This window comes from Solanum dulcamara, chromosome 2 (assembly GCF_947179165.1).
Source record: "Solanum dulcamara chromosome 2, daSolDulc1.2, whole genome shotgun sequence".
Classification (NCBI taxonomy): domain Eukaryota; kingdom Viridiplantae; phylum Streptophyta; class Magnoliopsida; order Solanales; family Solanaceae; genus Solanum; species Solanum dulcamara.
This window is the reverse complement of record NC_077238.1, coordinates 61,911,031-61,983,119: the sequence shown is the minus strand read 5'-3', so window position 1 is coordinate 61,983,119 and position 72,089 is coordinate 61,911,031. Positions and strand designations below refer to the sequence as shown.

General features: G+C 32.0%; 1 protein-coding gene, 1 non-coding gene and 2 pseudogenes across 3 annotated transcripts; 2 read left to right on the top strand and 2 right to left on the bottom strand.

The window, feature by feature from the left end:
- Window positions 1-17,036: 17,036 nt before the first annotated feature.
- Window positions 17,037-19,040, top strand: LOC129880614 (protein CYSTEINE-RICH TRANSMEMBRANE MODULE 6-like). 2 transcript variants are annotated; one of them, XM_055954709.1, is made up of 3 exons: window positions 17,037-17,256; window positions 17,348-17,483; window positions 18,799-19,040. In XM_055954709.1, exons 1-3 carry the CDS (start codon window positions 17,226-17,228, stop codon window positions 18,842-18,844), a joined length of 213 nt encoding a protein of 70 aa, XP_055810684.1. In that variant the 5' UTR covers window positions 17,037-17,225; the 3' UTR covers window positions 18,845-19,040. The 2 variants fall into 2 exon arrangements, with proteins under 2 accessions (XP_055810684.1, XP_055810683.1); XM_055954708.1 differs by having other exon boundaries at window positions 17,102-17,256; window positions 17,342-17,483.
- Window positions 19,041-23,982: 4,942 nt separating this feature from the next.
- On the bottom strand, window positions 23,983-24,128 carry LOC129881310 (U1 spliceosomal RNA; annotated as a pseudogene).
- A 3,098-nt stretch (window positions 24,129-27,226) lies between these two features.
- LOC129881203 (small nucleolar RNA snoR137) lies at window positions 27,227-27,360 on the top strand. Its single transcript, XR_008765535.1, has one exon. It is a non-coding gene; the product is annotated as a small nucleolar RNA snoR137 (small nucleolar RNA).
- Window positions 27,361-39,269: 11,909 nt separating this feature from the next.
- Window positions 39,270-40,157, bottom strand: LOC129872100 (uncharacterized; annotated as a pseudogene).
- Window positions 40,158-72,089: the final 31,932 nt, after the last annotated feature.

Genomic DNA, 72,089 nt, shown 5'->3' with positions numbered 1-72,089 from the left:
AAAGATGTTTTTAAGCTACGTTTTCGGGATATCCGACTTGGGGAGACCATAACGCCATCATAATTTGGGAACTTGGGAAAACTCCTAAAATTAAAGCTGTGGATAATTAGATTATCTTTCCAACCATAGGTCATTTGAATTAATTCGATATAGAGATCAAGAGATATGACTATTTTACTGAATAAAGGTGTTGGCCACAAGTAGAGAGCCTAACACATGGTGGACACGTGGCAGGACCACTCTACCGCCCTTTATTACTATAAGTAGGCTCAAAATAGGTCATAAATAGCATGATAATTGTTATATTTGATATTGTACGTATTGGACTATTCGTTAGCTAATGGACATAAATTTAAGGACTTTTAATTTCGAATTTTAAAATAGTTCGACTTGTTTGCAAATTTATATCAATATAAAATATTAGTCGAGATTAGAGATTAATTAACCATGATTGGATTATTAAGTGGGAATTTGGGATTAATTAAGATAAATTAAGCTAATAGTGGGATAAAAAGTGGCCCCCACTGCCACATGGCCAATTCCAATTGGCCCATGTGTTATGTAGGGGACAAGAATATCTTGGGAAGCACACATGTTCTTCTTGTTGACAAAAAGAGTAGCCAAAAATGTGTCCCAACTCCAGAATATTTAAGAAAGAGAGAGAAGCTCTCATCTTCTCCAAATTTCCTAAGCTTTGAGAAAGAAAGAATAGAGAGAAGTAACGAGAGAGAGAGAGCCATGGAAGCTCCACAAGCACGGCTAGATCCTCCATTTTCTTACACCATTAAGTCCGTTTTACATATTCACCATTAAGTTGCAATTGAAGAGAAAACCACAAATATGAAGTTCAATTATCTTCAAGTATTCCAACAAATTGGAAGGTCTACAGTGACGTGAAGCATCCATTGGAGCAACTAAAAATAGTCATCCTCTCAATCCTCAAATTTTAGCAAACTAAGGAGCTAAGTATCAAGGTAAGAGTTGATCATTTTCTATATGTTTTAGGATAAGTTTGGACGTTTTGTGAGTGTATAAATGTGTGATGAATGTATGAAATTATGTGTGTTGATGCTGAAATATTGGTGAAATGTTGAGGGCTATTTTGGTATGAAAATAATGAATGAATTTTAGGTAGTATTTTGGTTATTGTTATCATGAATTATGTGATGAGAATGAAGGAATTAAATGGTTAAGTTGAGGATGAATTCGTTTTGTGGGATATTGTAGAACATGTGGTGATATTAACATGACTTTCTTGCATATGAATGAATGATGTTTTCGTCGTGTGTGGCTGCTGTTATAGGTCACAAAAATTTGATGAAAAGTAGTATGAAATAAGGTGTAAAAATTATAGGTGATTTGCTTGGCATGTTGTAGGTGTTCACAAGGTTTTTGAGCCTCTTTATGTTGTGAGTTAAGGGCTGTTTTGATAGGTTGTTGTTGTTCTTGTTGGAAAATTAATGATAATTAAGGTTATATGTTGCATTATATGTTGGTTGGATTGTTTTAGGATTGTTTCGATAAAATATTAAAAATATGGATCATTAAAAATAACATGAAGATGTAGTAGTTGCATGTGGATTTGGAATTGTTGTTGAATGTTATGAATGTAGGCTGCCTTAACTTACCAATAATGTTATAATGAAGAGATTAACTTGTATAAAATGGAATTGGAATCAAGAAAACCACATGATTAGTGTTGGTATTAAAATGGACAGATTTGGAGTTGCTTGAATTAGATTGGGTTGATTGTCGTCGTTGTTATTGTTGTCATGAATTATGTGTTGAAAGTGAAGAAATTGTACATGTTAATGTTAAATCTCCGTTTGGGCCATATTGGGGTTGTTCTAAGCTAAAAATGGTGGATGAATATCGATTAATGTGATGGTTATTATTGTGGCTTATTATAAAATGAAAATGAAAGCATTCGACATATCAAGTTGGAGTTGTAATTGATTTAGGATCTACTTATAGTGTGGGCTGCTTGTGTTAAATTGAAGTGATGATTTGCATTGTAGGGTTGATTGTTGGGCTGTTATAAATCATTTCAATAAGGTGTGATGGCTGCAACCTATTAAGAGTTATTCGATAGCATCGTAGTCATCATGTTGATAATCAACGGAAGTTAAATGTTATGTGGGTTTTTTGGAGTATTTTTGAATATCGTCTTGGCTTGCCTTGACATGGCATTTGAATATGTGATTGTTGACGTTGCTTGGTGATTGTATGGCTGATTTGGAAGTGCAGAAAGTGACCGATATAGGAGAGTTGCTATCCATTTTTTTTAGAAATAACCTACTAACGATAAAGCATGTTTTATGCCTTTCCATAGCTTAACCGTAGTACCTAACATTTTAATATAGGTTGAGACAATATTGGGCAGCATGTGCCTATTGAGTTCAAGTAAACTCTAAAGGTATGTAAAGCTAATCTTTCTTTCTTTTTGGCATGATCTTTATGAAACAAATAGATGAAGTGTATATGATTCCAAGGAAGTTCCTATTTTTAAAGCCACTAGGATGGCTAATTCCTTGATTTCCAGAAGCTATTTTATTATGCCTTGATACGTGTATATGATTTCAGAAGTTCTATTTTGATATAATCCATAGTGACATTCAAAAGGTACTTGATATGGCTATTGTCCCAATTTTTGAATGACAGCTCAATTTGATTATTCTATCGAGTCTCAAATATGATTTAACTTGCATATGGTTGCTCACTACTCTGCTCGTGCATGCCTTAATGTATCTTTCACCGAGTCCCGAGTCAGGTATGTATTCGTGCACAGATTTACTATATTGTTCATCGAGTCCCTCACTAGAAGGCCGGGTATGGTATATATATATATATATGATGATATAATATAATGACATGATGATGTGATGATGGTGTCGGGTCCTATGATGGGCCGAATATGATACATGTATATGACAGATTCGCCGAGTCCATAATGGGCCATATATGATATATGATATAATCATGCATGATTTTATTTCATAAGGAATATGTACAGTGATTTCTTAATTATTCCACTTGTCTCCTGAATCTCTACTTCAGATGTGATCTCCTTTATGACAGTTTATGCTTTATATACTCACTACATATGTCGTACTGACCCCCTTTCTTTGGAGGGCTGCTTTTCATGCCCGTAGGTATAGATATTTATTTCGGAGATTCGCCAGCTTAGGATTTCCACTCAGCTGTTTTGGAAGTGTTCCATTGTCCCGGAGCCTAGACTTTTGGTATAGATATTTTGATGTATATATTTATTTATCTAGCGGTATGATGGGGCACTGTCCCGTCATATTTTACGGTTGATATTCTTAGAGGTCTGTAGACATATATGTGGGTTGTATATAGATGTTATCCAGCTGTACTAGTATGACTTATGTTTTGGAAGGTTTCCATTCAGAGTGGCAGCCTTGTCGGCTTGCGTATATACATGTATATTTTGGAATGTGATGTGTAGTGGCAGCCTTGGCGGCTTGCGTATATGTATATGATATATAACGGGACGTTCCTACATGTAATGACAGCCTTGTTGGCTTACATATTATGTTATCTTTTGACGATTATGACTCCCCAGGAGGCAGGTGGTTTTGATATATATATATATATATATAGTAATTGTCTAAGATTCCCTGCATCAAAAAAATCTTTAAAATGGGTTCTGGCGTGCCGCGCCAATACCAAAACTACTACAGTTGATTTTGGGCTCACTGCTGGAGCGTCACGCCAGGCCCCAAACTGCTACAGCAATAGTCTCTAGTAAAACGGTCATAACTTTTTATTCTGAACTCGGAATGAGGCAAACTTGGTGGAATTGAAAGAAGACTCAAAGATCTTTAATTTGATAGGTCATGGGCCACCTAATTTATTATATTCTAGGAGATATAGTCGTTTGAAGTTGATACTATTACGAACTAATATGAAAACTTAACTGATAGAAATTTTTTGGACTTGGCTTGGTGTTTGAAATCCCTTATGACCCTAAATCACATTTAATACACTTTAAATACTTAATAATTGATCCTAACGCATATATACAATTAGAATTCATTGAGTTCAATCTTATACCCATATGAAGAATGGTTCGACTCTTGGCGTAAAAAATTTGGGGTGTTACAAAGGTGCAAATTTATCGTTTGTGAATCCTTATACAACCATGAAGTTTGAGATTAATCCTGAACGCCTTTTGAACCTTTCAGTGTATATACCCAAGTTGGTGTCCATTCTTGCTAAGAGAGTCTAGTTAGTATATATGATATTTTTCATGGTAGTCATTCCAACCTGATTGATGCCAAACCATGCCAATAATCAACAAAAGCTTAGAATTAAGAACGTAATTGTAGACATCAAAATTTTGTAGGATTTTATAAGATGAGTCTTATTTCAGTTAGGGTTTCTTGGAGGCTACTCTACCATAAACTTTAATTCATATCTTTATAAAGGATATTATATTCCCTTGAAAAGGCATCTAGAAAATGCCACAAATCATGGAATATTCATAAAGAGATCAAAATATGTCAAACTCTTCTTGATAATCAAATACTTCAAGAAGATCCATAAATTATTTCATGGAGATTTAAGTTCAAATCATCCAAGCTAGTTCGAGAAATATGTCACTAACGACCCTCAAATCACGATGGAGATCTAATCCAAACCATCCTAGTTCGAGAAATACGACACTAACAGATCTCGAATCAAGGGGAAAATCTAGAGAGAAGAATCAAGGGATAAATAGATTTGTATCCGGATCTTTTTATCAAAAAAATTATATTTTTTCATATTTTATTTGTGAGTGTAATTTAGTTTTCATCACTTTAAAATTTATTGCAAATAAATTGGCATGCCCAGTGAGATCAAATCTGTCTTTCATCTCTTCTCTCACAAATCATGCAAATCTGAAGCCACAAAACTGCAAAGGTGGAAGAATGAGTACTTCAAGCCTCGTCTTTGAGCCTCATCAAGTATACACTACGACAAACCATGAAGTAGGGGCATTTGTAGACATTGAAAGATTGTAGGACTCTGCAAGACGAGTCATATTTCAGTTAGAGATTCATAGAGGCTACTCTACCCTAAACCCTAATTCATGTCTATATTTCTAGAAAAGGCATCTATAAAATGCCACAAATTCATGGGATATTCATAAAGAGATCAAAATATGTCAAACTATTCTTGATAATCAAATAATTTAAGAAGATCCACAAATTATTTCATGGACATTAAGTTCAAATCATCCTAGCTAGTTCGAGAAATACGCCACTAACGGCCCTCGAATCATGATGGAGATCAAATTCAAATCATCTTAGTTCTAGAAATACACTACTAACGGCTCACAAATCAAGGAAAAAATTCAAAGAGAAGAATCAAGGGATAAACAGATTTGTACCCATTTTATTAATAAATTTATATTTGTTCGTATTTTATTTGTAATTGTAATTTAGTTTTCATCACTTTACAATTTGGTGCAAACCATAATATCCATTTCTATGAAGTGCCTTTATAATCAAGGCCAAAAGAAAAATAAAAATCAAGAATGAATATATGAGTGTAGAGACGGGTAATTTCCTATACAAGTTTGCATTTGACACAATAAGATTCTCCATTCAAAAACGGGAATTGTTTCTTAAAAAATGTCTAACAGCTAAATAGGGCAGTGTGAAGTAGCAGGGTGGGGTAGGGAAAGTTTTCAAAAAGAGTAAAAGGATCAAAAATATCCTTTAATTTTTATTTATTAGTTAATTTTAGTCTTATCGTTAAAATTAAGTTATTTTTACCCCTATCATTTACAAAGTTAAAACATTTATTCCTGATTTGGATGAAATCTCTCAAATTGACTTTAATTATTCAATTTCAGTCAAAATTATCCGTTTAAAATGAATGTTCAACTAACCCAACCCGTAACTCATTTAATTAAAATTCAAATCAAATTAAATTCAAAAATCTACCACCAAAACCCAAATATAATTTTCAATTGGTGGTGAATTGAAAATTATATTTGAGTTTTGGTGGTAGATTTTTGGATTTTAATTAAATGAGTTGCAGGTTGGGTTAGTTGAAAAATTATTTTAAACGGATAATTTTGATTGAAATTGGGCAATTGACATTAACTTAGGACTTAGGAGATTACATCCAAATCAGGAATACATATGTTAACTTTGTAGACGGTATGAGTAAGAATAACTTGATTTTAACGATAAGGATAAAGTCAACTAATAAATAAAAATTAAGAAATATTTTTGACTTTTTTCCCTTTAAAAAAAACACTAAAATATAAAACTAACATATGACGGATCAAAATCTTAATAAATCAAGACTTGCCCCGTCCTTAACCGCCCTATTTACATCCCTCGACGTGTTCTTAATATTCTCCAGCTCGTACAACGTGGAAATTCCAAGTTATTCACTTTTACTATTGGGTGAGTCAATATTCTTACACACAAAAACCAAAATCTGATTCTATACGTTCATAGTCATCCATATGTGCCAACAGTCCACATGAAATACACTTTTCTATGTTCTTTTGTGAGGTTTAACTTTTACTTATTCTTTTTTTTTTGTCAAAAAGCCTGCATAGTCGGAAAGTTTTAATAGTTTTTTTTGCAAGGAAATAAAAGTAAGATCTGGAACTACAAATAAAAGGCTTGGTATGTAAATATTCCTTCTTGTTAAGAATCTGTCAGCTTTAAGATTGGAATAAAGCAATTCATATATATACTTTGATATAATCGTTTCATACAACTGCCCTAGCTACCCGAACATTTTAGGATATAATATAATTGATTGGGTGTAAACACATAAGAATTATCAACTACATTGTTCTTTTAAATATACTTTTAAATATTTGTTATTAAGTCAAATTTAAAATATAAAAATAAGCTATAAGTCAAAAGGCTATACGGTTTGCTAAACAGGCTCTAAGTCTATCTCAAGCAAATATATCAATAATAACAAACACTATAAAAAAGCATGAATTAGCAATGGATAATATTTTTGGTCAAACAGTAAAAGTTCGTGGCGAATTTTATTTAACGATATATTAATAGTGGATTATCAAACAATTTTGTTAGCTATGAATGTAACTTATACTTTAGTAGTTTTTACATAATTTTCAAATAAATAAATTTTATTTCAAAAAACTTAAGAATTTTATATTCAAATTTATGATCAAATTAAAATCTAAATTAAGTTGACTCTAAAAATCCAAATAGTGATACATCGATCAATTGGAACGTACCGAATGAATATATCAAATTATGAATAATAGACTATACATGGATGTTCATCAGACCTTTTATTTTTTGCTTACTGTTAATGCAATCTTAAAAGACCTTCATGCACTGGTTATATTCTCTTACTTCAATCTTCTAAGGATAATTAAGAAAAACTTCAAAAGATAAACCGTTAAACTTAAAAGGAATAGATTAGAAAGTCATATATGAAGAGACATGAACTAGTCAATCACAAGTGTCACCTTGAGGCAAATCATAATATAAAGCTATGAGAATTTTGATCCAAAATAAATATAAATAAAGCTGAGATAGAAAGAGACGCAAACGTAAGACGAAAAAGTGAAGGGGGATTTGAATAATCAGCCGAACGCGTTTCTTTCATTGTTCACGACTGTTTGTTTGTTAACGCGGATAAGTCTCACAGTTACGTTACTCATACGACATTCCAACGACTAAAACGTCAAACCTATAATACTCCCTCCGTCTCATTACGGGGCATTTTTCGAGTTTCAAAATTTAAATAAATTATTTTTATTGTAATTTTTTTTTTATGTTGTTACATATTGTGAATTATAATATTTTTTTACGTAATCTTTAAATATGTAAATTTTACTATAAAAAAATACAAATTTCATGTCAAAATTCACAATCAAAATAAAATGATTTGACTCTTAAAATTGAAATGGTACCACATAAATTGAGACATGGAGAGTACTTTCTCCACTTTAATTTATTTGTTTGATTTAATTTGATACAGAGTTTAATAAAAAGTAAAAATATCTTTTTTTACATCTTGTAATTTTATATTAAAGTTATGTAGAAAGTAGGGTGTACATGGACAGATTGGTTTAGATTTTTCAAATATCAAACTAAATCATTTGTATAGTATTTTAAAATCTATAAATCAAACCAAACTAATAAAATTTGAATTTTTCAACCTCAGTTTTTTGGGGGGTTTTGGATTTTTTTCAGATTTTTCCGATAAATTATTCATACAAACATATAATTAACTATTGCTTCAAATATTTCTTTAGTCCTACCAAAATACAACAATCTAAGGTGTTTTTTAAGAAAATAACATGAAATATGAGATAGGTGATGACACTAAAATATTCAACAAAAAATAACATTAAAAATCGCATAAAATAAATATTGCAAATTAATAAGTCATAGTGAAAATGATCATAATTTAAAAGTACTAAATCATGCTAAAATAAGTCTAATAAGTATTAATTACGTGATTAAATATTAAAAAAAATTAAAATTAGATTGTTTTAATTAAAATAAGTCTAAACCAATGTAAAACTAAAGAACAAATACTCAACATTATTGTCATTTTTAGTGTTGAATTGATTTTTTTTTTGTTAGCATTAGTATTAATTTGACTTTGATTGAGCTTTATTGAAATTATTAATATCTATGGACTATAACCTTTATTGGGCCATTCAAAATTCTAAGTTTCAAACTTGAAATAATATGTTAAATGATATAAAGTTTGAAAAAGTATAAGAAATATTTAGATAATTATATCAAAGTAAATATTTTTATGTATAAGATAAAATTTTAAAATTATATATATAATGTTGGGTTGCTTTGATCTGAGGTTGCCGTTTTTAATTAAAATCAAATCAATCCAAGTATAATTGAATTTTTTTTTTCCAATATCAAACAAAATAAAACCAAACCACTAGTCATATTTTTTTTGTCAATTTGAGTCCATTTGAGATTTCTTCGATTTTCTATTCGATTTTGTACCCTCTAGTATAAAGTATCAAAATATTCTTTAAGTTTTTGATTTTAAACATATCATATTTATAAAAAAAATTGCCAAATGAATAAAAAGATATTTTTCTAAACAGACTAAAAAATAAATAATACTCCCTCTATTCTATATTAATTAAATTTTTGGGGCTTTTTTCATAATTCGAAATAAGGGATTTGTTTAAAGTTCAAGATAAAATTTGAATTTTTTTTCATTTTTGCCCTTCATTTACATTTTCTAGCCATATTTATGATTTTACTTTGAATTATTTCTATTTTCAAGAATAGTTTGATAATTATTAAAAAGGTAAAAATAAAAAGTGTTGTTCAATTTATATTCTAATTTTTTTTAATAATTATATATTGCCTTACAAATTCAGTTAATATAGAATTTTAATTCAAGAGCTAGCCTTGCGGTACTCCCACTTTTTTTGGATCTCAATTTATACACTTAGTGAAGCGAAAGCTTTATAACTATTTTCTATGAAATGGGTATTTTATGAGAATATAAATAAATTAAAATGGAGAAAATATTACATTCGGCGTTATGGCCTGTTTCCGTTTCAGCGTTATCTAAAAAGGACCCATTTTGACTTTGCCTCCTTGTCCTCCCTCAGCAAACATTAGTTATTTTCTTAGTAGAAAATTTGAATTTTTCATTTTTTTGGTTAGAGTACAAAATTTCCTTTTTATTTTCTTTAATTGGTTAGAGCCAAAAACTTCGTTTGTAAACAGGAAACCATCTACTTCATTTCCTTTTTGGTTTGACATCTAACCGTCTATATCATAAATCATTACGTATTTTTTATGTTTCGTCTAATACTGACATTTTCTTGTTTTTAATTTTGCTTTTTTGGAAAATATTTTTATGTGTTTCCAAAATATCTAATTTTCAATATCTCATGTCATAACTTATTGAGGGTCCCACTTTCAAAAGTTGAATTCAAAGATGAAAGCACACGTAGAATTCTATCACCTTTCAATCAATTTCTTCTCTGTGTTCTATTTCAATGCATCACGTGGGAGATTATTGTCTAAAGATCCTTGTTTGATCATAAACTCTATTAGAATATTTTTTGTACTCTAAGATGAAAAAAAAGGTAAGATTTGATATCCCCCTTCAATTTATGTACTTTTTTTATTTGAAGTGAAATGGATATGGTAGGGGTCTTGCCAAACTCCATCACAAAAAAAAATGTGCAATTTTATTATAGAATGCTAAGTACTTTTATTCTTAATTAAAGATATTTTAAATTTAATTTTTGAATAAAATTATTTTTAATAGAACTGTATCTTTCAATATGAGATTTAGTGTAAATTTAATTGGACCTCAATACATATATCGAATATTAAGTGGAAAAAAATAATTAAAAATGCAATTTTGCTACAAATTTACTTTGCATATATTCTTTAAGAGGCACGGTCGTTCTTTATTTTTAAATTTCCTATAAAAATCATCACATAAAACGATACCTACATAGTTTTATAATTCCATAAAAGAGCACAACATTGATAAATGATTGTTGAGATTAGTTAGGTAATGGTGCAGCTAAGCTGAAGTTTGTTAATTAAATCAGTTAGTTAGTTAGAAGGGCATTTTTGTTATTACTGAAAACTAGTTAGTTAGTTGGTTAGATGTGTATAAATTAGCCCAGATCCTGTACAATTCATTTTGCTTAACTTTCAATAAACTGAAGATATTTTCTCTTCTCTCTCAATTCTCCTCTTCGTTTCTTTCTTCTTCTCCAAGCTTCAATGGAAGCTCAGTTCAGTTCTTCAATAGAGTTTTATCTTCAATTTTGACATTGTATCAGAGCAAGGCTATTTAATTTTTCCTTCTCCTCTTTTCTCTTTTGATCGAATTCGTCTATCAATCTTCCAAGTTCATCTCATCTCAAGTTTCTCTTTTCTGTTTGAATTCCTTAACTAATTGTACTCATAGAAGGTGTCAAATTCTCATTCTACATATTCAAATACAATGGCAAAAGAATAGATTCAACTGATCCTATGTATATGCACCACTCTGAGAGTGCTGAAAATGGAATGATACTCGCCGCTTTCGATGGAATTGGATATAGATCTTGGCGGAGAGGAATGTTGGGGCCTCTGTCTGTGCAGAACAAAATGGGATTTGTTAATGGCAAGTGCAAAAAGCCAGCTCAAACTGACCCTCTTTTCAATCAATGGGAAAGATGTGATGATATGGTCACATCGTGAATCTTAAACTCACTCTCAAAAGACAATGCTGATAGTCTATAGTATGTCAACAATGCTGCAAAACTCTGGCAAAAGCTAGAAGACAGGTATGATCAAATCAATGGTGCGAAACTCTACCAACTTCAGAAGGAAATCAATGATTTAATTGAAGGATCCATGGATATCACTGTTTATTACACCAAAATGAAACGACTTTAAGAGGAACTTGGAACACTAGATAGTAGTAATCAGTATACTTATGTGTGCATTGTGGTGCCAAAACAGCCATGCCCAAGGATGAACAGGATAGGAGGCTTATACAATTTCTGATGGGCTTGAATGAAGTCTACACAGTGGTGAGAGGTAGTATATTAATGATGAACCCTCTCCCCACTATTGCCCAGGCATTTTCCATTCTAATTCTAGAGGAAAAGCGGCGAGAAGTGAGGCCACGCAGTCACCTAACCATGGAAAGAACATCATTGTATGCTCATAGAGAAAATTAGTTCAGAGTAAACTACAATAATCAATACAACAGTAACACAGGGAACAGGTCCAACCAATCCAATAATTCTCAACATAGGGGCAGCTCTTCAGGTAGTCGACTATTTTTTTATTATTGCAAAAGGCTTGTACACACTAAGGACAAGTGCTATAAACTCCATAGATTCCCACCAAATTTCAAATTCACAAAGGGAAAGAATACAACCTTTGTTGCAGCTGTACATGGAGGATCTGATGAACTGTTTGTTGGACATCACGAGGACTCCAGTTCCCAAGGAGAAACCAATGGCCCCACCAACACTCTTCCACACTTGGACAAGGAACAACACAACAAGCTGATGCATCTATTGGAGAGTTTTCACAGTGGTCCAACATGTGAGGCCTCAAACAACATCACTAGTGGGGCTGCAAACTTTGCAGGTATTCTTGCTTGCTCTACTTATAGTGAAATCATGGTAAATCACTTATATAAATATTGTCATTCACCTACTGACTTCTGAATCTTAGACTCAAGAGCATCTAACCATATGTCTTATAATAAGAACCTTCTCACGAACACTAGAACTTTACCCTATCCTTTTCTAGTTACCTTGCCAAATAGATATATAGTGAAAGTAACAGAAGTAGGTGATGCTATTCTCAGTTCAAAATTGACATTACACAAAGTGTTGTTTGTTTCCAGCTTTAAGTTCAATCTCATTTCCATTCATTCTCTAACTCTACAATTTCTCTAGTCAAATGTTAATTTCTCTGCTTTCTTATGTATCTTGCAGTATCCTTCAATGAAGAGCCCTCTGGAGATTGGTAAAACCAGGCATGGACTATACTTCCTTTGCATAAACTGCCAATTTATTGAAATTTCATCTCCTATTTCTCTCACTGTACCTGTTTTTTCTTTTTTATCTGTAAGCAGTTGTAAAACTACTCTGTGTGATACTTGTGATCCTACTACTTTGTGTGATTTTCATGCTACACAGACTACTGCCCCATCCCCTTCTTCGTCACCTGTAAATATTTACCACTCAGATAATAAAGATGTATGTTCTTCTTCTAATTCTCGATCTGTTCACTGCTCTCCTCATAAATATTGTGTAGATTCTTTGTGGCATAATAGGTTGGTACATGTTTCTTTTGTGAAAATGAGGGGGATATCTTCTATACCAGCTCATTTTGCCTCCAAACAACCATTTTGCTATAAAATATGCCCCATGGCAAGACAAACTAGATCTCCATTTCCACAAAAGTCCACTTCCTCCACCACCAAGCCTTTTTATCTCTTACACATAGATATTTGGGGACCTTACTATCCATATACAATAATTATAAATACTTTGTGACAATAGTAGATGATCATACCAGGTCCACTTGGACATACTTAATAAGTTGCAAAAGTAACACACTCCAAATCTTAAAAGCTTTTGTCCAGATGGTGGAGAATCAATATCAAACCTCTATTAAAGCCAATAGATCAGACAATGGCTTGGAGTTCACTAGTCATGAATCCTTAACCTTTTACCAATCCAAAGTAATTCTACATCAAAAGTCCTGCCCTTATACACCACAACAAAATGGTATAGTAGAGAGAAAATATAAATATTTATTAAAAACTGCAAGAGCACTTTTATATCAATCTAACCTTCCCATAAAATACTGAAAGGAGTGCCTCTTGACTGCTACATACCCGATTAACAGGTTACCTTCTATTACCCTAAATAATAAGTGTCCATATGAGCTCCTCCACCACAAATAACTTAATTACTCTCATCTCAAAAGCTTTGAATGCCTTTGCTATCCCACTATCCTCAAACCACACAAAGACAAGTTTGAACCTAGAACTCAACCTCATAATTTCATTGGATATCCCTTTGGCACAAAAGGATACAAGGTACTTAATCTAGCCACCAAAAAGCAACATGTCTCCAACGATGCTTAGTTCTATGAGAATGTTTTTCCTTTTTCTTGCTCCCCTGATTACTCTTCTTTTCTTTATGTGATAAAACTTGTGAATGCTAAATTGCTATTTATATTTTCTATAGATAACACTTTAAATGAATGTCAATTTCCAACTGGAAATTCATCACATGTAGTTGCTACAGAACCAAATAACACTTCACCTAGTCTTACTGATGATACTGTTGTTCCCACTAACCAGAGCACCTCATACAGCCATGTACATGTTGCTCCTACTCATAGCACTTCACCTAGTCCTACTGATGATATTGTTGTCTCTACTGACCAAAACACCTCACACAGCCATGTACATGTTATTCCTACTTACCACTCACCTGTTTCTAGTAATCCATCACCTATACATGCTCCTAGAAGATCTTCTAGAACTCATAACACACCGTCTCATTTGAGAGAATTTGTTTACTCCATTCCCTCACTGAAAGATTAGGGGCCAGAACCTTCTTTATCTCTCAGTGCTCTTTTCACTTACACCGGACAAGTTCCCCTTACTTCTTTAGATCTTGATAGACAGTAAATTATGCAAAACATTTCTCATGATAGAGAGCCTGATTCCTATGAGGAAGCAGCTATGAATCATGCATGGCAAGTTGCCATGACATAAGAATTTGAAGCTTTGCATGCTAATCATACTTAGGATCTAGTTAGTTTGTTTGCCGGGAAGAAAGTTATAGGTTGCAGATAGGTCTATAAAATCAAGCATAAGGATGATGGAACTGTGGAAAGATTCAAGGCAAGATTTGTAGTGAAAGGGTACACTCAACAATCAAGTATTAACTACACTGAGACATTCTCCCAATGGTCAAAATGATCACTGTGAAAACTTTAATTGGTGTGGCCATTAAGCAGGGCTGGAAGCTTTATCAATTAGATGTCAACAATGCATTTTTGCATGGGAATTTACATGAGGAGGTTTACATGGATGCACCTCAGGGACTGGAAGAAGATTCTCCAGGTTTGGTTTGTAAGCTCAAAAAATCTATGTATGGCCTGAAACAGGCAATTAGGCAATAGTATGACAAACTTACAGAGGTGTTATATTCAAGGGGTTTTGTTCATTCAGTTGAGGACTACTCACTCTTCTACAAGAAGTCAGGTGCTTCATTAGTCTTTGTAGCAGTATATGTAGATGACATAGTACTCACAGGAACAAATCTAACAGAAATCAACAACCTAAAGTCATTTTTGCACAATACTTTCAAGATCAAGGATCTAGGCCAGTTACATTTTTTCCTTGGTTTTGAGTTACTGTATAGAGATGATGGTGTGATAATATCTCAAAGGAAATTTACTACAGAACTGCTCAAAGATTTTGATTGCATGTCATACACTACAGTGACAGCTCCATTAGATTGCAATCTCAAGTTACAAGCAGCTGAGGGTCCTCTTCTCAGTTATCCTACTTACTATAGAAAGTTAGTGGGAAAGCTCAATTACCTTACTAATACTAGAATGGATATAGCATACAGTGTTCAGCATTTGAGTCAATTCATTCAGGCTCCCAAGGAACCTCATTTTAAAGAAGCAATACATGTTCTTAGGTACTTGAAGACTAATCCTACTTTGGGAATATTCATATCAAAAGATCCTGACTTCACTCTTAGAGCTTGTTGTGATTCAGATTGGGCATCTTGCCCAAACACCAAAAAATCAGTTAATGGTTATATTGTGATGCTTGAAAATAGTCCAATCAGCTGGAAGTCAAAAAAGCAACCTACAGTCTCTTTTTCCTCTGCTGAGGCAGAATACAGATCTATAAGAATGGTTGTTGGGGAATTTGTCTGGCTCAGGAGAATCTTAACTGAGTTTGATGTCCCTTGTACCACTCCTACTCCTTTTTACTGTGACAGTCAGGCAACAGTTCACATAGCAAGAAACCCTGTCTTTCATGAACGCACAAAACACATAGAAGTGGATTGTCACTTTGTAAGGAATAACCTGCAAGATGAGATTATTACTCTGCATCATGTGTCAACTAATGAACAACTAGTTGATGTGTTTACAAAGTCTTTAACAAGAATTAAGCATGTTACCATACTGAGCAAGTTGGCTGTGAATTCTTCCCCTCCAACTTGAGGGGGGAGGGATGTTGAGATTAATTAGTTATGGTGCAGCTGAGCTAAAGTTTGTTAATTAAATCAATTAGTTAGTTAGAAGGGCATTTATGGTATTACTGAAAACTAGTTAGTTAGCCAGTTAGATGTATATAAATTAGCCCAAGTCCTGTACAATTCATTTTGCCTAACTTTCAATACATTGAAAATATTTTCTCCTCTTTCAATTCTCCTCTTCGTTTCTTTCTTCTTCTCCAAGCTTCAATTGAAGCTCAGTTCAGTTCTTCAATGGAGTTTTATCTCCAATTTTAATAGATTTTCTCGAAATGAAGACGACTTATCTAGAAGGAAAATTATTCAACATATGAGAAGCTATTAAAATTGCATTTCGCTCACTTAATTCTCTTACACGGGTAATTTATGTTGAATAAACACAATTTATGTATTATAAAAAGGGGATTAAGTTTTCTTACTGAAAATAGTTCTTTTATATCCTATAATTTATATAGTAGGTACAAATTAAGTAAACAACTTATGAATAATTGACCATAAAATAATTAAGTAAACCACTTACTACGTAATATACAACCCAATATAGAATATTACGGCTCTTAATTTAATATATAATATTATGTATAGGAGAAAGTATTACGCATAACGCGATAACTTTTATAAAAATATATAAATGAAAGATATTAATCACAAATATGAGCTAAATTTGATAACAAACTCAAAATATAAGCTAAATATTTTCTCTTAATAAGCATTGAATGTGCTTTTTCAAATAGAAAAATTGATACTCCTTTCGTTTTAATTTATATGAATATTTTCTTTAGTCAGTTTCATAAATATTCATACATTTAATAATTCCTTTATCCTAATTTATATGATTTATTTTTCTTTTTAGTCAGTTCCAAAATAATGACACATTTTTATATTTAATAACAATTTAATTTTAAAATATCTTTTTTACCCTTAATGAAATGATTTCTAGCCACATAAATATCTATTTCTCATTTTAGTTCACAAATTTCAAAAAAATTTCTGAAATTTTATGTCAAGTCAAACTAACTCATATAAATTAAAATGAAAAAAGTAATAGTTTATAAATTTATACACACATACATATCTATTATTTATTTTAATCCATAAATTTTTAAAATTTTTGTTTTCTATTCTAAAAAAATTGTGGTGTATGACGGTACTTTTTACATAAATTGGTATTGATAGAAATAGAATAAACATAACATAGTTATTAATAGATAAATGTAGCAGGTGTTAATTAGCGTGTTACGTTACGTGTCTTGTCCTTATTGTCTGCAACAACTCTACTTTGTGAATTTTCCTCCTCTTCTTCCTTCCAAGTTCCAACTCCAACAACTATATATATATATATATATACACACACCGAAACGCATACACAAAAAATATCACAAAATCTCCACCTACTTAATTTACATCTTTAATTTCAAAAGAAGAATACAAGTGTCTTTATTTATTTAACATGAGTAGCTACAACCAAAACCAGGCTCAAGGTGCGTTACGAGGTTCTTACTTGTTAATTTGTTTTGAACAAAGATTGCAGGAGTAATTAATTTGTTAAATAAATTATATTTGCAGGAACAGGCTATCCACCACAGCAGCAGGCAGGTGCTTTTGTGGCTCCTCCACCGCCGGCTGGTTATCCAACCAGAGATGTACAAGCCGATTCCTCTGCTACACTCACTACTCAATCCAGAGGTGATGGCTTCTGGAAAGGATGGTTAGTATTCTTTTCTTTTGAAAATTTTATCCCACTTTCATCTAAACTTTAATTTTATTGGCGGTGGTTCAATTCTCATTTTGTAATCGTCTTTCCCTATTCCCAATATAACTTTGCAAAATATTTTTGCGTTTTATTAGTCAATTTCTTGAATTATTTTTTATCGATCTTATAAGAAAGGTCATATCTTAGAATATTGGGCGATAAAGATGAACTTTAAGACAAAATCATCTTTTTCCATGTTTTTAGTTTTTTTTCGTATGAGAATTACTAAAGTTAAAAAGAATTGCCCGTCGAATCTCCTTTCTTTCGCAAACAAAGGTCTTTTTCTCGAGGAGAACAATATGGGAAAAGTTTATTCTAGGGTCCTTTGGTAATTACTAAATTTATAATTTATTCATGTATTAATCTAATGTATAAGTGATATAATATTTGATAACTATTTAAAGAGTAATTATTTATGTTAAAATTAATATGAAAATAAAATAATACACGTTTGATTTATTATTTTGAAATCATATATTTAACACATATAAATTATGAGAAGAAATGTATATATTATTTTATATCGAATAAAAAATAAAATAAACAATACCTTATTTGCTAATATCAAATCTTTACTCTATTGGATCCCCAAACTTTAAGTTAATATTTTGACAAAAAAAAAATCCCACATAACTATTGTCTCACCCAATTAGTTTTTCCTTTAATTTTTTTTATATTTTCTATCTCACAGTTGAGATCTTTCATGTCAACAAACTATCTTGTATCACAACTCACAAGATTTCATATTATGCACCAGTTTTTAATGGATAGAGCTTATTTCTTAGTCAAAACAAAATTAAAGTTAAACAATTTACAAGAAATTTGCAATTATACCCTTGGAAGAATTTCTTAGCCACAATCTTTCATATTAGACAACTTTTATTTCCATCAGAAGAATAAAAAAAGTCAGTGGGCACACTATAATTTTGACTACTACTTTTTTCATTTATTTTGATTAATCATTTTCAAGAATTTGAGCAAAGGTTGAATGAAGGTTAATAAGGGTATTAGTGAAATGATTCTCCCTTAGAGAGAGTTCGACAATTATAACTAAAATCTCATACAAATTATAAAGAAATCTGCATGTTCTCTTTCACCATTGGAATTACAAGGGTGTCATTTTGGGATTGTTCTTTTAATTTTATTTCTTTCTCATTTTTTTTAAAGTAACCAAAAAAAAGTTCTTACTTGTTTCATGCTCGAATATTTCAATTGATTAGCTTCTTTTTTCCGCGCCTTAATAACATTTTCTTGTTGTGCTTTGTTGCAGTTGTGCTGCCTTGTGTTGCTGCTGTGTCTTGGATGCTTGTTTCTAACAAGTGACGCCATTTTCCCTCAGAGTGGATTTGCTTTTTATTTCTTGTTATAATGTTATGTTTTTTTAATTTCTTGTTGTATAATTTATTTGGGGTTTCATTTTAACATTCCTTTTGATGACATTCGTTAAACATATAGTATATGTTTTGAAATATTGTTTAATTAATTAGCGTTCTTGGTTGTTTAGTGTTTCAACTGCTTGTCAATTGTTTTAATCGTTACGTCATTGTTCTTATCCAGTAATTCAATTATTTGACAGACAGATATTGCCACGCAAGTTGGATAGGGACTGGTTTGGTCAAGTAGGCCAACACGAAAATGCGTAACGCATATTTTATGCTTAAATCAACCATTTTATATTGATGGTGACTATTTTTAGGTTTGGTCGGAAGGATTGAAAAAAAAAAGGAAAAATTATGTGAATAATAAAATATATACTAGTTAAATAATAAATATAATTATAGTTTATCTAATTTAGGATTCTCACTAATGTTACAATTCGAAATTTGATTAATATAATTTGTATAATTTTTATATAATATATTTTTGTATAATATAATTTGTATAATTGTTTAAAGTTCAGATGTTTGTGTTTGTATAAATTTATTATTTTGAGTTTATATAAAAATACCCACGAATTATGCAAATTCACCCGCAAATTATACAAAGGAGACAATTTAAATTATGGCTACATCTCGTAAATATAAAAATTATAGCTAAGACGTCTAATTAAATTCATTATAATGATTATTTGTAAAATTTTCCCTATTATTTATCACTATAAATGTCAATTTCTCATTGAAGATGGACTGAACCGATCTTTCCAAACAGATTATTATGTAGTTCTTTTATGAAATAGTAGAATCTACGCTACTATTGTCTATATTTGATCATGCATCACAGAATAGCCTCTTTGTCACCTACTCCTTTATATTTCTTTTGGAAAACACTACAAGATAAAATTATTTATACATGTCAATACATCTCTTTTCTAATTCTACAAGATAGAATCATAAAACACGAGGACATTTTTGTTTTTGTCAATCTCAAAAAAAAAATGATATTTTTATTTAATAAATATTTAATGACACTATGAAATATTTTACTCATGTTGATCCCATGACAAAAGGTTCACAACATTTAAGGATAATTTTGAATCTTTGCAAATCTTCCATATTTTTGTGGCAGTCAGAAGTAATAAAATTGCTCGTTACAAAGTACAATTTCCTGTTATCTTCTAGTAAACTAGAGATACTGTTAAAATGAAAAGAAAGAAAAAATATTTGATTTCATAAAATTTATTGTGTGTTCTTACAAAATTTAATCATCCATTGTACTTGAGGTTGTGGATTATTTTCTTTTATGATAGAATGAATATACCTATTAAAAAAGTAGCGGTACCTCACACTTTAATTACTTCAGCGAACTCAAAATTCAGCAACGATATCACATAAAGACTCTTCTTTGTTTGTAAGAAAATATATACAGCTGAAGGAGAAAATTCGATACAGAAAACTATTTCGGAAAAAGAAATGTTTGTTCGAAAGGAACAAGTCCTTTTTAAAACAGTTTCGCAAATTTAAATTTAATTTCGTTCCGTAAATTAATTAACTCCGTCAATTCATTAATTCATAACTAAAAAAATCGGTGAATTAATATTAAGAAAAAGAAAATTATTTAATAAAATGGATAAATAAATTTTGTTTAAAAAATTATCAATCAATCACATCATTTGTCAATGCCAAAGTTGAGCCGAGCGAGTGATGACGTCAACGGCTCGAGGGGGCACTATCTACTTAACCGTAAGAGCTAAAGGAAGTGTTTTCTCATATAAAGACAAAACTTTTCCTCTCTTGTTCGAATGAGGGAGAAATGACTTTTCATTTTTCATTCGCTTGGTTTTCCACATTTTTCAATTCTCATTTCCCAATTCATACCTTACTTAAACCCAACAATTCCCCACATGAATGAGGAATGACTATTATTTAAAACATATGCATGAAAACTGTGTGATTCGTAAGTAAGGATTAACTGCATTTAAATAAATAAGTTTTCCTTTGAACTTTTCATAGATTATAACATGTAACTCCTGAACTTGGGTAACAATAATTTTACTGTCTACCATCTTGTAGTGCAGGAACTTTGCCACAATTAATCTCTTCATTCGACATCCTCTGCTTTGTACTTTTCTTTCAAAGCATCGTAGAGTTTCTTTGAGGTATTCATGTTACTGTACACATTATACATATCCTCTTGTAGGCCGTTCAGAATGTAGTTTTTGCATAAAAAATCTGAATGCTTCGAATCTTCTGTCACTAAGAAGCGCTCTTCATCGGAGTTTCTTCCGACAAGATAGGAACGTTCTCACTGATGAACTTTTGCAGACTTATGGTAGTCAAGTACAAAAACATCTTTTGCTGTCCTCTCTTAAAATAAATGTTGAAATTCTTTTTGAACTTTTCAATCGGTGCAATAGTAGGGGCGGCACTTACACGATTTGGAGGTGTAGTAATGTTGATGCAGCTTTCACCGTTTCAACATTGAATTTATTTAAATTAGTCATTTTTGTCACAAATAGACATACAATGAATACTAACAATAAAGATTGAATCTTTATACAAATTGTTTCTAGTTAACAATGAAATTTTTATATTCTTCAAATCGTCAATCGAATGAAATTTGAATGCTGACGAAGTTTTTATGACTTCAAATGAGTTTCAAATTCAAACGGAGTAGAAATGAAAAGACTTGAATCTCCAGAAATTAAAAAAAATACAGAATAAAAAAATATTAAATTCCTTAAGCTTATTATCTTTTGTATTCAAAATAGTAAACTAGAGATACATTTAAGATGAAAAGGAAAAAATGTCCGAGTTGATGAATTCACTATGTGTCCTCAAGGAATTTACCCCCCTCATTGTATCCGAGATTGTGGATTATTTCATCCCAAGATAAAACAGATGTGCCTATTAAAAAAGTAGTGGTACCTCACACGTCAATAACTCTGTGAACTCAAAAGTCAGTAACAAAATCATACAAAGACTCTACTTTATTTGTAAGAAAATATATGCAGAAAAAAGAGAAAATTTGATGCATAAAACTAAGAGGAAGTCTCTCTATTTATAGCCAACAATAAGTGCGAACTCACCTTTTCAGAACAGATTCATCTGTTCAAAACATGTATGAGGTCTTTTGGAAAAGAAATGTATGTTCGAAAGGAACAACTTCTTTTCAAAATAATTCTGCAAATTTAAATTTAATTTCTTTCCGCAAATTAATTAGTCAATTCTATTTCACAAATTAATTAATTTAAATTAATTCCTCAAATTTATTAATTCATAATTAAATAATTTGGTCATATTAAGAAAAAAAAAATTAATTAATGAAATTGATAAATAAATTTTGTCTAAAAAATTATCAATTACTAACATCATTTGTCAATGCCAATGCCAAAGCCGAGCCGAGCGAGCAACGACGACAACGACGTGAGGGAACACCCTATATTTAACCCTTTAAGGAGTCGTTTGATAGGGTGTATTAGGAGAAATAATTCATATATTATGTATGATATCATTTAGTATTTGTAGGGGTTTTAGGCTTATGTATAACTAATACCTGTATTAGTTATACACTATACATGATATTATAGGGTGTATAACTTATACCTTTCATTTGGTGGTATTAGTAATACATAAGATTTAATATCATGTGATTAATATGTGTAAAGACAAAAACACCCTTCAAATTCGTTTAATCATTTTTTTCACTTTCTTGGTGTATATTTTATATTTGTAGTTTTATACTAGTAAATTTATTTAAATAAATTAGCTTACAAATTTTATTATTTAGAAAGATTTATTTGTTGCTAAATAATTAATATACAGTAAATTAGATAAATAATATAAACCATTCAAATATAGTGTTATTTTACTAGAGTAACACATTCAAATTGATCAACATAAAGAAGGATATTATATCATTAAAAAAAAATTCTTCTTTGATTTGTAATAATATTTATTCAAACTTGCAACAACATTATGCGTTCTTGTGTAACGCCTACTTAATTAAAAAAAATTGGTAGAAAAGCACCGAACATTTGTTTTCCCCAGTAAAAGCACCAATGATGATACACTGTAAATTTTAAACATATAGCATTATCATAATATTTATTTTACTAGTTAAGTTTATCCGTTAAAATTTTTAATGGATTTTTTAAATTTTATTTATTTGTGGGTTCATACTTACATAATATAAAAAAATATTTTTCCATGTCAAATTTATTTAGTTGAGTGATCTTGTTGATACAAAAGCCTAATTGAGTGATTTTATTGATACAAATAAAGTTCAATGATTTTGCTAAATAAAATTCTCAAAGTTGAGTGATCTTTTAATATATTAACTCCATATTAAATTTTTATGTGTAAATATAGATAGTTTATTCGATTTTACTATTGTTTACGTTTTTTCGGTTTTAAAAGTAGATGGTCTATATTTATTAAATTGAAAATTGATATTTTGTGAGTGATCAATTTATTAAGATGACATATTATTTATCCTCAAATAATTCAAGTGAGAAAATAGCAAACATGGCGACAAAATTATTCTTCTCCTAGTTAGTTAGAAGGCCCCCAAAAAAATATATTGTCCGACAGTTATCTACCTTTGACCCAATTACATGAAACAAAAAATCTCATAATAATGCAAGGGTATAATTGGAAAGAAGTTTTTTGTGGAGTCTTAAACCAAACACAAGATTAGGCTTAAAGCAATGGATCGAACACTCGATAAAAAATAATCCTCGCAGTACTAATCTCTGAATTATTATTTTTTGCACCAAACGATCCTTAAGAGCTAAATGAAGTGTTTCCTAATATAAAAATACAATTTTTCATCTCTTTTACCAATTAGGAAAAAATAACTTTTCATTTTTTCTTCACTTGATTCTCTCACGTTTCTCAATTCTCATTCCCAATCACATCTTACTTAAACCCAACGCTTCCATCTACTAAATGTTTACATTTTACTTGTAACTTAACACATCATATCATTAGCATTCCATTTTCCAGTGAAATTCAATTCAAAACAATCATTTGGACTAATTTCTTAATAAACTAGAAACATTTAGGAATAAAATTAGTTAGGCAGGCCCAACTCTCACAAATTATGATGTAGGCTCAATCGCTCGAACTGACCTTAGACAAGCACCCCTCCAAGTGCAATAGAGGTCATCAATCTAGGCCATAGGTCTTATTGATCGTCCATTAATCCCATCCAAGTAAGCATGTTGCCCACTTAGCTCAGCCCATTACTTAGACCAGAGCTTTTGCTTTGCTTCTTTTCTCACCTGGCGATGTGGTAAGACTAAAATTACTCAATGGACCTATTCTTTTACTTCCAGAGCGAGGCCAACCCTCCTCTCAGCCTGGCTCGGCGCGATCAACTCGACTTAACAAACTTAGATAATTTTTTAACTTTTGCACGATAATTTTATAAAACACCCATAACTTTTCGTACGGAACTCCAATTGACGGATGAGCTCTTTCTTTTTCTTCCCTTTTGGGTTTGGATCAAGTGAATCGTTGTTATGGCTAATTATTTATGTTTGGGTCTCCACTCTCCATTACGGATATACACATTTTGGCCCCTATCTGATTATTCATAGTTGTAAATAAGGTGAAATATTCTATAGTAAGGTACAAGTACTTAAGAACGATGTATAACATTCAACCTATATATGAAATTTATTTAAGCTCTATCACCATATTTTTGTCAGACAAGTTGAATAGTTTTGCATCACATAAAACATAAGAATACTGTTATATATAAATTGTTCCTGAAAATTTTAAGTTCACGTTCTAGATTTATAGTGTAAATTTATGATTTCGTAATGAACTAACCTGTAAAAGAGAAATATGATAATTATTAATAGTGCAAATTTATGATTTCGTAATGAACTAGCATGTAAAAGGGAAATATGACACTTAATACTGGGATGAAGCGAGTAAATGACTAAGCTCATTCTATCAAAAATAATTAGTGAAGAGAATGTTGTGTGTATATTATTTTACTTTACTGCTGTATATAAGACAGAATACCCCTTTTTTAGTCCTCACATGAAATTCTTTTGTCTTTTTTATCCTTGATTATGTTTTTATGACTTCGTAGTTCTTACATATTTTGATAAATTTTATGGACTTTTAAATGCTACAAAAAATGGTGATTTCATGAAAATGATGATAGTGACTCTAATCAATGGGTCGTGGTGTAGTGATGTAATTGATTCATCCTTAATTAAATGTCTCGAGTTTTAAATCTGAATAGGGATAAAATTTTATTGGGAGCGTGCGATTTGAATTTAATCGAGAATATAATGCAGGCTCCAAAGATCGAGTGAAAAAAATAAATAAATATATAAAATGATAGTGACCCTAGAAGCACACACATACATATTTTAGTCTTTCTTTTACGTGGGAATGTTATTAAATTTATTTCAAATTATATTGTTTGTTAAGAATTTATTATAAATACAAAAAGAGTTACCCTTTCATTTAATTTCTATCTTAATCTAGACTTATTATTGCATTATTATTGTTCGAAAAATTTTATTCATTATTCATTAATTTTATTTATCATTTATCATTTGCTATTTTATTTTTTTATTTTTCGATTAAACGTAAAGTTTATTTTTTATTTACTCTATAATTTTATGTTGTACGTTCCCTGCAAACATAAGTCCAAGAGCAAGGTTGAAAAGATTGAGAAATAGAACTAATCTTATTTAATTTGTTCTTCAATAGCCACAGGATGATCATCTTAGGGTGATTCTTTTGTCGACGGATGATCTTATTAATTATACTCATAATCACTATATAACATCTACATCGAGAATTTAAATATTGCATATATCCTTTGTAGGAATTATCAGTAATAATGAACTTGCAAAGTGGATTTATTTATCATATAGATATTTGTTGTTCCTGACCCAACTTTACCTTAATTGTTATTTACAAGTAAAAGTTTTATCTTAGTATAAGTGCGGATAACATTTCTCTTTTGCATATCTATGAATTGAAAAATCCAAACATCTCATAAATAGATAAAGAATAATAATTCATCAAATGAATCATACTCGTCCATATACGGCATGAGTCCATTGATAAGAAGGGATTGAGAAAAACTTGAACCCAATTCTTATAATAATGAATATGAGCAATTGAAATTTCCAAAGAATTATACATATGTTTATTGCTAAGACCATTTACTATTTTTTTAAGCTTGATTTTTCTCCCACATGAATCATATAGCCAAGAGAAACAAGATATCACTGAGGTTAAGTTTTAAATTTTAAAAACATATGCAAATAACTTATATCATTGTTGAATACTTAAAAAGGTGTCAAATTGTAAGTTATAGCCCTTATGTCTCAATTGAAAAATGAATTTTAACATAAAAAATACCTAACAAATGACTATATTAAAAAAAGGAACTACAAATATTGTTTTCGTATATATATTCTAAAAATATTTTTAAAAACTGTAATTAGAAAAAATACAATTTGATCTCCAAACAATAATACTATCAAGCAATGGCAGAAAATATATTTGTCACTTTTGTTAATATTAAAATACTTTGTGAAATATGAGATAATCAATAATTTATACTACTATAACTTAGGATGAAATAATTAAGTTCAACATGAAAATGTTATTACAATTTACAATATAGATTCCCCATAAAAGATTCATAAAATTAAGAAAAATAATAATTTTAGAGACCGTCCCATAGATTTTTCCTAGTAAAACTGACCTCTCTTTTTTTTTTTTTTTTTTTTTTATAACAAAACTTTTAATTAATTTATTTGGCTAAATACTCTGTTTGGATCAACTTAGTATATAGTGATATGGGCCAGTTTTAAGCTGCCCATTTTGACAACATATAGCCCAAGGCCCAAACATTTCACGACAACTAGGGTTTCATCCTAAGCTCTGGTACCTTATTTAAGGGATGCAAAGCTATACTTTACACTACTGTGAAAATCTTCCAGACTCTTTTTTTTTTCTTTTTCTTTTTCTTTCTTATTTTTACCTCAAGTAGATTGATCAATTTTAATATTGAAAAACTTGGAAATTTTGGTTTGTGAAAATTTGCTTTCCGAGGCGTTGCGTACATTGATTTATTGATATTCAATGGACGTGTCAAGGGAAGCATAGATTGAACTCAATGCCAACTTATTTTATGTTATACATAAGTGAACTGATTTTTTGTCAGTTTACCCAATTGTTGGTTTGTTACATGTAAATCTAGACTAGATCTATTGTAGGACAAAGATCATTTTTTTATTTTCTTAAATTTTTGTATCTCTTTTTACTTGTTAAAATTTTGTTGCTTCTTATGGTGAACTCTCTTTGTAATAAAGTGAGGGATGTTCAAGTTTCCGAAGCATAAATTAAATGTCAGTATTAAACAGCGTGGTGCATTTTCAATTGCATATTGCTACCTGTCTCCTGCTACATTCTTTTGGGATAAACTTGTGTTTGTATCATCAACTATACTCTTCCAATTGATAAATAATAAGTGTTGATTAGACAAATACAATTATCTCAATTTTAGAGAAATCAGTTAAGAGGTTGATGAAATTTCAATCTTTTGGGATAAAGATTTATGATATAAGTTTATATTTTTTATTTTTCTAATCTAAATTAGATAATGTATTTGAAGGAAATTTTTCTTTCTTTTTAATTCAAAATAAGTAAATAAATTTAAATCCAAAAAAGTTGTTAATCTTTTATTTTTCGAAACCTACCTTGTTTCTTAATGTTAATCTTTGATTTGACATGATATATGAGAAAATGTTTTTTAAATTTGTTTTAAAGATAATTTTAAAATATTTGTGTGGTTATAAATTATTTTAGTAAGAATAAAAGAAAAATTTTAAATTATATTGTTATTAATTATAGTAATTCAATTTTTTTTTGAAATAGATTAAAAAAAACATGTCACCTAAAATGAGACAACAAAATTATGTCTACTTCCATGACAAGTTTTGTGGAAAACAAATGGTAATATTGCAAATTGATGAGTGGTGTAATTAATTAATTTTTTTAAAAATATTTCATACCTCAAACAAATGACTTATTTTGTACTGATTACTCGGGACAATTGGTCTGTAGAATAAAGATAGGAATCATTACCAAAAAATAATAACTTATATAAGTTAACCAAAAAAAGAAGTTAATATAAGTTAATCTACGTTATCAAAAAAAAAGATAGGAATCATTAACAAGTGATGTAAAAACATTGAAAAAAAATATTACTATTAATCTCTTTGAGCTTTCAAAAATTTATTTTTTTATATAAAAAGGAAGTGGAAATTTCCTTGAAATAGGTGAAAGCAACAAATATATTTGTCTAACAATGCTTGTTACTATTAATTTTGTATAATTTTTTAAAAACTATAAATAGAAGGATAATTTTATTATAATATTTTGAAAAATGTAATAGGGAAATGATTATTAATTATTTTAAAATCTTGATAAAGTAATATTCGATAAAGTAATAATTTTGTTAAATGAATATTTTTTCAATTTCAATTTAGATTAATTATATTAAAGTAATATTCTTGCTAAATGTATTAAATAATAATTAGAAATAAAACAGTAAAGGTTCAGAAAAAATATAAAGTGATAATTATTAGAATACATTAAAAATTTATATATATATTTAATTAGTCAATAATATTAGACTAATAATTATTTTTTTTAAAATATGATTTTATAATTGAATTTTCTTTTTTATGTTTACATATTGCGTTTTTTATTTATTTGGTTAAAGATGATTTTTGTACGACTTTTTTAAATAATAAATATGCAAAGACTATACTTTTTAGTTTCTTAGATTTAAAATTTGGAAATTTTTAATTCAATTTTTTTTCTTATGGTACATATTGCAAAATATTATCTTAAGTAATAAATATTTATTTATTGATAAATTAATATTTTATGCGTTTATCGATAAATTAATATTCTTGATAAATGAATATTTTTTTTCTGATTCTAAGTATATGCATTTATAGAGGTTTTATTGTAATGATAAGGATAAATTAGAATTAAGTGAACATTATCTTTTAATTTAATAAATTGAATAAGTATTGTTGAATATTTTCTTCTTTAATACAGTGCACAAGTAAAAATGGATAGATGAAATAATAGTGAAATTGTCGTGCTATTATTACAAGTTTGGGATAAATTTATATGGTTGAACTGATTTTGAAATATAATCATCTATGTTTCTTTAAAAAACTTTTGATTAAAACAAGAATCATGATCTAGAAATTTGATGGCCATCAATTATGTGACAAACTTTAAATTTGGCTAATGATGGTAGTCGATGACCAGTCATCTGCAGGCATGAGACGTTAATCATTTATGTTTTTTTAAAAAACTTTTGATTAAAACAAGAATCATGATCTAGAAATTTGATGGCCATCAGTTATGTGACAAACTTTAAATTTGGCTAATGATGGTCGTCGATGACCAGTCATCTGCAGGCATGAGACGTTAACTCTACTTTCTGCTTCCGTCCTCTCAACTCCTTTGACCCTGTCATTGATGATAAGAAGATGCCTACCTCAAAGATTAATTAGCAGCTTTGATAACCATCAATAACCCTACACTAAAAAGATTGCAAATGTGGAACAAATTTCAATAACAAGTAATACCAATATAGACAACATGTGTTGATAGACATCATCGACAATTTGAATCAACCATATGATAGCATGCAAATAATCATAAAGAACATACAACCCTAAATTACATAAGCAGGATCCTAAAGCCACGACCTTTACTACCAACCACATCACATATACACATACCCCCTATACCAATACCCTGTTCCACCCTTTCGCTGCTAGCTCCACCACTAAGAGCCAAACCATCCTTTATACCTAGTCATAACCCGACCTAACATCACACCAAGTATTTTTCCCAAGTCTATCCTTTAAACCACACCCATGCTTCCCAAGCCTAAACCCTTGTATCAGTTATATGCTAGACCACTTAACAGACAAACACAGTCCAAGTAAATCACTAAGAACAAGACCCTCGATCATTAATCTGTCCTAGTCATCACATTAAACATAAAAAGACAATCATGCTCACTCATATCTGAGTCTCACTCACCTTTCAAGTAACCTAGACAACTCAAGGTTCCCTAATACATACTTTATGGTGTTTAACAGATAATTTTCGGTCCACACAAGAACCATTTCAATATTTAAATACAACAACTCGGCCACTTATTTACCAACACATTACAAGAACAACCCTGTTCACTCAAGTAACCTATACACAGTGATAACTTGTACCAGGTGTGGTACTCGATCCAACAAATGATATCACATACCAGGCGTGGTACCCAAACCAATTGATAATATATACCAATTGTGGTACTTGAGCCAACAAAGAGATATTTTGTACCAGGTGTGATACCTAGCCAACCAAAGTTATCCTGTACCAAGCATGGTACCCAAGTCAACCGTTAGTATCCCGTACCAAGCGTGGTACCTAAGTTAACCAACAATCACAAACCACAAACTACATGCACAATCACAATCACAATGAAAATCACACTTGAAATGACAAGTAAATTAAACAGGTTCATTGGATGAGATTATCAATATGATGCCATTCCACTTTCATCACTTATGTTATCACCACATGCATTGCACAAATAATACAATAAAGCAGTTAACATGCTCACATCACATAAATTAGAATGAAAACAACCATCACCTACTACCATAAAAATATACCTTTCCAACTCGTTCTATTCCCTGGAATTATCACAAGTCTTAATATTTACCATAACCAAGTAATTTTCTAAGACTTAATGTACAATTATGTAACACCCCAAAAATTATTACGCTAACACCCGAATTATTTTTGATATGCGAATAGGTCCGAATTTGATGATTTTTAATTATATATACGTGTTAGTATCAATTTCTAAGTATTTGAAGTGTATTAGATATGGTTTAGGGTCACGAGGGATCTCTAACACCAAGCCAAGTTCAAAGCATTTCTCTCAGCTAAGTTTTTGCATTGGTTCATATAAGGATTAACTTCAAACGATCATATCTCTCAACATGTAAAAAATTAGGTGGCCGATGACCTATCAAATTAAAGGTATATGAGTCTTCTTTCTAACACCTTTAAGTTTGTATCATTTGGAGTTGAGAGTAGAGATTTATGATTGTTTTATTGGAGCATGTATGGACTGGACAATTCGGCGAGCTCACTTGCCTATTTAGTGACTTGTCGAGTGGTTTGGGGACTCAATAAATTACCTCATTAATTTCGCCTGAAAACCTTAAAACTCTGATTATTTTGGCGATATAAAGATTTCTTTTGGCGATTTGCCAAATTATTCGGTAAGAAAACCTCCAGATCGCCGATTTGGCCTACGAAATTCATTAAAATATCATTTTTATGGTCTTCTTATATTTATAGAAGGGTATTCTTGACCTTTTACCTCCAATGAACTTCCTTAAGTCTATCTTATAGTCTAATAACCTTACCATTCATGATAAACCCTTAGACAAATCAAATTCATATGTTCTAAGTTTTCTCAAGGAAGAAGTTAGGGTTATTCACCTTCAAACTTCAGTTCAACGTTCCAAGCCCAAATTTTTTCTTCAATAATTCCCAAGATTCAGGTATGTAAGGCTACTCATAGGGTTGGACTAAGTTCTTCCTCACGCTCTACATCTAAATCCAGTTAGTAATATTTAAATCTAGGGTTTTTACCCTAAGTTTTCTTGAACTCGAATTGTCTTGATTTCTTTATCTTGATTTCTGAGTATTGTCATTGACGTTATATTTCTTCATGTGTTTTAAGTTCTTAACTTATTGTTCATGTTTATTCCATCACATGAACCCTATTTATTGAATAAGTGTTAAAGCTTCTGCATTAATGATTTTTAGTTAAAGTAAAGTTCAAGTATTTTATGTTATTAGTTGAAAAAGAATTTTAAAGGAACATTAAGTGTTCCAAGTGCATTATTTTTATAGTAAAGAGAATGATTACTTTAAATAAAAAGTATTATCAGATATGAGAAAGCATTATCAATTTTCAGAAAGAAAAGCTCAATTTAAAGAAAGTATTTTGAGAAAAGTTGAGTAGAGGCTCTAAGTATCGGATATTCAGTTTTCCCCTAAAGAGGGATATCATTGAAGTTATTGAGCATAGTGCATATTTTGAGAGTAGTATTGAGCATCGATTTGGGTAAGAGATCAGATAACTTGAACCCCCAAAATTACGTAACCTGCATAGAATAAGATCGTACTGAAAGTTAGGTGACTCCTCATTGCCTCTAAGAAGGCTCATAAGATGGATCCATAAGTTAAGTTCATCCCTTATTTTGGCAAGGTGTTGGTTGGCTCTGGCAACGTGGACAAGACGTTGTATCATCACAAGGATCATAGTGATGGTTGTGGGTTAGTGAAATTCCATAAAAAAAAACGTTATTATTTTAAAGAGTTTCATTTATTGTCTTATTTCAATTGTAAAGTTTGATGTTCCATTATACATGCATATTTTACTTCAATTAAAATATTTTTAGCTTGTATTATTTAGTTCAGTTCAATATTGCCATTCATATTTATTACATACCATATATTTCATGTACTAATGCTATTTGATGCTGCATCATTTTATTATGTAGATTCAAGTACTCACGATAGTACACGTTTGGTAAGATCTCTTCCCATCACCAGTTGATGAGACTTCCTCGCTTTCAAGGGCTTTATTTTAGTTAGTTCTTTTTATTTGATTTATAGTCAGGTAGCTGTGGGTCTTGTTTTGGCTCCTATCATCAGTTAGTAGAGTTCTAATAGGTAGACAAAGTAGTGAGTCAATTCAGTCTTTCGTACTCAAAAGTTTTAAACATTTTTACTATTAGTTTTATTAGTATTTATGTTCAGATTTATTCAAACTTTTGCATGAGATGTAATTAAATATTTTAAAGGTTCACTTTCATAAAGTTTACGCATGTATGTTTAGTCTCTCGTTAAGTAGTCAGCGAGGCCAAAGATTTGCTTGAGATCAAAAATAGTTTTTGAGTGCTGGCCACATCTAGGATATAGGCTCGGAGTGTGACAAACTTGATATCACAATCTAGATTTCAAGTGTCCTAGGGTGTCTATGAAGCAATATTTATTAGAATCTTACTTATGGGTGTACTGTACACCACACTTATAATGTGGAGGCTACAAGGGTGTGTTCTGCACCACACTATAATCAAGAGGCTAAAGACATTTATGAGAGTTTCTCATTCCTTCATACTCTAGATCATGCAATAGAGTTGTGTCATAACAAACTTATTTACACTCGTGCGTTTCTCAAATCCGTTCGACTAGCCTTTATACTAATGATGGTTGAAACAGTAAAGTTCTGATCCTTATTGATGATTTACACTCAAATAAAGTCTTCAGAAAGTAAAAAGACTGCATAAGGCTTGATATGAGCCGATTAGAGTACTTAAGTCTATTGATTGGAAAGAATGCACTCTTATTCATACAAATCATGCATTTGAGCCAAAACAAGATATCCTCTCAGACTCTCTTCTCTAAACCTTGCTTCAAATGTTATCCTTGAGGGGGAAGTTATGTCTCTTAATGCTTAGTCTTGTTACCTAAGAGGCAGTGTAATTGCGACATTATGAGCTATAAGTAGTAGAATTACCCTAGAGCTAGAAAGATGAAGTTATAGGAGTAGAACCCATAGAAAGTGAGAATGGTGGTTGATTAAGGCTTGTAACTAAAGTTATGTATATATAAAGTAAGTATGAGATGATAAGTCAAGTCCCTTTGGTTTTGACTAAAGAGTAGTAGTAAGTATCATCTAGCTTTCATGATAGAAAATAGAGGAAGAATTGCTAATTAGGATAAGTTAGAGTATACTTGAACCAAGGAAGGAGTTGATTTGATGTGTTATTTTGTTAATAGAGACCAAGTATAGGTGTTGAATAGAAGGACAAAGTAGTCATAAGGTGATAGATCTAAGCTAGGGTTATGATTTTGAAGGGAGAGCCCCATGATATTCATAGGGTTATGGAACTAATTAGGCAATGATGTATAGTGAATGGGTAAATAGTACTTAGGTTGTGAAAGGGAATGTGACGATAAATTATAACTAGGTAGACTAGGAGATAATAATTGAATACTTGTCATGAGGTCTTAGTGGGTGAGTGTTTCTTAATTTTATCTAGTAATCGTATATTAGTATAACATGTGAACAATTATATTCCTATCCATGTTTAGTACTAGACACTAGAATTGAATTTGAGATGAGTTTCATGATAAAAAAGGATGGAAACATGAGGGTCATGATGTAAGTTTTGAGATTTGACGTTGTAGGTTTGACATAGAGTATGTAAGGAATTAAGTTGTTAACTTTCCATAAATGTGAGTGTTACAAGTGTGGTATTATGACCCTTAGATGAGAGTAATAAAGTGTGGCTAAGTCAATAGATAAAGAAGAGCATTAAAGAGGTGTACCCAAGATGTATATAGTCACATGAGGCTCGAATAAAGTTTATGATTTTCTATATACGCCTAGATAGTATATTTGAGCTATCAATGTGGAGTAGACTGATGTAAGCATTATTTATTACCCGTAAGAGTTTGGTCCAAGGGTCTCTATATAGACAATGATGAGCCTCATAAATACAATTCAAGTGTCCTTCAGTCAGGTAGATATGAACTTAGAAGAGCGATATTAGTGGGATAAGAAGGAGAAGTCAAACTATTAAGAGTTAGATAAAGTGTCTTTATAAGCCAATGCAAGTAACGATTATAGAAAGACGACTGTAAAAGCATAAAGAAGTTAAGATATGCATCTCAAAAAGAAGTTTTAGAAGGAATCTTAGTACCTGTACTTAGAGAATTCAGTAGCCATGATACTAGCATTTTTTGAGTATTTGAGTAAAGCGAATATAGATTAGTTTAGAGAATGTAAAATAGGTTCGTAGACTTAAAGTGTCAGATTTAGATCTAAGGGAGAGATGATAAGATGAGAAATCAAGTGAAGTAATGAGAATCAGATAGTAATTTGTTTAGAAAAAGTTTTGGTGATATATCAGTCCATTCCTACTCTAGTGCACTCCTCAAGTTTCAATCAATATAACACCCTATTGATGTTTCGCATATCAACATTATATCCACGACCTATGCTTAGTGCTCAAAATAAGAGACAAAGACTTTAGCCTAATAAGTTCAATCTTACTCCATAAAGTTTCAAATATCAGCCTCATGATATGAATCATGTTATGTCATGTATGTTCTCTAATCAATTTTTCAAATGAATCTTGCTCTGGATCTCTCACTCCAAACCCTCCAGTGGTCCTTTTTAAGTTTTGATGGTGATACTGATGGTAGTAGTTGAGTATTAATAGAGAGGAGAAGGTTGATATTTCTTGTTATGATAGTACTGGTGTTCTATTCCATCTAAAGTAGGTTATAAATGTGAAGGAAGAGCAAGATGAGGTTTCATTACTAGTAATAGTCAGATGAGAGCATTTGGTTTATCTCCTTGTAGTGATGCACGATATTTTAGTAACTAGAGAACATAAAAAGAAGGGGAATTCTTAAAAGAGTTGGTTACTTAGAGTCCATGGAATGGTTATAGTACTAGACTTGAATGTGGTGTTTATGACATGTGGATGAACGCATGATGCATTAAATGCTTCTTAATTAGAACTCGAGGTTTGTTGAATGCAGTGGTAAGAAGTAGTATTCTTGGGATGAATTCCAGAGGTATAGAACATGAATCTTATGGTTAGATGAGTATAATCATCGTATGTGTAGCAGTTTGTGACTTAAAGTTAGGATTGAACACAATAAAAGCATAGAGTTAGACGTAGACCTTGGTAAGAGTAGTCATATATACTTATGGGAGCTATGAGTTGAAGCTAATGAAGTGTAGAATTCAGAAATAAGAGTATAGTTGAGAAGTGTTACTAAGCTTAAAAGCTACCAGCCGTATCGCGCAAAGCATAGAAGTCCTATTCTTATTCGTGTCTAAGGTACCCATGTTCCATGTTTAATGACTTTAGATAGAGTGTCACTTATGATCAAATCTATATCGTTCATGCTTTATGAACCCATGCCAGTTGACTATAATACTCAGATCCTATTTGTGCTTTATATTCATATGTCTTATATGAAACATGCCCATAATTCTTTCCCTAGAAGGTTATGAAAAATTTCAATGAAAGCGTTTGAGATTATAGCCCTTCTTTCATTTCAAATTCAGCACCTATATCATGTGTTTGCGTGTTTTAGATTTTATGTTCATGTTCGTACCTTATGTCTTTCTTTTCGCGGTTATGACTTCAATAGTAAGTTCAGTTCAGAAAGGAAAGATAAGATGTTCTCCTATCATTTCTTCTCTACTTTGACTTCATTCAAGGACGAATGATTCCAATGGGGAGATATTATAACATCGAGAAAATTTTAACGCTAACAGCCGAACCAATTTTCACATGCATATAGGCCCGAATCCGATTACTTCTAATTATATATATGTGTTAGGATCAATTCCTAGGCATTTGAAGTGTATTAGATGTGGTTTAGGGTCATGAGACTCTCTAACATCAAGCCAAGTACAAAGCATTTTTATCGGCTAAGATTTTGCATTAGTTCATATAAGGGTCAACTTCAAATGACTATATCTCTGAGTATATAAATAATTAGGAGGCCACCTATCAAATTAAAGTTCTATGAGTCTTCTTTCCAACTCTTCTAAGTTTGTATCATTTGGAATTCAGAGTTTAAGGTTATGGTTATCCTACTGGAGCATGTTCGGACTGGAGAATTCGACAAGCTTACCTGCCTATTTGGCGACTTACCGAATGGTTCGATGACTTGTCAAATTACCCTGCTGATTTGGCCTGAAAACCTTAAAACATTGATTATTTTAGAGATAAAAAGCATCCTTTTGGCGTTTTGCCGAATTCTTTGGCGAGAAGACCTCCGTATTGCTGATTTTGCCGACGAAATTCATTGAAAGGTCATTTTCTTTTATTTTTATGGTCTTCTTACATTTAAAAAAGGGTATTCTTGATGTTTTACCTCAATTAACTTTACTAAGTCTATCTTATTGCCTAATAACCTCCCCATTCATGCTAAACCCTCAGACAAACCAAGTTCACATGTTCTAAGTTTTCTCAAGGAAGAAGCTAGGGTTCTTCACCTTCAAGAGCCCAAAGTTTTCCTTCAATAATTTCCAAGATTCAGGTATGTAAGTCTACTCATAGTGTTGAACTAAGTTCATCCTCATTCCCTACATCTAAGTTAGTAAGATTTAAACCTAGGTTTTTACTCCAAGTTCTCTTGAATTCGAATATGTCTTGATTTCTTTATCTTGAGTTCTTAGTATTGTCATTTAGATTATGTTTCTTCAAGTATTTTAATTTCTTAAATTATTGTTCTTGTCTATTCCATAACATGAACCCTATTTATTGAATAAGTGTTAAAGCTTTTGCATAAATAATTTCATGTAATGATTAAAGTAAAGTTAAAAGTATTTTATGTTATTAGTTGAAGAAGAGTTTTAAAAGAACATTAAGCGTTCCAAGTACATTATTTTTATAGTAAAAATCATGGCTACTTTAAAGAAAAAGCATTATCAGTTATGAGAAAGCAAACCTCAGTTTAAAGAAAGTATTTTGAGTAAAGGCTCTTAGTATCAGATTTTTAGTTTTCCCCTAAAGGGGGACATCTTTGAAGCTGTTGACCATAGTGCATGTTTTGGGAGTAGTATTGAACACCAATTTGGGTAAGAATTCAGATAACTAGAACCCCATAAATGATATAGGTAGCATAGGATAGGGTCGTGCCGATAGTCGGGCCACTCCTCATTGCCTCTGAGAAGGCTCATAAGATGGATCCATAAGTTAAGTTCGTCCCTTACTCTAGTAAGGTAATGGATGGATCTGGCAATGTGCATAAGATGTTGCATCATCACGAGTCTCATAATGATGGTTCTCGATTAGAGAAACTCCTCCAAAAAAGAAAAGTTATTATTTGAAAGAGTTTTATTTATTGCCTTATTTCAGTTGTAAAGTTTGATATTTCATTATACATGCATATTTTATTTCAGTCGAGATATTTTCAGGTTGTCTTACTTAGTTTAGTTTAGTACTCTCATTCAACTTTATTACATATCGTATATTCCATGTGTTGATGCTATTTGGCGCTGCATCATTTTATGATAAAGATTTAGGTACTCATGATAGTAGACATTCGGTAAGATCTCTTTCCATCAACAGTTGGTGAGACCTCATCTCTTTTGAGGGCTACAGTTTAGTTAGTTCAGTTTATTTGATTTATAGTCAGGTAGCCATGGGTATTGTCTCGGCACCTATCATCAGTTAGTAGAGGCTTCGTAGATAGACAAAGTTAGTGAGTCAATTCAGTCTTTTGTATTCAAAGATTTTAAACTTTTTTGCTGTTAGTATTTATATTCAGATTTATTCAATTTTTTAATGAGATTTACTTAAATGATTTAGAGGTTCACTTTATAAAGGTTTCATATGTATGTTTAGTCTCCCATTTAGTAGTCAGTGAGGTCAAGGGTTCGCTTGGGACTAGAAATAATTTTTGAGTGCTGGCCACATCCAAGGTGTTGGATCGAGGCCTGAAAAATAACCACCAAACCATCTCAACAATAATACTCAAGGTCAACAATAGAGAACTAGAGAGCCCTCCCTAGTCCTTATCTATTCCCGCTTTCAACAACAATAGTAATAACTAGAAAACTAGACTCCTTTTCCGAAGGCTTAGATATGAATTCCCATCAATCTACATGAATATTATGAAATATATGCAAATATAACTACTCAGTTGAGCCTTGCCTACCTTGATGCCAAGCAACTTCTGAAGAACTCAAGGCATGAATTTCTGACTCTGACATAAATTTGATGGAGGTAGGCATAAAATCCATGGATTTTATCCCCTGTTGCACTAGAATCCCTCCTCTCCCTTATTCTCTAGCTTAGAGTAGCTTTTTGAGGGTTTTAGGAGCAACCCCGTCTATTTTACCATCGAAGGGGAGGAGGAGGATTGAAAGATTTTGTGTTTTTGAGTTTCTTCTCCATTGACCCTGCTATAGCAGCTTGCATGAAGCTATAGTGATGCCTCCATAGAGGGATGATATCAACCTGATTAAATTTTTAAATTTCAAGATTTCCATCGTTTCATCCCAATTTTAAATTGGCAGCATAATTTGAAAGTTTTCAGAACTCCACATGAGATGCCTTTTCTAATAACAATTGCTCAGATTGTTACATACATACACACATATATATATATATATATATATATATATATATATATATATATATATATATATATATATATATTCTTAAGAATCTTTTTTCCCTTGTTCCAAAGCCATTCTGGATATATTTATGATTGGATTGCTATCCCTCAATTCTTGAGCATGATCCTACAACTTATTGAATTAATCAATATAACTACCCTCCAATTTCGTTCATACAAGTCTTTTAACTCTCTTTACCTTTGAATAGCTAATATTCAATGAAAAATTATCATTCAAACCCTGTCTCATATATTTCACCTTGTACTTTGGATCATTTTGGAGTTATTTCTCGAAATAGTGTACTCAAGCTTCTTGAGTAGCTCTTCTATTGTTAAAGGTTGTCCTAGAAGTGTGTTTTGTGTTTAAGGTCTTAATTTTGAATCACTGATTTTTTTAACTTTAGTTATCAAACACCAAAATAGACATCCAACATAACACAACTATCTCAATCTAGTAGCATCACTCTTATTTAATTTAAGTCCAACCTTTCTAGCAATAGAGTAAAAGCTCACATTTCTTTTATATTCTTTAAGATCTTTAAAACACAGATCTTTTTTCAATTCTAAGAATCTGTCTAGCTGGACATTGATTTCTCTTCTTTTATCCTTTCTATGTAAGAATTGTAGCTTTATCCTCATCTACAACAAACAATTAAAGAACACTAAACTCATCAGATAGAGCAAATTGTAGAGTCCTAATGCTTGAATCATCCTCAAGAAAATAATACCTCTTAGTAGGCCTTATTACTAGCAATTGTTTCACAACGATAAAACTACATTTCTCAATGAAATCTGAGCAAATGTTAATATATGACAATAAATCCACATCATATCCTTGCCAAATCTGATTTAATTTCTTAATGTACATAATTTGAGGAGATAGGACCCACTTTCCCCCATAATCAACTATCAAATCAGCTTTTTCAACCATTCTTCAATATATTCACATGATAGACTTAAAAAAAAAAATAAGGAAAGGGACTTGTCAAATATAACCACAAAAAATTGAAGGAAATCTAACATTGTTTAATGTGAAGATAAAGGTGGTAAAGTTATATGGATCACAAAAAATTATAGAAAATCAGCATATATAGATGCTTACTTCACATGCATACAAAACAGACAAAAAGTGGGATAAATTGAGAACAGAAAATTCATACGCATATCTACTTCACATGCATCGAATCGAGACACCTATACACAATGTTAAAAAAATATGAAATAAAACAAAATTTTTGAAATAAGTGTATAAAATAAGTAAGAAAAAAAACCTCTAACTTAAAAAAATAATATAAAATATCAATATCACATATCATAGAAAAACTAACTCGACACAACATTATAGTACAATGGATCAAATGCAATAAAAAATGATCAAAATGGGTGTATGACGCACAGAACAATAAAAACTTACAAAATGCATTCAATCAACAACCATTAGACAATATTAAGAAGAACTACATCCTAACTACGAGGGAGAAGATCTTCAATTTTTTACTTGAATATCGAAGTACAGTATTGAAGTTCTTCACTGAGATTTTTGTTGTAATATCTCCCCTCCAAGACCGCAACTTCAAGAATCAGCAGTTGGAGATGATTTGAAATGTTTTAGATTGTTGGGTTTGTCCCTTTTTAGGATTCTTAGTTGGGTCGGATAGGTGGATCGAGATTTGGGTTAGGTTAAATTGGTTTTGATTAGTTATTTTTTTCTAACGAATCAAAATGTGCCACTTAGTAAATGAAATATTTATTAATCTAACTAATGAGTTCATTTGTAATAAGGTTAATAAAAGACCATAAAGATTGACACCAATGGTATTTCGTCGCCAATAAGTAAATAGAGGATATTTTTATATCAATTTCAATACTTTAAGGACATTTTAGGCCCTTTTCCATTATGTATATGAAAAATGATGTTAATGACAAGGTTAGTGATTGAGCTAAGATAGTAATAATGAAATTCAAATCTTCTGTGAAGGTATAAAGCGATATGGTAATGTGTGATTAAGGAATATTAAGTGTGACATATTGATATTTGTTATTTTTGTTGATTTTATGATATATTTCATGAATCTAATCCATGTCGACCGATGTTGCCTACCACTACATTTGGTGTACTAATACTACTCTTGCTGCACCTTTTATTTGGGTGCAGGTCTATTTCAGATTTTTTGAAGCATAAAAATGGCAAAAATTCTGTTGGAGGGAGGAAGCACCACAACTAAAGTTTGATATGATGAAAATATTGAAAATAAATTGGACACGAGAATTTTACGTGGAAACCCCTCTAAATGATAGAAGGGAAAAATCACGGGGCAGAAGGATCTCACTATTTAATATGGAGTACACAACTCTCAAATACAAGGAGAAAACAACAATTAACACTTCTCTCTTGTAAAAGGAACAACTACTAAAGAGGACACTCAAGACTAAAATATTTATCTTGGTGTATAACTCTCTTTGTATTCTTACTCTCTCTTTCTGGGATGGGATAAATGAGGGCAAGAGGTCTTCTATTTATAGGAAACTAAAAACGCGTAAAATCCGCGTATTGAACCTCCCTTTTTGACTACGCGTTCAAAACGCGTTTTGTTCCTTTTTTGACTACGCGTTCAAAACGCGTTTTGTTGACTATGCGTTCAAAACGCGTTTTGACTATCTTGCATTCTCCCACTTGAAGATTTAATTGAGAATCAATTAAGTCTTCACACCATCCTTTCTACCCAATTACTGCAATGTTACGTTTCTGCTAGGCCAATAGAAGATCGACACCATATGAACTTATTACTGTTGATCGGCTTCGTAAACATATCTACCAGGTTGTCATTAGTGTGAATTTTCTGAATATCCACACTACCTTCTTCCACCTTCTCACGAACAAAGTGATACTGAACTCGTATGTGCTTTGTTCTTGAATGAAATGTCGGATTCTTTGCAAGATGCAAAGCGCTCTGACTGTCACAAAACAAAGCAATCTTCTCTTGTTTGTGCCCGAGCTCCTCCAATAACATCTGCATCCATATTGCCTCTTTGCTAGCTTGTGTAGCTGCTACATATTCTGCTTCCGTCGTAGATGTAGCCACGATAGACTGCAGTTTTGAAACCCAGCTTACAGCTCCTCCAGCAAGAGTAAACACATAACCTGTGGTGGACTTGCTTTTATCAAGATCACCTGCATAATCTGAATCAACATAACCTTTAACAGTAAAGTCTGATCCTCCATAACACATTGTAACATCTGAGGTACCCTTGATGTATCTCAGGATCCTCTTAACAGTATTCCAATGCTCTTTACCAGGATTAGCCATGTATCTACTAACCACTCCCACTGCTTGTACAATGTCAGGTCTTGTACATACCATAGCGAACATTAAACTTTCCACTGCTGATGCATACGGTACTCGAGACATCTCCATTCTCTCTGCTTCATTGCTAGGACACATACTTGAGTATAACTTGAAATTAATAGGAAGTGGGGTAGAAATTGACTTACAGTCTTGCATCTTGAAGCGTCTCAAGATTTTCTTCAAGTAGTTCTTTTGAGAAAGCCAAATCTTCCTATTATCTCTGTCTCGGTAAATTTGCATCCCTAGAATCTTGTTTGCTGGTCCCAAGTCCTTCACTTCAAACTCCCTAGCCAACTGTGCCTTTAAATTTGTGAGACGATCTTTGTTGGGGCCTGCTACCAACATGTCGTCAACATACAACAACAAAATAACAAAATCTTCATCACCAAATCTCTTGTAATAAACACAAAGATCTGAACTATGTCTGTTGTATCCAAGGCTTATAATGAAGGAATCAAATCTCTTATACCAACATCTCGGCGCCTGTTTGAGACCGTATAGAGATTTGTTCAACCTGCAAACCAAGTTCTCTTTTTCCTGTTCTTCAAAACCTTCTGGTTGGAGCATATAAATTTCTTCTTCAAGTTCTCCATGAAGAAATGCAGTTTTGACATCTAACTGCTCCAAGTACAAGTCAAATGTAGCACACATCGCCAGGACCACTCAAATTGTTGTGAGTCGAACCACCGGAGAAAATATCTCATTGAAGTCTATACCTTCTTTCTGAGCGAATCCTTTCACCACCAATCTTGCACGATACTTCTCCACTTGATCATTACCATTGTGTTTGATCTTGTAGACCCATTTGTTTCCAATGGCCTTCCTTCCTTGTGGTAATTGAACAAGATCCTATGTTTTATTTTTATGAAGAGCTTCAATTTCTTCTTGCATTGCTGCCACCCACATAGATGATTCTTGGCCTTTCATAGCTTCTTGAAAGGTTGAAGGCTCTCCATCTTCTGTTAATAGACAGTATGCAATATTACTCTCCATAGAATAATCTGAGTGCCAAGCTGGTTCTCTTCTCTCCCTAGTTGACCATCGAACTTCTGGAGTTTCGATCTCAGCTTGCTCTTGTTCTTCGTGCTTTGGTGCTGCTTCAGAAGAAACTGAAACTTCTTCTATTTCTTCAACTTCAACTGTAGTAGTCTCTGATTTTTCTTTTGAAGTGCTACCTTCTTTTGCTTGTATCTTGTTTTCAACAAATACAACATCCCTGCTGATTACCACCTTGCGGGCTGTGGGATCCCACAAGCGATACCCATTGACTCTATCAGCATACCCTAAGAAAATGCATTCCCTGGATTTTGGATCCAACTTCGATTTTTCTTGGGTGTTGTACATAACATAAGCAGGACTTCCGAATATATGTAAGCGAGAATAATCAGCTGATTTTCCTATCCACATTTCCATTGGCGTTTTCAGATCAATTGCGGTTGATGGTGACCGATTGATCACATAACAAGCGGTTTTGACTGCTTCTGCCTAGAATGGTTTTTCCAACCCTGCAGTTGCCAACATAGCTCTTGTCCGTTCCAACAAGGTTCTGTTCATCCGCTCTGCTACTCCATTTTGTTGTGGAGTATATGCCACTGTGAACTGCCGTTTAATACCTTCTTGTTTACAGAAGTTATTAAATTCATCACCAGTGTATTCTCCTCCATTATCTGTCCTCAAACACTTGATCTTTTTCTCAGATTCAAGTTCCACCCGCGCTTTGAACTCTTTGAAAACTGGAAAAACATCTTCCTTCCTCTTGATTGGATACACCCAACTTCTCCTGGAGTAATTATCGATGAATGACACAAAATATTTCGCTCCTCCTAGAGACTCCACCGGTGCTTGCCAGACATCAGAGTGAACCAGATCTAGTATTTCCTTGCTTTTAGCAGAGGAACTGCTAAACTTCAGTCTATTTTGCTTGCTGGTAACACAATGCTCACAAAAGGGTAGTGAAACCTTTTTGAGCCCTGGAAGAAGTTTTTGCTCAGCAAGAATCTTCAAACCTCATTCCGACATATGGCTAAGTTTACGATGCCACATCATCGTTGATTCTTCAAATGAACTTGCTGACGCGGTTGATGCTTCTCCTTCTTGGTGTGTTTCACCTTTAAGCACATATAGGTTTGCCGCAAGTTTTTCCACTTTCATCACTACAAGCGCTCCTTTGGATATTCTCATGACTCCACCATGAGTCTTATACGAACATCCATTATCATCTAGTTGTCCTAAAAACAATAGATTCTTCTTCAAGTCTTTTACATGTCGTACCTCCTGGATGGTGCGTACCGTGCCATCATACATCTTTATTTTGATGGACCCAATACCAATAACATCCAAAGCATGATCGTTTCCCATGAACACAGACCCTCCTGAGATAGGATTATATTGATGAAACCATTCTCTCCTGGAAGTCATGTGCCATGTTGCTCCTATGTCCATGATCCAGATATCCGCGAAACGTTTTCTGCCTTCATTATTTGATATTACCTCACTACATAAAATATCGCCATCATCCGAGGTACATGCAACATTCCCTTGAGCATTTGATGGCTCAGGGTGTTCACTCTTCTTCTTAAACCGACAATCTTTCTTGAAGTGCCCTTTCTTGCCACAGTTGTAGCACTTGATATTCTTCTTACTTCTTGATTGAGATCTGCCATGATTGTGATTCCCACTAGGGCCACGTTCCGTTGGTCTTCCTCTCACCATCATCAAGGCTTCAGCTTGCTGCGAACTTGCTTGTCTGTCTTCCTTATTTTTGCACCGATTTTCTTCTTCCAAGACAGCGGCTGCAATTTCATCAAAAACTAGACTGTCTGTATTGTTCGTCAGGTTGATGATGAGTTGATCATACGAGTCAGGCAGACTTTGAAGTAGAAGCTCCGCACGTTCAATCTACTCTATTTTACAACCCATTGTTGTAAGTTGCGAAAACAGAGTATTCAAAGTATTGATGTGTTCAGTAATTGACATGGACTCTGCCATTCGAAGAGTATACAATCTTCTTTTTAAGAAGATTTTATTATGCAAAGACTTGGCCTCATACAACCCTATAAGGGTATCCCATATTTCCTTCGCCGTCCGCTTTTCCGCCACACTAGACAACACTTGATCAGCTAGTGCCAAGTGTAGATCAGCAACTGCGTTGCTGTCTATGTCATTCTATTTGCTGTCATCAACAAATTCTGTGGGCCTGCCTTTAATTGCAGCTAAGCAATTGTCTTTTCTCAATATCGCTTTTATTTTCATTTTTCACAATGAGAAATTAATCCCATTGAACTTTTCAACGTCAAACTTTGTTGTACTCGACATTATTATTTGCTTCACACCCTTCTAGATCATTTCTGAATATTTTGCGAACAATCATGACAAACTGTACCGTCACTGAAATTTACTATTCAAGTGAATAGTACTATTCACCAAATTTACTATTCATAAATAGTACCATCGCATAAAATAGACAGAATAACCGAGGGCTCTGATACCACTGTTGGGGGAAGGAAGCACCACAACTAAAGTTTGATATGATGAAAATATTGAAAATAAATTGGACACGAGAATTTTACGTGGAAACCCTTCTAAATGATAGAAGGGAAAAACCACGGGGTAGAAGGATCTCACTATTTAATATGGAGTACACAACTCTCAAATACAAGGAGAAAACAACAATTAACACTTCTCTCTTGTAAAAGGAACAACTACTAAAGAGGACACTCAAGACTAAAATATTTATCTTGGTGTATAACTCTCTTTGTATTCTTACTCTCTCTTTCTGGATGGGATAAATAAGGGCAAGAGGTCTTCTATTTATAGGAAACTAAAAACGCGTAAAATCCGCGTATTGAACCTCCCTTTTTGACTACGCATTCAAAACGTGTTTTGTTCCTTTTTTGACTACGCGTTCAAAACGCGTTTTGTTGACTATGCGTTCAAAACGCGTTTTGACTATCTTGCAAATTCATCATCAACTTCTGCTTGTTCTTTCCTAAGGCGAAAGTTGTGTCTTTTAGATTTTGTCAGTTTCTCTGTTAAGAACTCTTGAATATGTCTAGACAAGGTCCATGAAAGTTTTAAAAGAGTTTTGTAAATAGAAACAAATATTTTCTTATTGATTTATTATATTTATCTCATATATATTTACTCAAAATTTTCTATAAAAAGGGAATGGGTGGTAAGGGTCGCCTGTCTAGTTAAAATAGATAGAGTAGGTGCCCCTATGATTCTGTAATTTGGATCATGCCAGGTACAATGAGGTGATTATATTTCTTAAGGACACATAGTAAATTTAGTGGTCTTGGATATTTTGTTTAAGTTTTTATTTTCTATTTTAAGTTTATTTTGAAAATATTTGAGTTTAGTATTTTTGAACAGAATATACCAGCAAACTTAAGGAACTTAATGGTATTGTTCTATTATGATGATGGATAGAGAGAACAACAATATTTAATGTTGGGTGTTGTAATTTGTTTAGGTCGTTTATAGTTTTATTTTGTTTAGTAGAATAAAAACATTGATCTTGGTGGACCTATTCTTTAGGAAGATTTTATGCTTTCATGATTTTTAGGAGAATTCCATAAGCTTAGGAATTATGGATCAGTTTGTTAATAATTTTTAAGAGTCAGTTTCATTTGTAATTTGTTATTTATTTGGAGACTTTCGTCAATAATATTCAAGCAAGTTTATGATATTATTGTTTTCTTAATTTCGACAGTGGTATCAGCAGAGGCGGATCCAGGATTTGAAGGTTACAAGTGCCATATATTCTAAATAGAATAAACAGGTCAGTTCCTTCAATTTTGGGTTATAATTTAGGTTATCTATTTTCTGTTGATTTTTATAAACAAATCGATCAAATATGCATATTTAGTAACATTTTTCTTTTCTAGATATTCTAATATTAAAGATATATACCTATGTAATTTTATTTTTAGGAATAAGAGACCTTATTCTATAAAACTTTTAGAAAAAAAAAGATTTTCCACATTAAAAATTTGACTTGGTTTAAATCATCTAATTAAATACCATAGAGTTGAGAAAAAAATAAAAAACTTGTAGCTTCAACCCAGTTATCTTCACTTAATGTGAATGTCGGTAATAGATCGAAAGAATATTTAAATTCAAAAGCTCTAATATAATAATATTCATCATTTTTAAAACTTTTTTTTTTAAAAAAATACTATTTAAATATATTTTTATTAATAGTTATGTGTCGTTCAAAATTTAATATTAATTAGTAATTGATATAGAATACACATGCAACACTTGTATCAATTAGAGATTAATACTTAGTGAAAGAGATAGTAAATAAATATAAAAAATTAAGTCAAGCAAAAAAAATAGTTAATTAGATAAATAAGAAATAAAAAATAAAAAAGTATTAATGGGAAAAAAATTTGAAGCCCTTGCACACATTAATATAAAAGACAAAGAAGAGAGGAAAAAAAGAAGGAAGATCTGAAGCCCTTCGCACAAAGCTAAAAAAAGTAATGTTGTCACAAAGTTTTGAACCCTCAACCATCACGTGCAACATTTAGACTTTTGCCAGTTGAACCATTCACTATTTTTTTCAATGGGTGGCAAGTTTAATATATATTTGGTTTTTACACATATACAGATTTACAAAATTTTAATCGAGGTCACCGGGTGCCATGACACCCCCATCCATACACATAGATCTGCCCCTGGGTATCAACGCTAGACATAGAGTCACCTGTGAGTAAAAGAAGCAACAACTTCACCTGTACCTTGTAGCAACAAATGTCCATGACATCTGAAAATAAAAATTTCATCCAACCTGCTATTCCCCTCTTTGATGGTCACTATGATCATTGGAGCATGCTGATGGAAAACTTCTTGCGTTCAAAGGAGTTTTGGAGCATTATAGAGACCGGTTTCAGTGAACCAGACTGTGGTGTGGTGATAACGGAAGCTCAACAAAAGATTTTGGATGAGTAAAGACTGAACGATCTCAAAGCTAAAAACTATTTATTCCAAGCAATATATTGGAGACCATTCTTCAAAAAGATACCTCCAAGTAGATTTGGGACTCAATGAAAAGAAAGTATGCCGGTACAACAAGAGTGAAGAGAAAACAACTTCAAGTCCTTCGCAAAGAATTTGAAGTTTTGCACATGAAAGAAGGGGAATCAGTAGATGAGTACTTCACTAGAACATTGACCATTGTTAACAAGATGCGTATTTGTTGTGGTAAATTGGATGATATTGATATTATCAAAAAGATTTTACGATCTATGTCTTCCAATTTGCATATGTTGTTTGCTCTATTGAGGAGTCAAAATATATTGATACAATATCAATTGATGAACTACAGAGCTCATTATTAATACATGAGTAGATAATGGCACCTCCTCCTGTAGAAGAACAAGCTTTGAAAGTGTCAACTCAGTTAGATTCTTTCAATGGGAGTGGTTTCAGTAGAGGTCATGGTCTAGGTAGAGGATGTGGTCAAAACATGAGTTCAAATGGCAAAGGAAATGCGTGTGACAATGATCAATACTCCACTTATGATTCGACATTTGACAAGTCTCATATAAAGTGTTATCGTCGTCATAGGTATGGTCACTATAAGTCTGAATGCACAACTAATTTGTCTTCAGACAAGGGAAGTGGAGAGAAATTAAATTTCACAGTAAAAGAAGAAGAAGGAGAAGAAGAAACATTGTTGATGGCTTACCATGTGCAAGAGAAATATGAAGAAACAGTGTTGTTGGCTAGTTATGCACAAGAGTAATCTCATTCAAATAAGTGGTACCTGGACTCAGGCTGCAGTAATCATATGTGTGGTAACAAATTTTTATTTTTGGATTTGGATAAACTTTTAAAGATAGTGTCAAGCTTGGTAACAATTCAAGTATTTCTGTCATGGGAAAAGACACTGTTAGATTTTAAGTTAAAGGACATTTTTTCAAAGTTAATGGAGTCTTTTATGTTCCTGAATTAAAAAGCATTCTTCTTAGCATAGAGAAGCTGCAAGAAAGGAACTATAAAAGTGTCATAAAAAAGGTTACTGTACAGTACTACATCCACAAAAGGGAATGATTCTTGAATTTAAAAGACATCTAATCGATTGTTTCCTTTACATAGTACTGACCAAGCATGCTTGACGACCAAAATAATAGAATCTACATGGTTATGGCATATTCTTTATGGAGACCTCAATTTCAATGGTTTGAGAGCCCTGCAACAATAGTGTAACACCCCCTAAAACATTGTATGTGGTGTTTCAATTCTCGACAAAACTAATACTACTTCTGTATTTTGGGCGTATCCTTTTATAGAGTAGTCGAAATTAGATGATTCAAATTTTTGAATAACTTCAACGACATTACCTACAAATTTCATGAAGACCATTTCTTAATATTCGAAAGATATGTAGGTCAAATAAACTATTTTTTACAAGATATGGTGCTGTGATGAAATAGAGTATTTGTAGACGAAAATTCATATCTCACGGTAGGATACTCCAAATCAGTTGATTCTTGAATGACATGAAATTATCTTCTATATCTACAATTCATATGAAGAAACCAAATCCTAATTAGGAAGTTATCTTGTTCAAACACAACTTCAAAAAAGGGTATTTCATTAAAATAAGGTTCATCTCACCAACAATGGAAAAATCTAGATCCATTTGACATTACCAATGACATCAATAGTCCTCCATTTGACATCATCCATGAGATCACAATCCTCTATTGAATTTTCAAGATCATCCTTTGTCATTATTTTTATTTATTGTTAGATCCTTCTTCCACACCTATAAATACCCACCTTATTTCCTCATTTTATTCATCAAGCTTTCTCAAGCAACTCTTCTCTCTATACACTTGTTTACTCATTCTCAAATATAGTTTTAGTTTTTAGTAGGGTAGAAATACTATTCCAGTGATTCTTATACTTCGGGTAGTACACAAAATGCCCCGACGAGGAGAAAAGGCTAGGGGTTCAAGAGTGGTCATTGAGTTCTTCAATTCGGAGTAAAGCTTCGAATTCTAGGTATGTAAGCTATTCATAGAATTGGATTGAGTTCGTTCATGCGCCCAATATTTAAATTCATGGTAATTGAGTTATAGTTGAGTTTTACCCTAATTTTTAAATTGTAAATGAGTTAATTTTTCTTCTATTGAGTTAGATATATTTATGTCTTGAGATTATTATTATTTTTATCTCTCATATTATTGGAATTATTATTCGTTTCTACTTTTCCATGAACCCTAATTGATTTGATATTCACGAATATTTTTTATGCATGTTTTGAGTAAAGATGTTGTCTTTTAATTTTCATTGATAAAAAGAGTGATTTAAATTAATACTATATATGTATTTTATTAAGTTTTGAAAGACCAAAAAAATTGAGTTTAAATGAATTTGATTCTTTGGGTTAAATAAGGTTTTGAGTAAGATGTTTTGAAGTATAATGATTTGATGAAAAGGTGATGATGATGATCCATTAAGATGGGTTTGATATTTTAAATTAAAGTCTAATGAGACTATATGATGAGGTTAATATGAGCACACGTTTTGGGAGTAGTTTGAGCACCGAGTTGGGTAAGAGTTTAACTGACTCAAACCCCAGAACTATGTAGCCAGCGTAGGATGGAGACTATGCCTCTTAAGTCCCAAAAAGAGGACTTTGATGATTGGATCCAAGATGATGATGTCCTTTACCCTAGCAAGGTATTGGATGAATGTGGCAACGACATCGCTTCGTTGTATCATCACTAACTAATAAGTGATGGTTGTCGATTAGAGAAACTTCCAACTGAGTAAGCATTGCTTATTATTATTATTATTGCTTATTATTATTATTATTATTATTATTATTATTTCTTCTTCTTCTTCTTATTAATTATTATTATTATTGCTTATTATTATTATTAATTATCATTATTATTATTATTATTAAACTTGTATTACATATTGATGTTGAGATGATGTTGAGTTCTGAGCCGAGTCTTCTTGAGAGGAGTTTCTTGATATCTGTCCTTACTTTCTTTCCATTTTACATACTTGTACATTTTATGTACTGACTTCATTCGACCTGCATAGTTTTATGATGCAGATATAGGTGTTAGAGATTCTCAACAAGCGCATCATTGAATATCATTACTTTTCAGCTATTTGGTAAGTCCTTCTTGTATTCAGAGGAACTCTTTATCCTTTTATTATTATTGAGTATTATTTTTCTTTTGAGGTAGTCATGGACATGTCATTGACACGTTTTGATAGTGTTAGAGGCTTCACAGATAGAGTTTGATGATGTAATTGGAGTAGTTCTTCTTTGAAACTACTTCTTCTAAAGATTATTTCTTTCATTTGATGTTGATGATGTCGATCCCACATAAGTATTCTTATTTTCACTTAAGTCTTCCGCTGATGAACGATTGAGTGATAAGGCTAAGTGGTTCTCTTAGAGGCTAGAGATGGTTTCTAAGTGCCGGCCACGCCTAGGGTACCCTTTCAGGGCGTGACAAACTTGGTATTAGAACACATAGTTCAAGAGTCCTATGGTGTCTTTGAAGCCGTGTCTAGTAGAATCTTGCTTATGGGTGTGTCATGCACCACACTTATAATCAGGAGGCTATAGGACATTAGGAATTGTTTCACTTATTTCATAATCTGAGTACGTGCGATAGAGTTTAACTCTATAAAACTTCCTTTCTAATTCATGTGTTTATTCGTTGCAGACCATGCCTCCTAAATGTACAGTCAGGCAGAGGAACACTTTCAGCACTGAGGTTCCACAGTCAGATATGTCTCCATCGAGAACTAGGGGCCGACCTGCGAGGTCTAATGAGGTACCTTAAATACTTACTGTTCATACTACTCCTGCTTCGAAGGTAGAATTCAGAAGAGCTATTTCCATGCTCACTCAACTGGTAGCTTTCCAGATGGGTAACCATAGTTTACCAACTCCTAGCTCTAGCTCTCAAGAGTCGTCTTCCACTACAAGGATTAGAGATTTTTTGAGGATGAACCCGCCAGTCTTCACAGGGTCTAAGGTTGAGGAGGATCCTCAAAATTTTATTGATGAGATGTGGAAAATCTTGAAAGTGATACATACTACTGAGGTTGAGGGTGTTGAGTTAGTTTCCTACCAGCTTAAGGATGTGGCGAATGTGTGGTATGACCAGTGGGAGTAGAGTCGCGCTAAGGATGCTGGACTTACAATTTGGGATGAGTTTGGAAGCGCTTTCCTTGACCACTTCTTTCCCCAAGAGTTACGAGAAGCAAAATTTGAGGAGTTTGTAAACCTTAAGCAGGAGAACATGAATGTAAATGAGTATAGTTTGAAGTTTATTCAGTTGTCCAAATATGCCCTAGAAATGATTCCTTATATGAGGTCCAAGATAAGGAAGTTTGTCTCTGGCCTAGGCAAACATGTAAAGAGAGAATGTAAGGCAATACTAATGATTTCTGAGATGGATTTTTCTAGATTGGTAGTGTATGCTCATCAAATTGAGGATGACAAGAAAAAGGACTGAGAGAAACACTTAAGCAAGAAGGCTAAGTCTGTTGGGCATGAGAATGAGCAGAAGCAAGGGAAGAGTAACAAGTCCTTTTTTCAGTAGGCGTCTTCTAATTATGCACCTTCTTCAACAAGTGCTTTTACACCTAATTAGAGGTTTCTAATTCACCAGAACTTCCGAGCTCAGGGTTCTCAGTCCTAATTAAGTGTGGCTCAAGGTTCTAGAGGAAAACCACTATGTGCTAGATATGAGAAGCTCTATTTGGGAGACTATCATATGGGAACCAATGCTTGCTACAAATGTGGAAAGACATGTCACTTCTAGAATGAGTGTCCTTCAAAGAGATAGGGAGATGGAAGTAGTAGAGCTTAGTTTTCTTCTGCAGCTCCGTAGAATAGAGGTAATCAGAGAGGTGCAACTTAAGTGTAGGTATGGGAACAAACCATCTGTATGCTATGGGTAGTCTCCAAGACCAAGAGAATGCACCCAATATTGTTATTGGTATGCTCTGAATCCTTTGTTTTGATGTGTATGCATTACTTGATACGGGTGCTACATTATCTTTTGTGACTCCTTACTTGACTAGTAAATTTGAGATCCTTCCTGAGTGTCTTCTAGAGCCTTTTAGAATGTCTACTTCTATTGGTGAGTCTATCTTAGCTGAAAGGGTGTATAGGGATTGTATTGTGTCAATCTATCACAGGGATACCATGGATGACTTAGTTGAGTTGGACATGATTGATTTTGATGTAATTCTTGGCATAGACTGGCTTTATGTTTGTTATGCCTTAGTTGATTGTAGGACTCGAATTGTCAAGTTTCAATTTCCAAAGGAGCCTATCTTAGAGTGGAAGGGGAGTTCTGTAGTGCCTAAGGGTAAATTTATTTTTTACCTTAAGTCCAGAAAGTTAATCTCTAAGGGATGCATCTATCATATAATCTGAGTCAAAAATATTAATGATCAGGCTCCATCTCTTGAGTCAGTGCTTGTTGTGAGTGAGTTTCTTGAAGTCTTTCATGAGGATCTACCCGGAATCCCTCCTGATAGAGAGATAAACTTTGGTATTGATGTCCTTCCTGATATACAACCTATCTCTATTCCTTCTTATAGGATGACTCCTGCTGAGTTAAAAGAGTTAAAAGAACAGCTGAAGGACCTCCTAGATAAGGGATTTATTAGGCTAAGTGTCTCACTTTGGGTGCTCCTATCCTATTCGTGTGAAAGAAAAACGGGTCTCTTAGAATGTGCATTGATTACCTGCAACTAAACAAAGTCACCATAAAGAACAAATATCCTCTCCCCAAGATAGATAATTTATTTGATCAACTTTAGGGTGCCACATGCTTCTTTGAGATAGACCTCAAAGCAGGCTATCATTAGTTGAAAGTGAGATAATGTGACATCCTAAAGACGGCTTTCCGAACCTTCTATGGTCATTTTGAGTTTCTTGTTATGTCCTTTGGATTGACAAACTCTCCTGTAGCTTTTATGGACCTCATAAATCGGGTATTCAAGTCATATCTGGATACATTTGTGATTGTCTTCATCAATGATATTTTGTTCTACTCTAGAAGTAAGCATGAGCATGCTGACCACCTTAGGATTGTCCTTCAAACTCTTAAGGAGACGGAGTTATATGCTAAGTTTTCAAAGTGTGAGTTTTGGCTTACGTCTGTAGCATTCCTAGGCCATATTATATCTGGTGATGGAGGCAGTTAAGAACTGGCCCAGACCCACCTCTCCAACCGACATAAGGAGTTTCCTAAGTTTGGCTTGTTACTATAGGAGGTTTATCGAGGGATTCTTATCCTATCCTCACCATTGACTAAGTGGACTCAGAAAAAGGCTAAGTTTCAATGGTTCGATGCGTGTGAGAAAAGATTTCAAGAGTTGAAAGCTAGATTGACTACTACTCCAGTACTGTCCCTATCCGAGGGAACAGGTGGTTTTGTAATCTATTGTGATGCTTCAAGATTAGGGTTGGAATGTGTATTGATGCAGAAAGATAAGGTCATTGCCTATGCCTCCAGACAAATTAAGACTAATGAGAAGAACTACCCCACTCATGACCTTGAGTTCGCAGCTATGGTATTTGCTCTTATGATCTGGCATCACTATCTTTATGGTGTATATATGGATGTATTCACGAACCACAAGAGCTTGCACGATGTATTCTGTCAGAAGGAGCTGAACTTGAGGCAGAAAAGATGGCTAGAGTTGCTCAAGGATTATGACATGAGCATTCTCTACCACCCAGGTAAAGCAAACATAGTTGCCGATGCTCTAAGTAGGTTATCCATGAGGAGTACGACTCATGTGGAAGAGGAAAAGAAGGAGTTGGCAAAGGAAGTACATAGACTTGTGTGTTTGGGAGTTCAACTTATTGACTCTAGTGAGGGCGGTACAATAGTCTGGAATGGAGCCGAATCATCTCTAGTTGCAGAGGTGAAAGGAAAGAAAGATCAGGATCCTATTCTTCTTCAACTAAAAGATGAGGTTCAAGGACATAAGGTAATGGCTTTTTCCAAAGGGGGAGATGGAGGGTTGAGATATCAAGGGAGATTATGTGTTCCGAGAGTTGATGGCATTCGAGAGAGAATCATGGCAGAAACCCATAATTCTTGTTATTCCAACCATCCAGGTTTGACAAAGATATAGCACGACTTGAGAGAAGTATTTTGGTGGAGTAGAATAAAGAGAGATATAGTAGAGTTTGTATCCAAATGCCTGAACTGCCAACAAGTTAAAGTTGAGCACCAAAGGATTTGTGGGGTGGGTCAAAATATAAAGATCCCAGAATGGAAGAGGGAGATGATCAACATGGACTTCATTAATGGTTTACCGCGAACCAGTAAACAACATAACTCTATTTGGGTGATTGTAGATAGGATAACCAAATTGGCTCATTTCTTGCCGGTTAAGACTACAGACACCGCAAATGATTATGCCAAACTGTATATTAGAGAGATTGGTAGATTGCATGGAGTTCCTTTGTCTATTATCTCAGATAGAGGAGCTTAATTCATTGTAGTTTTGGAAGTCATTTCATAAGGGTTTGGGTTCAAGAGTGAACCTTAGTACTGCATTTCATCCGTAGACACACGACCAGGCAGAGCGTATGATACATACTTTAGAGGATATGTTGAGAGCTTGTGTCATCGACTTTAAAGGTAATTGGAATGATCATTTGCCTCTTATTGAGTTTGCATACAATAATAGCTTTCGAGTATTCAAATGGCTCCTTATGAAGCTCTATATAAGAAGAGATATAGATCACCAATTAGTTGATTCAAAGTTGGTGAAGCTGAGTTGATTGAACTAGACTTGGTTCACCAAGCTATGGAGAAGGTGAAAACCATCCAAGAGAGGTTGAGAACTGCTCAGAGTAGCTAGAAATCCTACACTAATGTTAGGAGAAGAGATTTAGAGTTCGAAGTTTATGATTGGGTATAGTTGAAAGTTTCACCCATGAAGGGTGTGATGAGATTTGAAAAGAAAGAAAAGCTTAGTCCCCGTTACATTAGTCCTTACCAAATTGTGAAAAGGGTTGGTAACGTAGCCTATGAATTAGAATTGCCCCTAGAATTAACAGCTATTCATTCTGTGTTTCACATCTCTATGCTTAAGAAGTATTTGGGAGATCCTTCACTTGTTGTCCCGACTGATAGCATTGGGGTAAAAGAGAGTTTGAGTTATGAAGAGATTCCAGTCCAGATTCTTGATCGTTAAGTTCGAAAATTAAGAACTAAGGAAGTGGCATATGTCAAAGTCCTATGGAGAAATCAATTTGTTGAAGAGACAACATGGGAAGCTGAAGAAGATGTGAAGGCTAAATATCCTCATCTATTCGTGCCTTCCGAGGATGAGGTTCAAGGTAATATTCCTTACTTCTACTTTTGAGTCGATGTGTGTTCTTGAGTTTGAGTCATTAACTATTTCAGTATGTGTTGTTTGAACATTTGAATATCAAAGTTTTTGAGAAATTGATATCTTAATGATATTCGTTATTTATGTCCCCTAGTTTCATCTTCATTCGAGGACGAATGATCCAAGAGGGAGATATTGTAACACCCCCTAAAATGTTGTATGTGTTGTTTCAATTCTCGACAAAAATAATACTGCTTCTGTATTTTGGGTATAACTTTTAATAGAGTAGTCAAAATTAGATAATTCAAATTTCTGAATAACCCAACGACATTACCTACAACTTTCTTGTAGACCATATCTTAAGATTCAGAGGATACGTATGTCAAATAAATTAATATTTGCAAGAGAATAAACAGGCCAGTTCCTTCAATTTTGGGTTATAATTTAGGTTATCTATTTTCTTTTGATTTTTATAAACAAATCGATCAAATATGCATATTTAGTAACATTTTTCTTTTCTAGATATTCTAATATTAAAGATATATACCTATGTAATTTTATTTTTAGGAATAAGAGACCTTATTCTATAAAACTTTTAGAAAAAAAGAGATTTTCCACATTAAAAATTTGAATTGGTTTAAATCATCTAATTTAATACCATAGAGTTGAGAAAAAAATAAAAAACTTGTAGCTTCAACCCAGTTATCTTCACTTAATGTGAATGTCGGTAATAGATCGAAAGAATATTTAAATTCAAAAGATCTAATATAATAATATTCATCATTTTTAAAACTTATTTTTTTTAAAAAAAATACTATTTAAATATATTTTTATTAATAGTTATGTGTCGTTCAAAATTTAATATTAATTAGTAATTGATATAGAATACACATGCAACACTTGTATCAATTAGAGATTAATACTTAGTGAAAGAGATAGTAAATAAATATAAAAAATTAAGTCAAGCAAAAAAATAGTTAATTAGATAAATAAGAAATAGAAAATAAAGAAGAATTAATGGAAACAAAATTGAAGCCCTTGCACACATTAATATAAAAGACAAAGAAGAGAGGAAAAAAAGAAGGAAGATCTGAAGCCCTTCGCACAAAGCTAAAAAAAGTAATGTTGTCACGAAGTTTTGAACCCTCAACCGTCACGTGCAATATTTAGACTTTGGCCAGTTGAACCATTCACTATTTTTTTCAATGGGTGGCAAGTTTAATATATATTTGGTTTTTACACATATACACATATACAAAATTTTAACCGAAGTCACCGGGTGCCATGACACCCCCATCCATACACATTGAACTGCCCCTGGGTATCAACGCTAGACATAGAGTGACCTGTGAGTAAAAGAAGCAACAACTTCACCTGGTACCTTATAGCAACAAGTGTCCATGACATTTGAAAATAAAATTTTTATCCAACCTGATATTCCCCTCTTTGATGGTCACTATGATAATTGGATCATGCTGATAGAAAACGTCTTGTGTTCAAAGGAGTTTTGGAGCATTATAGAGACTGGTTTCAGTGAACCAGATTGTGGTGCGGTGATAACGGAAGCTCAACAAAAGATTTTGGATGAGCAAAGACTGAACGATCTCAAAGCTTAAAACTATTTATTCCAAGCAATATATTGAAGACCATTCTTCAAAAAGATACCTCCAAGCAGATTTGGGACTTAATGAAAAGAAAGTATGCCGGTACAACAAGAGTGAAGAGAAAACAACTTCAAGTCCTTCGCAAAGAATTTAAAGTTTTGCACATGAAAGAAGGGGAGTCAGTAGATGAGTACTTCACTAGAACATTGACCGTTGTTAACAAGATGCGTATTTGTTGTGATAAATTGGATGATGTTGATGTTATCGAAAAGATTTTACGATCTATGTCTTCCAATTTGCATATGTTGTTTGCTCTATTGAGGAGTCAAAATATATTGATACAATATCAATTGATGAACTATAAAGCTCATTATTAATACATGAGTAGATAATGGCACCTCCTCCTGTAGAAGAACAAGCTTTGAAAGTGTCAACTCAGTTAGATTCTTTCAATGGGAGTGGTTTCAATAGAGGTCATGGTCTAGGTAGAGGATGTGGTCAAAACATGAGTTCAAATGGCAGAGGAAATGCGTGTGACAATGATCAATACACCACTTATGATTAGACATTTGACAAGTCTCATATAAAGTGTTATCGTCGTCATAGGTATGGTCACTATAAGTCTGAATGCACAACTAATTTGTCTTCAGACAAGGGAAGTGGAGAGAAATTAAATTTCATAGAAAAAGAAGAAGAAGGAGAAGAAGAAACATTGTTGATGGCTTACCATGTGCAAGAGAAATATGAAGAAACATTGTTGTTGGTTAGATATACACAAGAGTAATCTCATTCAAATAAGTGGTACCTGGACTCAGGCTGCAGTAATCATGTGTGTGGTAACAAATTTTTATTTTTGAATTTGGATAAACTTTTAAAGATAGTGTCAAGCTTGGTAACAATTCAAGTATTTCTGTCATGGGAAAAGGCACTGTTAGATTTTAAGTTAAAGGACATTTTTTCAAAGTTAATGGAGTCTTTTATGTTCCTGAATTAAAAAGCATTCTTCTTAGCATGGAGAAGCTGCTAGAAAGGAACTATAAAAGTGTCATAAAAAAGGTTACTATACAGTACTACATCCACAAAAGGGAACGATTCTTGAAGTTAAAAGACATCTAATCGATTGTTTCCTTTACATAGTACTGACCAAGCATGCTTGACGACCAAAATAATAGAATCTACATAGTTATGGCATATTTTTTATGGAGATCTCAATTTCAATGGTTTGAGAGCCCTACAACAATAGTGTAACACCCCCTAAAACATTGTATGTGGTGTTTCAATTCTAGACAAAAATAATACTACTTCTGTATTTTAGGCGTATCTTTTTATAGAGTAGTCGAAATTAGGTGATTCAAATTTTAAATAACTTCAACGACATTACCTACAAATTTCATGAAGACCATTTCTTAATATTCGAAAGATATGTAGGTCAAATAAACTATTTTTTACAAGATATGGTGCTGTGATGAAATAGAGTATTTGTTATATCGAAAAAAAACGGTTTAAAATTAATTTCAACTTTTTAGAGAAAAAATCAATTTTAGAAAAAAGGGAGTCGCCACTTAATTTTTTAAAGAAATTAAGATAACTTAATTTAAAAGATCCTAACAGATTTAAGTCTTAAAAATTCAGAGAAAAAGGTACGAGGTTCTTATTTCCACTTTGAGAAGGTGTTAAGCATTCAAAGTGGCCGCTAACGTGCGGTTATCCGACGATTTGAAAATTATTTGACTAACTTTTGAAAATATTAATTTAAAATAAAATGAAGATTTAGAATTATTTTTTAGAAGAAAAAAAAAAAGATTAAACTTAAACATTGAAAATAATATAGATGTATATATAAAAAGTAAAAGTTTATCAAATAACTAAGTAAAGGTAGAAAATCATTTAAAGAGTAAACTTAACATGAATTGGTTTATCTTTAGGGGAATTTAATTAGATTAAAATAAATTAAAATTAATATCTAAGAAAGTATAACTAACATAAGTAACTAAATTATTACAACCCGAATCAATATAAATACAATAAATAATACATGAACAACAATAATAATAATAAGAACAACAATAATAATAAGAAGAACAACAACAACAATAATAATAATGATAATAATAATAATAATAATAATATTAATAATAATAATAAGAACAACAATAATAATAATAAGAATAACAATAATAATAACAAGAACAACAACAAAAATAATAATAATAAGAACAACAACAATAATAATGACAGGAACAACAACAATAAAAATAACAACAACAACAACAACAATAATAATAATAACAACAACAACAATAAGAAGAACACAATAATAACAACAACAACAACAATAAGAACAATAATAATAATAACAACAACAATAATAATAAGAACAAACAATAATAATAATAATAGTAATAATAATAAGAACAAACAATAATAATAATAATAATAGTAATAATAATAGTAATCAACAACAACAATAATAAAAACAACAATAATAAGAACAACAATAATAATAACAACAACAATAAGAAGAAGAACAAACAATAATAATAATAATAATAATAGTAATGATAATAGTAATAATAATAGTAATAATAATAGTAATCAACAACAACAAAAATAAAAAACAACAACAATAATAAGAACAACAATAATAATAACAACAACAATAAGAAGAACAAACAATAATAATAATAATAATAATAATAATAATAATAATAATAATAATAGTAATAATAATAGTAATAATAATAGTAATCAACAACAACAATAATAAAAACAACAACAATAATAAGAACAACAATAATAATAACAACAATAATAATAAGAAAAAAAAACAATAATAATAATAATAGTAATAATAATAATATCAAACTACTTGGAAAAATAATGAACAAAACTAAATGCTTTAATGAAATAATCCTAACATATTCTAGCTAATTAACTAACACATGCTAGCTAATTAATCCTAACACATGCTAACTATAACAAATTTATATCATTAATTCTAATTATTCTTATATACATACTAACTAAAAAAAATACGACTATGAATCAACTAAATATAAAACGTGAAATAATTAAGTAAAATAAAACTGAAAAAATATTTTACCTTTTTCCGGGCCAAGATTGAAAACGATGAGCGGAAGACAACTTTACCATCACCCAATAGCTTGATGGAACTCCAATCTCTTTCCGGGCCAAGATTGAAAACGATGAGCGGAAGACAACTTCACCATCACCCAATAGCTTGATGGAACTCCAATCTACAAAACAAAGAAAAAGATTTTAAAAAAAAGTTTAGACTCGAACCTTCGTGGGTTTTTAGCCTAAATTTCAACTTCAATCTCCTATTTTCCGTGAAGAAAATATAGATTGAAAGCTAGAAATTTTCACAACTTTTAGGCTGGGGACAAAAGTCCAAAATCCTAGCCAAGTTAAGAAAATTTCTAACTTTGGGGTGGTTAAAAAAATCTCCTCATTTTTCTCCTTCTTAATGAAAATATGAGCCTTTATATAGGCTCCAAAAACCCCAAATTTTCCATGTATTTTCGATGTGGGAGTTTGAGTTTTTTTTTTTTTTTTTCTTTTTTTTTTAGAAAAAAACTAAAATTTTCAAAAATGCAAACTATAATTAAACTAACCTAACTAACATTGTATTTAGTAAAAATAAAATCTTTTAAGGTAATTTTTGAATAACCACATAAATATTAATCAAATATATAGTTATATAGAAATATGTATATTATACTAAAATTTATAAAAAGATAAAAATAGTTAAGAATAATATGAAAATGTTTTTTTTTTATTTTTATAAAAGCTAATTGTTTCAAAATGTTCGAATTCAAAGAAACTCGATAGTTAATTTGCGTTGTGGATGGTCAAAATTGGGTGTCAACAACTGTCCCTTTCTTTGGATATGATTGATAAAAGAGATCGTAGACAAAGAAAATTGAGAAATCCAATTTTGGCCGACTCCATTTTCATCTTTCTGAAAAGGGGTTGGTATGAGTTTTGAATTATGAATGAACCCGAAATAACCACACGCCTTCTGATAGAAATGTAGTTTATTGTGGTGGAAGTCGTTTCCTTAGCTCGTGTCCTATGAGTTTGACATTATTCTTTGGACTGTGTCCCAGTTCGCTGCTAAAAGGATCCCACATTGTGCTGCATCCTCTTTGATGTCGTTCGCACTTTCTTTCATCCTCTTTGCATGTTGGAAAAATCCTCATTGATTCGTTGGTAGGATAATGCTGCACTATCGGTAGGATGGTGATCCATTGATAGGATACTTGAAAAAATAACTATCTGTCCATCGGTAGGACAAATGAAGATCCATTGGTAGGATATGTTGCATGTCCATTGGTAGGACGAATGAAAATCCATTGGTAGGATATATGCAATGACCTTCTTGGCAATGAATATGCAATGACCCTCTTGGGAATGATGAATGCAATAGCCCTCTTGGCAATGATATTACCACCTTCGGTAATATAATATGAATAAAATAAAATATGAATGGCCCTCTTGGCAGATGAAAATGCAATGACCCTCTTGGCAATGAAAATGCAATGGCCCTCTTGGCAATGATGAATGCAATGGCCCTCTTGGCAATGATATTACCACCTCCGGTAATATAATATGCATAAAATAAAATATGAATGGCCCTCTTGGCAGATGAAAATGCAATGGCCCTCTTGGCAATGATGAATGCAATGGCCCTCTTGGCAATGATATTACCACCTCCGGTAATATAATATGAATGCAATGGCCCTCTTGGCAATGATATTACCACCTCCGGTAATATAATATGAATAAAATAAATATGAATGGCCCTCTTGGCAGATGAAAATGCAATGGCCCTCTTGGCAATGATGAATGCAATGACCCTCTTAGCAATGATATTACCACCTCCGGTAATATAATATGAATAAAATAAAATATGAATGGCCTTCTTGGCAATGATATTACCACCTCCGGTAATATAATATGAATAAAATAAAATATGAATGGCCTTCTTGGCAAATGATATTACCACCTCCGATAATATAATATGAATAAAATAAAATATGAATGACCCTCTTGGCAAATGAAAATGCAATGGCCCTCTTGGCAATGATGAATGCAATGACCCTCTTGGCAAATGATTATGCAATGGAAATGAAAATTACCCTCTTGACAAATGATTATGCAATGGAAATGAAATGCATTATCATCTTCTTGGATGATTTGATAATTTTTTTTTATTATTATTATTATTTTTTTATATATATATATATATATATATATATATATATATATATTTTTTTTTTGAACAACTCGTGTTCGTTGGAACTCATGTCTTTGATAGAAGTTATACGAGGCCTCGGTGGCTCGCATCTTGAATTTGAGTTCGCTTCATTCTAGTAATGTTGGAGATTATTTGAAGTTGACTTCGAACTTCTGACAATTCTTGATGGAATTTTTGAGATCTTCTCAAAAATTCTGTCCCAGTTGCATATATTAACATGATCTCCAATCTTGACTTGCTGAAGATAGTATCTTCTTCTGAATTTTTGAGAAAATCTCAAAAATTCTGTCCCAGTTTTCATTAAAAGGGAGAAATGAAAATCTTACGGGGAACATGACCGAGCCATTGCGGCGCCTACATATCCTGTTGGTGTAGGAATCAGGTCAAATGTAGTTCCAATTCTCTGGATGATGAATGCTGCAAAATCTGAGACAAGATAATCAGTAGACACATGTGTAATATGAGCATAATGACATGGAAAACTGTATTACTTACAATATTTCCAGCTTAAAAACACGAGATATTCCACCTGTTTTATATGGACGATCCAATGAAGTAAAATAGGCATCTCACATCAATGAGATTACTCTAATGTTACATTATTTAGAGCAAACTATCCACTTTCAAAGGACAAACGCAAGAGTTTTTTTTTTTTTTTTTTTTTAAGTGAATGTAAAGAGATAGTCAAATTTTGACTACAATTGGTATCAACAGTTAGGAATGCATAGAAATATTTCTCATTTCCTTTCTTATAACTGAGATTGACTTCAAGGTAATTCCTATAGCTTCAAGTAGTACCTCAAACATACTTAAGTGTCGACAAGATTTTTTTCATCCTGCTTCCAACAAAGGTTTAGAATTATACCAATCGTCATGTTTCAAGTGCCCTCACAACAAAGAAAGTTCTATTTCGCACATATATGAAGTGTTTGATTTGAGAACATTTTACAAAGTGCACTCACACTCTCAAGAAAGTTCAACGCATGCAACTGTGATACCATATGCTTGGCCTGCATGTAAGTCTCCACTAATGTGAGAATATTTGGAATGAGATCATATAGGGCTTGTTTATTGGTTTGTAATGTAGGCTTAGGGAACGGGTGGGATATTAATTTGGGATAAAAGTGACTTAATCTCTCCTTGAGCATCACACTGAATTTGTGCTTTTGATGATTGATACGCCTTTGACGTCTAATCCTCTTTCTTTTGTCTCAACTTCTTCGAGTCTTTATTTGATAGAGTTTTTCCTCTTTTCACCTCTTTCTTTTGTCTTGACTTTTTTGAGTCCTTAGTTGTTAGAGCTTTTCTCTTTTCGTTCCTTTTTGAGGTTTCTCCTTTTTTGTTGGAGTAGTTTCCTTTTTGTCTTACATCGACCTTGTAGGAGGTTTTTTTTTTTTTTTTTTTTTTTATGAGAAAGTCGTCTTTGCTTTCTTGACTTTGGAGACTTTACGTCTTTTGCCTTTGGCAATTTCAAAGTTGGATCTTCTTCTATAATTTGCGCGTCTTTGGTGCGCTCAAGGAGGTTGGGCCAAGAGAGGGATAGTGCATGTAAGCACTCAGAAGGGAAAGGGCTAAGATGTGGTTGTCCAAAGAAAAGGTTTTAGGCTCAAAGTGGGAAAACTAGGGATTAATGTTATTTGGTAGGCTCTGAAAGGCACAATCGGGTCAAAAAAGGCCTACAATCCTTTCTCAAACCAAACATAACTCAGGATTTCGCCTCAACAAACATATCAGGCCAAGTTCTAGATCAACAGTGCGATGCAATTGAATTTTAATCTAAAGCTCACCACACAATGCACATGAAGCCATGAGGTTGATTATATTCTTACCTTGAATGCCCGCAAGAGAATTTTCAAGCGTCACAAAAGTGCGAATGAAAGATACCAACAGAAGCTATGATTTACCACAAAGCCAATCATTTTCATCATACCAAATATTTCGCATGCTCCTAACTGTATTCATTCCAATCGAGAAGATATGACACTTAACATATGTACACAATTTATTATTTTATTTATTTTCTATTTTTTTAATCATTTTTTTTTTGAAAAAAAGAAATACCGAACCCAAGAAGGGCTGTCTACGTATCTCATCGAGATGAGAATCAGGTGTGCGTAGTTCTTGCAGATATGATATATAAAATAATTTAGAGCTTTAGACAAACTTGGTGTGGTTTTCCAATGTTAATATTTTCTGTGGAGATGCTGCAGCGTGCTTTATAACCTCTCTTGGTCGGAATGTTGTGGCTTCCAACTTCATTACTCCTGAATCGACTTTGGAAAGGTCAATGATGTCATTTATTAGTTGAAGAATCAAATCTCCTGAAGACAATATTACATTCACAAGCTGACGATGTTCCTTATCCAATTTTATGGTAGAAAAAATCTCGATCATATTGACCACTCCTCACAAAAGGATCTAATCTAATGAGACATGGTTGCAAGCATTTGTTTCTCTCGCATAGTTTTCTCTGTTAAGTTCAGTCTCCTTGGCTTTCTGTACAACTATCTCTTCTTGCAATTTTGCCATTTTTTTTTCTCTTTTCCTTATCTGATCAGTTATCTCCATTCTTATGTAATTTACACCAATTCTCTCTCCTGCCTTACTGAACACAGGTTCAACATATATTAGAGAATTCTTTGACCCAAATAATCCCTTCTTTGTCGATATTCCCCTTTCCAAAACCTCTCATTTGAAGTCTCGAGATTCCTTTACATCAGTACTAGTAAAATCTTTACATTCATTTATTGATGATGTCCTCTTCATGCAGACTTGACAAACAATTGTAGATAACATAACTCATTGTCCTGGTGACGGATAATAACGGGTGCATTTTGGAGGACAAATTGTACGAAATTATCTGCTCTTTTCAGAATTTGGGATAATTCTTCTACTGGAGAGGATTGTCTTTCAATATTTTCTATGCTTTCCTATAATTTCTCAATTAGTATTTGCATCCTGTTGAACACTTTTTTCCAATAATTTGTCCAAATATTTAGCTCTCTGCTTTCAGTATTTTATGCTGTCATACTCAGTATCTATTTCTTGTTTATCTTGAATTTTTACATCATTTTTAGGAGACTCTTGGAATATGTATCTCTTTAATTCTTCATCTAATATAGACGTTGGATGTTTATCACCCTATATCTTTCTTCCTCAAATTGATACTTCTCCAATAAATCCAATTTCTTGAGCTCTGGTTATTGTTGTTGTGTTTTTCTTGAGGATTGTCTCTTATGATTTGAATTCTTCCAACTATTCAAAGAATCATACGTTGTTATAACCATCCCCGACAATTGTCGAGGACAGTTTTCCTGCAAAAATATGAGAAAAGTATGAAAGCGGGGCCATTATAAAAAAATAAGTAACAAGATATAGGAGTAAGATTTCATAGTCAAAGACTCCCCTGATTTATCTTTCAGGCTGTGTATTGGTGTCTTGTGAAATTTAATGTCATCGTTATTTCCCATGAACTCTTTGTCTCGTGATCTCCTCTCTTGAAATAATGTCGTCTCTTTTGTGTACAAAGAAAATTTCTTAGTTAGGGAGAGGGAATTGACCTCAAAATTGAGATCCTTTCATTTATCGCATGATGTCCTTTGATAACAGCCCCTACAAAGAAAGAAACCACTTTGTTGAACCCTCGATCTTTGAGAAGTAAGCAAGTTTGTTTTCCGACATAAATTAGTCTTTCCCTGAAAAAGAAGAATAACTCAAAAGCCAAAGTATTAGTCTGTGCTTATAATAATTAATGCAAAATATCACATAAAGAACTAAACACATAAATGTTGCTTTGTTTTAAGACAAACTAATCTATGGGTGAAGAAAGAGTAAACGGACAAAAAATAATTTTATGATAAATGTGTGAGAAAAGTTGACTTGTGAATCACAGATTTTTTTTTTTTACGTTTCAACTTTTGTACCCTTGTTTTTCTTAGATGCAGAAAAAGTTCTCAATTTCTTTTGAAAGAATGAGGAAAACTGAAAACTTCAAAAACAGGGACCGAGCCTTGAAAGACTGCCTACGTATCTCACAAAGGAGAATTCAGGTCCTACGTAGTTCGACCACTTGATTTTTTTTTTGTGGAGATGAGAAAGCAAAGTTTATGATTTGAGTGTAAAGTTTGAATTTTGTTGGGAAATTAAAGACTCATTGAATATTTGGATGCACTATCGATAATGACTCGATATTTATGCCTATGAGGCTCTAAAAAAAATCTAAAAGAGTGGACTAGCATGTCTCCAAATAAAGCAACATATTCACAAAACAGTTATAACATATAGCACACAAACAATTATTGCGCATCCTAAACAGATATGTGACCTTTTTGTGCCAAAGGTAGGCCTAACGATTTGAAGGATGTATTACGTCATTTGAAACATTCCATTGTCCCCAAACTTATATTTATACAAATATTATGAATAATTTGAATGGGGATACATAAATGAAAAAAAGGGATATAAATAGTCAGTCCCACGCAGGGGTACAATCCTAACTAAGCCTTCGTGGAAAATCCTTCTTTCTTGATTTCTTGACATCTCCGAACGCAACGCCTTTTGGATGAAGTGTCATTTACTGAAGGTCCTTCTTTGACTAGACTAAGCTACAAAAAAAACTCCCAGCCCCGAGGGACAATGGTTTGCCAAACCGCGTATAAAACCTTCAAATTTAAACATATAGGTATGCTTGTCCATTTAGGCCGAGGGCCGTTTTGAACTCAAGGTGGTCTTTCTAATGGGCCCAATACGCCTTGGGTATTGGGTCGTCTTAGGCCAATGCACTAAATTAGGGATTTGGCTTTGCTCTACGCTAGATTGACTAAGAGTGGCTTTTGCAAGACTGGTAACCCAAGCGGACAACTCAGGCTGGAACTTACGACAACCATTGGACGCATGGCGTATCAATAAATTGTCGATCGTTTCCGAAAAGGGTTAAGTATAAAAAGCCCGACTGCGGTACCGCAAAATCGTTCTTTAATATACTATACATTAAATAGGAAAAATGCTATGAAATGCAAATAACAATTTAATATATAAATTAAACACATAATTGCACAATTAAGAAAAACAAGAATTACTAATTATTACAAACTCAAATAGTTAGTCAAATAAACAATCAAATCTAATGGTTAGAACCTAATTAGTCCCCAGCGGAGTCGCCATTTCTGTTATATCGAAAAAAGACGGTTTAAAATTAATTTCAACTTTTTAGAGAAAAAATCAATTTTAGAAAAAAGGGAGTCGCCACTTAATTTTTTAAAGAAATTAAGATAACTTAATTTAAAAGATCCTAACAGATTTAAGTCTTAAAAATTCAGAGAAAAAGGTACGAGGTTCTTATTTCCACTTTGAGAAGGTGTTAAGCATTCAAAGTGGCCGCTAACGCGCGGTTATCCGACGATTTGAAAATTATTTGACTAACTTTTGAAAATATTAATTTAAAATAAAATGAAGATTTAGAATTATTTTTTAGAAGAAAAAAAAAAGATTAAACTTAAACATTGAAAATAATATAGATGTATATATAAAAAGTAAAAGTTTATCAAATAACTAAGTAAAGGTAGAAAATCATTTAAAGAGTAAACTTAACATGAATTGGTTTATCTTTAGGGGAATTTAATTAGATTAAAATAAATTAAAATTAATATCTAAGAAAGTATAACTAACATAAGTAACTAAATTATTACAACCCGAATCAATATAAATACAATAAATAATACATGAACAATAATAATAATAATAAGAACAACAATAATAATAAGAAGAACAACAACAACAATAATAATAATGATAATAATAATAATAATAATAATATTAATAATAATAATAAGAACAACAATAATAATAATAAGAATAACAATAATAATAACAAGAACAACAACAAAAATAATAATAATAAGAACAACAACAATAATAATGACAGGAACAACAACAATAAAAATAACAACAACAACAACAACAATAATAATAATAACAACAACAACAATAAGAAGAACACAATAATAACAACAACAACAACAATAAGAACAATAATAATAATAACAACAACAATAATAATAAGAACAAACAATAATAATAATAATAGTAATAATAATAAGAACAAACAATAATAATAATAATAATAGTAATAATAATAGTAATCAACAACAACAATAATAAAAACAACAATAATAAGAACAACAATAATAATAACAACAACAATAAGAAGAAGAACAAACAATAATAATAATAATAATAATAGTAATGATAATAGTAATAATAATAGTAATAATAATAGTAATCAACAACAACAATAATAAAAAACAACAACAATAATAAGAACAACAATAATAATAACAACAACAATAAGAAGAACAAACAATAATAATAATAATAATAATAATAATAATAATAATAATAATAATAATAATAATAATAATAGTAATAATAATAGTAATAATAATAGTAATCAACAACAACAATAATAAAAACAACAACAATAATAAGAACAACAATAATAATAACAACAATAATAATAAGAAAAAAAACAATAATAATAATAATAGTAATAATAATAATATCAAACTACTTGGAAAAATAATGAACAAAACTAAATGCTTTAATGAAATAATCCTAACATATTCTAGCTAATTAACTAACACATGCTAGCTAATTAATCCTAACACATGCTAACTATAACAAATTTATATCATTAATTCTAATTATTCTTATATACATACTAACTAAAAAAAATACGACTATGAATCAACTAAATATAAAACGTGAAATAATTAAGTAAAATAAAACTGAAAAAATATTTTACTTCTTTCCGGGCCAAGATTGAAAACGATGAGCGGAAGACAACTTCACCATCACCCAATAGCTTGATGGAACTCCAATCTCTTTCCGGGCCAAGATTGAAAACGATGAGCGGAAGACAACTTCACCATCACCCAATAGCTTGATGGAACTCTAATCTCTTTTCGAGCCAAGATTGAAAACGATGAGCGAAAGACAACTTCACCATCACCCAATAGCTTGATGGAACTCCAATCTACAAAACAAAGAAAAAGATTTTAAAAAAAAAGTTTAGACTCGAACCTTCGTGGGTTCTTAGTCTAAATTTCAACTTCAATCTCCTATTTTCCGTGAAGAAAATATAGATTGAAAGCTAAAAATTTTCACAATTTTTAGGCTGGGGACAAAAGTCCAAAATCCTAGCCAAGTTAAGAAAATTTCTAACTTTGGGGTGGTTAAAAAAAACCTCCTCCTTCTTCTCCTTCTTAATGAAAATATGAGCCTTTATATAGGCTCCAAAAACCCCAAATTTTCTATGTATTTTCGATGTGGGAGTTTGAGTTTTTTTTTTTTTTTTTTTTTTTTTTTTTTTTTTTTTTTTAGAAAAAAACTAAAATTTTCAAAAATGCAAACTATAATTAAACTAACCTAACTAACATTGTATTTAGTAAAAATAAAATCTTTAAGGGTAATTTTTGAATAACCACATAAATATTAATCAAATATATAGTTATATAGAAATATGTATATTATACTAAAATTTATAAAAAGATAAAAATAGTTAAGAATAATATGAAAATGTTTTTTTTTTATTTTTATAAAAGCTAATTGTTTCAAAATGTTCGAATTCAAAGAAACTCGATAGTTAATTTGCGTTGTGGATGGTCAAAATTGGGTGTCAACAGTATTTGTAGATGAAAATTCATATCTCACGGTAGGATGCTCCAAATCAGTTGATTCTTGAACGACCTGAAAGTATCTTCTATATCTACAATTCATATGAAGAAACTAAATCCTAATTAGGAAGTTATCTTGTTCAAACACAACTTCAAAAAAGGGTATTTCATTAGAATAAGGTTCATCTCACCAACAATGGAAAAATCTAGATCCATTTGACATTACCAATGACATCAATAGTCCTCCATTTGACATCATCCATGAGATCACAATCCTCTATTGAATTTTCAAGATCATCCTTTGTCATTATTTTTATTTATTGTTAGATCCTTCTTCCACATCTATAAATACCCACCTTATTTCCTCATTTTATTCATCAAGCTTTCTCAAGCAACTCTTCTCTCTATACACTTGTTTACTCATTCTCAAATATAGTTTTAGTTTTTAGTAGGGTAGAAATACTATTCCAGTGATTCTTATACTTCGGGTAGTACACAAAACGTCCCGATGTGGAGAAAAGGCTAGGGGTTCAAGAGTGGTCATTGAGTTCTTCAATTCGAAGTAAAGCTTCGAATTCTAGGTATGTAAGCTATTCA

Bases quoted from the DNA above. Each gene is read 5' to 3' on its own strand.
- LOC129880614 (XM_055954708.1), top strand. From the start codon at position 17,226: ATGAGTAGCTACAACCAAAACCAGGCTCAAG. The intron at 17,257-17,341 runs GTGCGTTACGAG...TTATATTTGCAG, and splicing joins CAACCAAAACCAGGCTCAAG to GAACAGGCTATCCACCACAG. The intron at 17,484-18,798 runs GTTAGTATTCTT...GCTTTGTTGCAG, and splicing joins GATGGCTTCTGGAAAGGATG to TTGTGCTGCCTTGTGTTGCT.